The 72,089-nt window shown below is 41.4% G+C and overlaps 1 protein-coding gene across 1 annotated transcript; it reads right to left on the bottom strand.

Moving 5' to 3' along the window:
- Nucleotides 1-13,640: 13,640 nt before the first annotated feature.
- Nucleotides 13,641-38,504, bottom strand: BNC1 (basonuclin 1). The gene is made up of 5 exons (XM_003784594.2): nt 38,351-38,504; nt 25,612-25,711; nt 24,647-24,882; nt 20,808-22,669; nt 13,641-15,874 (listed from the first exon to the last, which is right to left on the bottom strand). Exons 1-5 carry the CDS (start codon nt 38,447-38,449, stop codon nt 15,193-15,195), a joined length of 2,979 nt encoding a protein of 992 aa, XP_003784642.1. The 5' UTR covers nt 38,450-38,504; the 3' UTR covers nt 13,641-15,192.
- Between the last annotated feature and the right edge of the window lie 33,585 nt (nt 38,505-72,089).

The raw sequence follows: 72,089 nt of genomic DNA, 5'->3' as shown, positions 1-72,089 counted from the left end.
GAAACTAGAAAAGAAAGAACAAATCAAACTCAAAATTAGTAGAAGGAAAGAAATTAAAGATCAAAGCAGAAATAAAAGAAGTAGAGACAAAAAACTGCAGATCAGTGAAATGAAAAGTTAATTTTTTAAAAAGATGAACAAAAGCATCAAATCTTTAACAAGACTAAGAAAACAGAGCAAAGATACAAATAAAAATTAAATAATAGGAGACAACTGAGACCTTGCAAATACTTTTATGAACAATTATATATGAACAAATTGGAAAATGTAGAAGAAATACATAAATTCCTGGATAACCTACCAAGACTGAACTATGAAGAAATAGAAAACCTTTATAAACTAATAATGAGTAATGACATGAAAGCTGTAAAAAATATGTCCTATCAAAGAAATCCCTAGGACCTGATTGATTTTCTATTGAATTCTACTAAGCATTAAAAAAAATCAACCTAATACCAATCCTACTCAAACTCTTCAAAAAAACTGAAGAGAGAATACTTCCAAAGTGATTCTACAAGGTGAGCATTACCCTGATAGTCAAACTAGACAAGGACCCAACAAAAAAAAACAAACTATAGGTCAATATCACTGATGAACACAGATGCAAAAATCCTCAACAAAATACTAGCAAATTGAACGTAACAACATATTAAAAAGACCATTCACCATGATCAAGAGGGATTCATCACAAGGATACGAGGATAGTTTAACATACAGAAATCAATAAACATAATACACCACATGAATAGAATCAAGAATAAAGCCCAGGCTGGGTGCCCATAGCTCAGTGGTTATGGTATTGGCCACATGCTCTGGGGCTGGTGGGTTCAAATCCTGCCCAGGCCGGCTAAACAAACAAACAAAAAATAGTTGGGCATTGTGGTGGGTAGTCCCAGCAACTAGGGAAGCTGAGGCAAGAGAATGGCTTGAACCCAAGAGTTGGAGGTTGCTGTGAGCTGTGATGCCATGCCACTCTACTGGGGGTGACAAAGTGAGATGCTGTCTCAATTAAAAAAAAAAAGAATAAAAGCCAATGATTTTTTCAATAGATGCCCAAAAAGGATTTGATAAAATTCAATATCTCATTATGATAGAAAACCCTCTAAAGACTGGAATAAGACAAGGGTGACCACTTTCATTGCTATTATTAAGTATAATACTAGAAGTTCTGGATAGAGCAATTAGGCAAGAGAAAGAAAGAAGGCATTCAAATTGAAAAGGAAATTAATCTCATTTGCAGATTATAAGATTTTATACCTGGAAAACCAAGACTCCAAACTCTGGTGATCAAAATAGAACAGGACATATACACAAAAAATGGAAAGATATTCCATGTTCAAGGATTGCAAGAATTAACATTGTTAAACTGACAATACTACCCAAAGCAATTCATAGGTTCAGTGCAATTCCTATCAAAATACTAATGATATTCTTCATAGAAACAGAAAGGAAAATCCTAAAATTTGTATGGAACCATAGAAGACCCCAAATAGCCACAGGAATCCTGAGACAAAATAACAAAGCTGTGGGTACATGTACTACATGACTTGACTTCAAAATTTATTACAAAGCTTAACCAAAACAACAGACATAAACAACAGACAGGCATAAACACAGACACAGGGACCAATGGAACAAAATAAAGAACCCAGATATAAATTCACTCATTTACACCAGCTCATCTTTGATAAAGGTGCCAAGAATTCACAATGGGGGAAAGGATAGTCTTTTCAATAAATGTTTCTGGAGAAGCTGGATAATTATATGCAGGAGAATGAAAAATAGACCTCTATCTCTCATCATATACTAAATCAAATTAAAATGGATTGAAGAACTGAATCTAAGATCTGAAATTATGAAACTACTAGAAGAAATAATTGGGGAAACACTATCAGATACTGGAATGAGCAAAGATTTCTTGAGGTAATACCTCAAAAACATAGGTAATGGAAGCAAAAATAGACAATTGAAATTATGTCAAGCTAAAAAGCTTCTGCGTGGCAAAGAAAACCAAAAACCAAAATGAATAGACAACCCAGGGTGGGGGAAAATATTTGCAAACTAACCATCTATTAAGAGATTAATAATCAGAATGCATAGGAGGTCAAACAACTCACTAGCAAAAAAAAAATCTAATTAAAAATGGGCAATAGATCTGAACAGATATTCAGATCTGTTCAGATCTGAAGACATACAAAGGGGACCAGATATATGAAGAAATGTTTAACATCATTAATCATCAGAGAAATGCAAATCAAAGGGGAGACCAGATATACAAGTAAAAAGTAGTAAAATAAATAAATAAATAAAACAGTCCTAGCTCTTATAGAGCTTTTGTTCTAGTACAGTGACAAACAAGAAATGCTTAACAAACTCTGGTGGTTGCCAACTGATACAAGATAAAGCAGGGTTTGAGGAAGAGGAAAGGACTGAGTAGGAGGCAGACAGAAAGCTTCTTTGGACAGGGTCAAGGAAGGTCTTGGTGAGGTTCAGGAATCATGTGGAGGCCTGTAGGGCTGGATCACAGCAAGCAAAGGGTCTAGTGGCAGCATGTGAAGTAGGGAAGAACTGGATTATCAAAAGCCTTATCAACATGAAAAGAAATGTGAACACTTTTTTCTAAGCACAGTAAGCAGCCATTCTTACATACAAAGGGGACATACAAAGGGGACCAGATATATGAAGACATACAAAGGGGACCAGATATACATAGGGGACCAGATATACAAAGGGGACCAGACATACAAAGGGGACATACAAAGGGGACCAGATATATGAAGAAATGTTTAACATCATTAGTCATCAGAGAAATGCAAATCAAAAGCCACAATGAGATATTATCTCATCCCAGTTAAAATGGCTTTCATCAAAAAGACAGGCAATTTAACAGATGCTGGCAAGGATGTGGAGAAAAGGGAACCCTCACATGCTATTGGGGGAATGTGGGTACAGCTGTTATGGAGAACAGTGTGGAGGTTCCTCAAAAAACTAATAATAGAACTACCCTAAGATCTAGCAATATCACTGCTGGGACATATTAAGGAGACATCTGCACTCTCAGGTTTATTGAGGCACTATTCAGAATAGCTAACCTAAGTGCCTATTAACAGATAAATAGATAAAGAAAACATGATATATATACTGGATGGACTATTATTAAGCCATAAGAAAGAATGAAATCTTGTCATTTGCACCAGCATAGATGAAACCGGAGGCCATTATGTTAAGTGAAATAGATTAAACACAGAAAGACAAATACCACACATTTTCACTTACTAAAAGTAGATCTCATAAAAATAGAGACCAGGTTGGTTACCAGTTACCAGAGGCTTTTAAAGGGAGAGGAAAAGGAAAAGGGGAGAAGATTTGGGGAAATAAAGAACATAAATAGATTTGCTACCACTGATCTGTATACATAAAACTGGTAGAGTTGCCAAATTTTATGTGTGTATTTTACCTCAATAAAAAATTTTTAAAAATTGGCAAAGGACCTGAATAGATATTTCTCAAAAGAAGACATACCAAAGAGCTGACAGGTATATGAAAAAGCTCAACATCACTAAGCATTAAGGAAAGGAAAGTTAAAATCACAATGAGATATCACCTCACACCTGTCAGAATGGCTGTTACCAGGGAGACAAAAGGTAACAAGTGTTGGCAAGGATGTGGAGAAAAGGTGACCCTTTAGACTCCTGATGGGAATGTAAATTAGTACAGCCATTATATAAAACTCATGGAGGTTCCTCAAAAAGTAAAAACAGAATCAAAATATGGTCTAACAATTCCACTTCTGGGTCTTAAATCAAAAGATTTGAAATAAGCTTGTTGAAGAGAAGTCTGCACTGCAATGCTTACTGCAGCCCCACTCAAAATAGGAATCAATCAAACCCCCAAGTTTTGGGGTTGGGGTTGATAGGGACATCAGGGTCCTAGTGTACAAAATCTCAGACAGTAGGAATAACTATTTTTTGACAGCTATTGTACAGTGTCATGAATATATTTAACACTATTGATTAAGTGGAAATGGATCATCCTAAAGGTCTTTATCCTCATTGTCTTCGCATTGGGTAAGCTGAGAAGGAGGAGGAAAAGGAGTTGGTCTTGCTGTCTCAGGAGGGGCAGAGGCAGAGGCAGAAGAAGATCCATGTATAAGTAGACCTCTGTGTAGTTAAAACCTGTGTTGTTCAAGGACTAGTTGTATAAGCATGTGACTCAGAGATAAAGGCATAACTACTTTTATAGGAGTGTAAACCAAACTTTACAGTGTCTAGTGTTCAGAGTTGGCCAGTGTATCAGGCTTATTAAATGTGAAACTTTGGGAAATATTTATCCAGCCTTATTATTAATTATTATTATTATTATTATTATTTTGAGACAGAGTCCCACCCTATCCCCTGAGCAGAGTGCAATGGCGTCATAGCTCACTGCAACCTCAGGGCTGTGAGCATCTGGCTACCTCAGCCTCGGGAAGCGCTGGGATTACAGGGGCTGGCGGTGAAGCCCCGGCTGGGTTTTTCATTTTTTTTTTTTTAATGAGTCGGGGTCTCACTCTTGTTTCCAGACTTTTAAAAGCAGGTTCCAGTCACCAAGACTCACTGACTAGTTCCAGTGAGGGTGCATTTGAACTGGACTAAACAGGATTTCTTCTTACAGAAGGTAGAATAACTCTTGGGTCTGTAAAAAGTTACTGGGCTTATTAGAAAATCGAATTTGGAGGCAGCCATCGTCAGCTCAGAGGACACCCTCAGCTCTTACCATTCACTTTAACCCAGCTTGTAAAGCAGGGGAGGGTAGTGCAGGTTAGAGTGACTAACACACAGACAAACCTCCTCACAGATACATTTAGGGATGGAATCAGAGAAAGTGTATGAAGGACTTTAGAGATCATCTACTGCATGATTTTCAAAAGGAAACTTTTTCTTTTCTTTCTTTTTTCTTTAGTAAGAGAACGAAACAAAGTATTAAAACTCACACAAAACCAAGTAGGAACAGAGTGAACTCCTGTGATGCTTGGTAGCTGCCCACCTGGCTGCTCCGGATATCCTTTGGCAGTCGACCTGGGAGGTGCCCTAGAACACCTGGAAGGACAGACTGAAACCCCGTTTTACAGACGGTCAAATGAGGAATCGAGCGTTAAAAGTATTTGAAACCTCCAGAGCTAAGGATGTGCAGAGTCGAAAGCTGAAGCCAGGACTCTGGCGTCCCCAAGCGTGTCCTTTCCACCGCATCCGTCCTCCATGCGTGGGCTGGCTGGAGGCTTGAGCTCTGGATTCAGCTTCTGTTCCAGATGGCAAATGCAAAACTGGGCCCTGCGGGGACAGCCTGTGTGAAATCTAACCCGAATCAGCGTCCTATTGAGGCACTCAATCTCTGGAAGCAGGCTTAAGACCATTAAGGAAGCACATCCTCTTGGGATCGGAAGGCACGTGCGGTCGGGGCGAGGGATGCCGCGGGCTGTTCCCTTGGCCCGAGAGCCGCCTAGGGCAGTGGCGGGTGAGGAACGTTGCGAGCCGCCCCCGGAGCCAAAGGCTCCGGAACCGGGCGCGCCGCCTCGTGCAGTGACCTAGGAGTTCCAGCAGAGGGCACTGTTCCCTAGCCATCGGAAATGCTCCCCAGCGCAGGTGCTTGGAAAGCCGGCGAGCTCCTTTAGAAAATGTTTTCCCCAGCAGTTCTAGCCCTCTGCAAAGAACATAAAGAAAGTACAGCAAATCAGACCCATTAAAACCTGTCAATCACACAGATTTCTAGGTTGTAGTTTTAAAAGCATCAGGTGACCAGTAGACAGTCTGATCTTCATCCAGTTTGCCTACAAGTCAGTTTTAAAGTTTCTTGACTGAACTGGTTTTAATGAATAGCCAGAACTTACCTTGCAGAAGGAGTTGTGAGTGAGGAGGGGAGGGCGTCTGGAGCTAGGTACCTACTTAGGCCTACATGGCTGGTTCAGACACTTCTTTTCGAGGCCTACCACTGCCAGAGAATAAGAAACTGGGTTTCACTTCCTCCAATGAGGGAATCCTGATCCAAAGGGGTTGCTCCAGGGGCCCTCAAGCTCCTTTATCGCTGCCCCAGGTCTGAGAGCAAGAGAGGAAGGACTGAGAGAGGCTTAGGCCACTGTCCTCATGAATACCATGAGTGGCAGCACTCTTCCCTTTTAGGAGTGGTCTAGACCAGTGCTTCTCAACTGGGGGCTATTGTGTCACACACTCGACCAGGGGATATTTGATAATGTGACACTTTTAATTGTCAAAATTTGAGGAGTGCTATGGAAATTTAGTGGTAGAGGCCAGGGAAGCAGCTGAACTCCCTCCAAAGCACAGGACAGTCTCCCAAAAGAAAGAATGATTCAATCCAAAATGTCTAGAATGCAAGTTTGAGAGACTGTGGTCCAGACTCGGGACCTATGATTATCAAAGTGTGGTCCTAGACCTAGTGTCTCAGCCTCACCTGGGGACTTATTAGTGAAAGTGAAATCTTAAGCTCCACAACCAACCGAATCAACCTCCTCTTGGTCAAGGGGACTCCAGAGAAACCTTGGGAGGTCAGACATGCCGCATTATATCTCTTCCTTTTTGTGGTTTAGACACAACAAATGACCAGCATTAATGGTAAAATAGAGCCCGCAAGCCTAATAGAACAGATGCTTTGTGGCAATAAAATACCAAATTGTAAATAGGACCTATAACCATGCCAGGTGAGAGTTCAGTTATGCTTCCTTACATTTAAAGGATAAACTAGGTTCAGACTGCCACAAGGTTTTCCTCTTTCTCTGGCAGTTGAACAAACCTTGAGATAAGCAATATTAAAATTATTGCAGCTCATCCACCACCAGGTGCTGAGCTCCACCCACTGTTCCCCATGCCATAGCTACAGCTATGACTATAGGACTAGAGACTGATTTCAATACCTCTCTGCTGCTGAGAGACAACTGACCATGGACGGGTTCTGGCCAATTTACAGAGGTTGTGCACAGACTTTTCTTATGTCTTGAAAGACCTTTTAGTGCATAGGGCCTAATCGTGATATGTTTAAATGTAATGTCTCCACCACAAAGTGAACACAGGACACCTGTAACATGCATGTTTGCGCATAACACATGTGTGCATCCTGCCTTTATGACTATTCATAGCTCCTCCCATGGCCTGGTGAATATGTATTCTTGGACAACCTGTTTGGCATAATTCCTGTTCCACCCCCCTCCCCGACCTCAAAGTGCCTGCCTTTTGGTTTCTGTTGGAGGAGGCTGTACTTCCCAGTGTGCTGGGAGGGCCACACTGCAGGTTGTAACCCTTAACGACAGATAAAGTCTCCTCCATATTTATGAAGACCTTGGGTTATTTTTCAGTTGACATCACAAATATAAATTCTGGTCCTCTGGCTCAGAGACCTACTAAATCAGAAGCTCTAGGAAATCTGTGTTTTAATGAATTTTTCAGATGATCTAATGCATGCTTAAGTGTGAGAATTGCTTGTCTAGAGACTATGCCACTGGAGATGGGTAGTCTAAGGTAGTAATGTACTTATAGGCACTGCAGAACTGTTAAAATGTAGATTTTGGTTTATAGTTAAAATTTGCATTTCTTACAATCTACAGGTGATACTTACGATACTGGTCAGGGCCCACACTTGGAAAAGTGGGGATCTAAGATGTTGCTTCCAAATTTGTCAGATTATAAAATACTCCTGGAGTGTTTATTGAAATTTCTCTCTGAGGCCTGCAAAGTAAGACATCTCCAGAGGAAGGATCTAGGACAGTGTTTCTCAACCTTCCTAATGCCACCACTCTTTAATACAGTTCCTCATGTTGTGGTGGCCCCCAACCATAAAATTATTTTTGTTGCAACTTCATAACTGTAATTTTGCTACTGTTATGAATCATAATGTAAGTATCTGATATGCAGGATGTATTTTCATTGTTCCAAAGGGGGCTCGACCTACAGGTTGAGAACTGCTGGCCTAGGAAAATGTATATTTAATAAGTGCCCCAGAAAATTCTCATGATCAAGCAGATTTGAAAATATTGATTTCAGAGGGTAGGTTCAAGAGTTATTGATTAATGATAGCACCTCTGGGTCCCCTTTTAAGTTCTCAGTCCAGACTGGGGAGACTCAGCTGGGGAGCTTTGAGATTCCCCTGCCCCAGCCACAGAGCAGAGCAATTATATCAGAACCTTTGAGGGTGGGACCTAGGCAACAGCACGTCTAAAAAGTTGCCCAGGTGATTCCAATGTGCAGCTATATTTAAGAATCAGTGACCTAGGAAAATAGTCCGGCAGCTCCTCAAAAAGTCAAACATACAGTTACCATATGACCCAGCCATTACTCTCCTAGGTATATACCTAGATGAATTGAAAACATATGTCCACACAAAAACTTGTACACGAATGTTGATAGCAGCACTATTCATAATAGCTAAAAATGGAAACAACCCAATGCCCATTGGCTGATGAATGGATAAACAAATTAAAATGGATGTGTTATATCTACATGATGGAATATTATTTAGCAATAAGAAGGAATGATATATGTTACAGAGTGGACGAATCTTGAAAACATTATGCTAAGTGAAAGAAGCTGGTTGCAAAAGGCCACACATTGCATGATTTAATTTATGGGAAATAACAAGAGAAGGCAGACCCACAGAGGCATAGATTAGTGGCTGCTAGGGGTTGTTACAAGGGGGCAACTACTTAATGGGAGGAGGGCTTTATTTTAAGGACAGTGATTTTCAACTGGTGTGCCGTAAAAATTTTTAAAGATTATTTAATTAATTTTGAAAATATATATATTTTTGTATAGTAAGTATATTTTTTAACTTCTTTTTGATCAACATAATTTTTTTCTCTTTTTTTATTAAGTGATAGCTGTATACATTAATGCAAACATGGGGTACAGTGTAGTGTTTTCATATGCAATTTGAAATACTTTCATCAAGCTGGTTAACATAGATTTCATGTCATTTGCTTAGTCATTGTGTCAAAACATTTATATTCTAGTTCTAGAAAGGTCCACTTATACCCTTGTTTGACAGATATATAGGTGATCTTTCCAGTAACCCTCCCACCACCCGGCCACCCTTCTCCCCTTCCTTTCCCCACCCCCTCCCCATATTCTTGGGCTAGAATTAAGTTGTAGCTTTCATTTGAGAGCTATAAATTAGTTTCATAAAAGGGCTGTGTACATTGGATACTTTTTCTTCCATTCCTGTGATACTTTGCTAAGAAGAACATTTTCCAGTTCCATCCATGTAAACATGAAGGAGGTATGATCAACATAATTTAAGTATGCTGCAGAAGTTTAACAATAGGTTCAAGTGTGCTGTGAAATGAAAAAGGTTGAAAAACTCTTTTAGGATGATGAAGATGTTTTGAACTAGATAGAGATAATGGTTGCACACACTTGTGAATGTACTAAATGCCATCGATTTGTATACTTTAAAATGGTTAAAATAGTAAATTTTATGTTAAACAAATTTCATCTCAAAAACAAACCAAAACAACATCAGTGGCCTATATACTTTCCTAATTGAGGTAGATTTTAAGAAATCAGGCAAAATCTTCAAGTGAGTGGATTAGCTCTCTCAGGAAGCAAACACCATAAATCAGTGGTTCTCAACCTGTGGGTTGAGACCCCTTTGGAACACTGAAAATACATCCTGCATATCAGATATTTACATTATGATTCATAACAGTAGCAAAATTATAGTTATGAAGTAGTAATGAAAATAATTTTATGGTTGGGGGCCTCCACAACATCAGGAACTGTATTAAAGGGTGGTGGCATCAGGAGGCATTAGGAAGGTTGAGAACCACTGCAAATAGACAATCTGCAATGTCTGTGCCTCTGAAGTCTCTGACTCTTGGTAGGGCAGGGAGTAAGTGGTTTCTTAGAGTTTGATTGGAGTAGTACATACAATCGGGTCCCTATGATTAAGGGCAAAGAAACTAGATTCCAGAATTGGAAACTTTTGCTCTTTGTAAGGTCAGAGATTAACTGAGAAAGTGATTGCTAAGAGAATTTTTTTTTTTTTTTTGAGACAGAGCCTCAAGCTGTGGCCCTGGGTAGAGTGCTATGGCATCGCAGCTCACAGCAACCTTCAACACCTGGGCTCAAGCGATTCCATTTTCTTAAAGTCCTAGGTGGAGGCTCAGGATATTTAATTTGAGTATAAACAGAAGGATGATCCCAGAGGGTAGATGTTTGAAGACTGAGCAGGCAGGTGACAAGTAACATTTCTGTAGCCTGGGAGGGGAGACTGGGACTGCCCCATGTCGAGCAGCAAAGGTCCCGAGGATGCCCTAACTCGATGCTCTCCCCACTTGCAAATAGACAGGGAGGGTTGTGATGCTGTTAAGAGACATTGAAAATAGTTCTCTCTCCTGAAAATTTGGCCTGTATAATTAATCGTTTTTGTTGTTAATATTTGCCTCCCTTGCTGGACTCTAAATCTATAAGGGTAGGGACCATGCCTGTTATAATGTTTTCCCCACCATATATTCAGCACTACTCTCAAAACACCTCTGTTGACTGACAACAGGCAAAGCCCCGTGGAGAGAGGTGAAGGCTGACAGCCACACTGCCAAATGTGGTGGAGTGAGGTGGAGTTTGGGAGCAAACCTTGGCAACCTGGAACCATGAGGGCAAGAATAGGCTCACTCAGTACTTTGGGAAAAGGACTGTCATCCAAAGAGACTTCCTGGAAGTGATGATACCTGAGCTGAGTCTCAGGGATGACCAAGGGCTAGTGAGTTGGAGACTGGACATGCAGTCCTGCAGAACAAGCAGTGTAAGCAGGGCCAGAGGCAGGTAGGTGCCTGGGACTGCAGAGCAACTGTTAGGGTCGGTGGTGTGAGGCTTGTGACCTGGTGAGTGGTGTGACCTTGTTGGGATTCCATCCTGAAGGCCATGAGAGGCACCTGGGGGAACGGGAGACATAATTAGGTCTGTGTTACTGTAGAACCCACTGTGGCTGCTGTCTGAAGGATGGATGTGAGAATAAATAAAAGTATAAAGCTGCAGAAATAGTCTTAGAGAAGGAAGATCAAGGAGGAGAGGATTGTCGTGTTGAACTAACAAGGATCATGTGCATGAAAAAGAGGGGAAAGATTTGAGAGCATTTTTGGTAGGTAGATTTGTTGGGATTTGGTGGGTGACTGCTGGCTATTTGGAATGAGATAAAAAGAGGAGTCTAGGATTTTAATAACGATGATGATGATGGTGATGGTAATGCTTATAGCTAACCCTTGTTGAGCGCTGATATTTCAGGAACTGCGCCAAGTACATCACACTCCCCATGTCACATGTGCCTTCTCATGACCCACTGAAATAGGAACTATTTCTTTCCTGGTTATATAGATGAGCAAACAGAGACCCAGAGAAATTGTGACCTGGCTAAGCTGCAGATGCTCTGGACCATTCTGTGATCTCCTGCAGATACTTGCTCTGGAGGGATCCTGGTGAGGATGGACACTTGGGAGGCACTGGTCTACTACACACAGTAGTTGAAGTTATGGAGTGAAAGAGAGTCTAGGAGACAGCATGAGAGTGAGGAGAGAAAAAAGTCAGGAATGGGACCAGGGGACACCAAAGACCATTTTGGAAATGGCCATCAGGAAGTCACTGGGAACCTTGGTCAGGATGGGCCTAACTAAGGTAAGGGAAGAAACTAGGGTAAGAGGAGAGGCAAAATCTGCTAGGCTAAGGAATTCGGCTATAGGTGGGATCAGGGGGTCAGAGGACTATTTTTCCTTTAATCATTAAGTGGAGAGAGATTTGCAGACGTTACAGGCTGGAGAGATGGAACCAGAGGAAAGGATGAGTTTGATAATGAATGGGAGAGCAAGAAGCAATGGAGGAACGCCTCTGAGGCAGGAGGGGGAGGTGAGTGCATCACCCTTCAAAAGGAACAGGAAGACTTCCTTTGAGTCCAGACTACAGTACAGGTTTGAACCCACCTTGAACAGGACACAAGGACTTTAGAAAAGTGAGGTTTGACCAAGGGCTCCAGCTATGGAATCTAACGTCACACTTTGCACCGAGGCACCCTTTCCACAGGATGCTTAAAGCTAATGAGAAAGTGTGGCATGGATATAATTTCCAGGGAACCCATTAGAAGTGGCACTTCTCTCGTGTTTGACCTCAGCTCAGTGACTCCCTGACAGCCTTGCTTAATTGCGCAAGCCTTGGAAACTCTCACCTAACCTTCCCTCCCTTTCTCCTTCACTGAGAGTCAGAATACACATCTGTTGGTCCTCCCAGCTTTTTCTAGCTCCGGTTCATTTTTTTGAAAAGAATTTCTCTTTTGAGATAAAATCCTTGCATTTTTAGTCCTGTTGGCATCTGTGTTGTGGAGGACTCAGGCCAGCATAGCCATCCATAGGCCTAAGTGGGTAAAAAAAGAAAGGTTGAGTAGGCAAATTCAGACCCCTTACGAAGGTAGGCCTGGGCATGCACTTAGTTTTTATACTAACTGTGAAGGGAAGCCATTGGAGGGTTTCTGGCTCGGGTACTACTTGATCTGGTTTGCATCACAGAAGGATCATTTTAGCCACTGTAGGATGTAAGAATGGAAACAACAGATCAGTTAGGAGGCTAGTGCAGTTATCCAGAAAAGAAAAGATATGGCTTGGAGTAGGGTGGGGATAGTAGGGGCGCTGGTAGATGAGAATGTTTCCCTCTGATGACTTTTCTCCCGTTGAAATGTGAAGCAAGGGTGTCAACTGAGACAGGGCCCGGAGGGGAGAGGGGACAATTTCTTTTTTTGCAGTTTTTTGGCCAGGGCTGGGATTGAACCTGCCATGTCTGGCATATGGGGCCAGTGCCCTATTCCTTTGAGCCCTAGGCACTGCCCTAAGCCCTACACTTTTAAGAAGTGTTAAATCTTTTACCATATTCTACTTTGAGCACTGGTTATCTTTGGGGCAAGTGTGGCAATCCTAACACTTTGGGAGCCTGAGATTAGGGGATGGCTTGAGGCCAGGGGCTCAAGACCAGCATTGGCAACATAGTGAGATGCCATCTTTACAAAACATAAAAAGTAGCTACTGGGGAAGCTGAGGCAGGAGGAGGACTGTTTGAGCCCAAGAGTTCAAGCTGCAGTGAGCTATGACAGCGAATCTGCCTCAGGGTAAAAAAGTCTTTCATAGCATTGTATTTTTAAAAATCACCGTATTTTGCATTTTCCTTGATAAAAGAACAGTACCCAACTCCTCCTCCCAGTGTAGTAACCACTTCATTTCTTTTTGAATTCATTAATTTCTGCAATTTGTGTTTTTCTCTAGATTTTGTTTTTGCTTTGTTGCCCAGGGTGGAGTGTACAGTACCATCATAGCTCACTGTAACCTCAAACTCCTGGGCTCCAGTAATCCTCCCACCTTAGCATTCCAAGTAGCTGGGACTTCAGGTGTATTGCCACCATGTCTGATCTGCGATTCCTGTTTTGCTGTGGCAGTAGTTACTGACACTATTCTCACGTCTACCAGACCCCTCCTCTGGGTTTCAGCTCTGTCACATTCAGTGTGTGGTGTGTGTGTGTGTGTGTGTGTGTGTGTGCATGTGCACATATTCATGTGCTTGTACAAAAGGCAGTCCATATGAAACCTTTTTTTTTTTTTTACAAATTTTTGCCTTTTATCATAAACAAAAGGTGCATCATATATTTTTATTAAATCATAAAAAACATTTGTATACAAATTTTTCCTCTTTGGGGAAACTGGAATACTAAACAGTTGGGTAACAGTTTAAAGACTTAGCTTGCTTTAAACAGAGACAAGTTTTAAGTTATCACATTTATTAAAAGAAAAAAAAAGTTGAAGTAACTGGTAATAGGTTATTGGCTTTTTTTACCTTAAGACCAGAGGAATAATATCTCTTGTAATCTTTAGTTATCTTTAAGGATTTTTTTTTTATTACTTACATCAATAACTTTAAAAGATGGTGAACTTGAACTTGGAATACAAAATCAATTTCTTTATACCTATGCAGGCTTGTAGGATATTGTAAATGCCGAATTTTAGAAAATGGTCTAGTTCTATGGGGCTGATAACACTTTGGGCCTTCCTACAATGGCAACTGTGTATAACAGCATGGAATATAGTTCAGAATAAGTTAAATATTATGAAATACAGTATGGCAATAATATCCTACTTTTCTTCCTACCACGTAAACTTGAAAGTTCATCTTAATCTTACATATTTTATAAAAGGTTGAAGAGGGATCCAGTGATACTGAAAATACACAGCCATCATCAAAACCATCTTCTCTAAATGCTTTGGGGGAATATATACAAGTGGTCCTGCCAGATTCATGCTTGCATTTATTTCACAGGGGATCATAACAAATAGACTTCGAAGCTAACCAAATGAAAAAAAATGGTGTTTCTGAAGTTTTAAGTCATCACTTCTCCTTCTAAGCAGAGATCTAGAGGGTGACACTGTAATGTGTCTATACATTTGATGTGTCACACCAAATACACACAAAAGCACAAATTAAATATTATCAAAATCAGTTTAAATTAAATTGAAAATCACTATTTTTAAGTGCATGAGATATTTCCCCCCTACCTTCCTGAATGTGTTACCACACATGCATTAGCATGGAACATGTTAGAGGCCAACCCACTTCCTCTGAGAACTCCCCGGAGTAACATATGAGACCTCTGACCAGAGGTGGAGAGGGAGACAATTATCCACTCCAAATGAAAGGATGGTTATCAAAAAGTCATTTCCCTAAATTCAAGCCTGAATTTCAGACTCTTTAAAGGAACAGAAAATGCAGTCTTTGGGATTGGTAGTTTTCCTGTGGTGAGTCTTCTTCCCTAGGGAAGTATCCTCCCCAACACCCTTAATATTGCAAGCCTCAGCAGAAGCTGCTGCCAGGTCCTGCCTATGCCCAATTGATCTGCTCTCTCAGGGAACATGTAAACAAATCCTTGACAATCTGCATTTCTGCAAGTGTTCCTTATGTCAGTGAAAGACCTCTTGGGCTAAGAAAACTAATAACAGAAATGGCTGCCTAAATGTCAACTTTCCACAAGGCTTGTCTTTTTGCCCATCCTGCTGTAGAAAACCATAAAGTCAATTCAAACACTTTTTGCCTAGTTTGCCTCAAACAGTATTAGTTAGAAACATTTCTTTGGACTACTTTATTCCTGAATCATGACAAAGGCTTAGTGGAGCATATTTGGTCTGCCCTCTTATTACTGGAGGTGACCTGGAGATGTCAGGCTTTTGTGCAGGTTGGGATTCTGGCTATGTCTGTTTCGACTGCGGACAGATGAAAACATAGTGTTGCAGCCTGGTACTTTGCATTTGTGGAGCTGGCGGAGGTGCACAGTTTTGTAGTGGGCCCTAAAGGTCCCTTTATTACTGTATGTCTTTTGGCAGAGGTGACAGGTTATGGGCAACCCAGAAGGCAGGCTAGCAAGGCTCTGGTCGGCCTTCTCCATCAGGACACTGATGGGGTACTCATCTTCCCCAGGGACAAGGCTTGGCCCTTCACAGTTCCCATCACTGTCCTCCATAAGCATGGTGCCTTCTTCACTCGCCCCATCAGAGTCCCAAGAGGAATGGGTACTGCTCTCTGACTTCATGCTGGAGGTAGTACTCAAATCCAGGATGGTTCCCTCGCTCAAGGGGCCAGAGTTGTAGCTCTCCAGGCTGGCACTGTGGACTTGGGTTATTGGGTAAACCAGGTTGCCCATTCGACTGGTTCCCTTGAAGATGACAGATGTCTGGGAAGCTTGCTGTGTGAAGGCCACATCCTGATAGGTCTCCTTATCCACGTCTTTCAGAAGGTAAGCTGCGTGGTAATTGTCTTCACTGCTCTCCAGTGTTTCTTGGTTCAACACTTTTTGGTGAAGGTTTAGGTTTGAACTGTGTCTGTAAGAGTGAAGAGATGGTTAGCAATGGGTTGGGCTATTGTTTTAGAAAGAATCATCACTCTGAATGGAGAGACTTAGTAGATACTAGGAAAAACTTCTGGCATGGGAGAAATGATTAGGGATTAAGTTCCTGTGGGATATAACACATGTATAGTGGACACTGGCCCACTGCTGAGCACTGCTTGTCAGAAGTTATCAATCATTCACTAGGAAAGCCAACAGTCTACAAACTAGGAATATGTAGTTCTCTTTAATTTCTACTATCTGATTGACATGTAACTTCCTATACCTCATCTACAGAGAATGGCTAGGTAACTTCAATTAGGCTAGTTTAACTGGGGCACTGGAACTAAAAAATCCTAGGTGAAAACTTGTAAGAAACTAAGCAGAGAACTTTATTTCAATGGAACCAGGAAATTACACCTTCTAGAGCTGCACTGTCCAGTATGATAGCCATTAGCCATGCATGCATATTGAGCACCTGAAACGTGGCTAGTGTCACATACTGAAATTGTAATATTTTGGATATATTGCACTACATGTTATTAAAGCTTATTTCACCTGTTTCTTTTTCCTTTTTTAATGTGGTTGTTAGAATATTTAAAATTTCCTATGTGGCATGTGTCCTATTTCTATTGGATGGCATTGGTCTAGAGAATTTGCACACACTTCACCTGACAAGTTCTACAAGTATGGGTGAAAAACTGATTAGCTAGAATTGTGTGTGTGTGTGTGTGTGAGAGAGAGAGAGAGAAAGAGAGAAGTTTAGGTCATCTATGCAGTGTTTCACTATACTATATCAGACATGAGTTTTGCAAATGCAGCAGTATAAGCATACTACCAATCTTCTACCCAATGATTATTCCTGAAGGGCAGGTAATGAGTATCCATTATGACACATGCCTTTTACTCATATGTTATCATTTGGCTGTACCTAGTAAATCTATGTTCTTGCTCAGGGATTCCATGCTGACTTCTGACCAGCAAAAATAGCCCTTACTAAGGGATACAATCTTAAAGGTGACAGGAGAATGATTCCAAACAGAGAAAATATCTTCTTCAATACAGATCAGAATGTATGCCAGGGTCAAGTTGGGAAAAGCAGGCTTACTTTTCAAATTCAAATAACTGAGAATTGAATTTTCTCTTCTAAAGCCCCAAATATGTATATGTGTATGTATGTGCATATCTGTGTGAGGCTCTATCACATTTGATTAAAGGTATAAAATTTACTATTCAAACTCTCTCTTCTATCTCCTTATGTATTTTTTCTGGACATAATCAGAATTATACTCCCAGATAACCCAGTCTGCAAGTAGTTCTTCTTAACTGCAACTCTGCCCTGTGATTATGTCAGCATTCTGGGTGGAAAGCTCTGGTATGTGTCGGCAGAAAACCAGACACTAGATTGACATATAGGTCCCAGTATATACAAGTAGTTTTTTTTTTTAAATAAGTCGAACACATTTACTGGAACCTTGTACAGAAAGGTTTCTGCTACAACAAATCAAATCTCTGGGCCTCATACCTAAGAAGGAACATGTAGACACCTCTCAAGTCTTGGAAGGTTAGATGCATTTTGCAAGGTGCCACATCCCCTAAGACTAGTAATTACTACAACTGCACCCCCCCCCCCCCGGCCCCCATATCAGGTGTCAGGCTTTCTGCTTCACTTTGCTAATCCTGTGCTCACCATCCATGTCTGTGTCTCTTCCCTTCAATCTCTACCTCCCCCTCCTACTCTGCCTCTTCGCTTCTGACAATTTTGATTAGTTGAGGCCAGTAGTTCTCAAAGTGTGTTCTCAGTACTCCAATGGTTCCTGAGACCTTTTCAGGATGCTTCTAAAGTCAACATTTCATAGTGATACTAAGATATTGTTTACATTTTTCAGTCTCATTCTTTCACAAGTGTATAGTAGAGTTTTCTAGGGGCTACATGACGTAGATTATTGTAAAAGATTTGTTGTAGAAGCAGATATGAGAATCTAGTTATTTTCCACTAAGCAGACATTACAGAGATTTTCCAAAATGTAAAATAAAGCCATTCATCTCACTAAATTTTTATTTTGAAAAATGTAGTTATTTTTTCACAAAAATGCTATGGCAACATATGTATCATATGTTCACTATTAAGTGATATAATTTTTTCATTTTTAATTTCTAATATGACAAATACTGATAGATATAACCCAAACTAGAAAAGCTCTTGAGGGTCCTTAGACTTTAAGTATTTGTAAAGGGGTTATGAGACCAAAATGTTTGAGAGCTGATTTAGGAATACCTCTTCTTCCAGGGAGCCTTCCAATGTTCTCAGGGAGTCTGATTAGGGGCCTTCCTGTGTACTTTAACAGCCTACATTTCCCCTACTGCAGAAGCCATCACCATTCAGCTGTTTACTGATCTGTCTTCCCAACTACACTGAAAGCCTTTGTGGACAGGGACTGTGTTACCAGCACCTAACACAGAAAGTTCTTAATAAATACTTGTTGGTAAATAAGCATCCAGGGAGCTGTCCCAGTCTCAGTGGGTCTTAGTAAGTGCAGCTGGCAGTGGTAGTGGCTCAAAGAGGGGAAGCTGGCTGTCCCCACAGCAATGTGATTCTTATCTTTGTCTCAGAGAAATGGTTAGGGTCTGGGCCTGTTTATACAGGCCTATTTAAAATGGTGTCATTTTAATCATAGATTCTAGGTAAAATGTATTCCAAGTTCTAGATTACAGGAATTAGTCATTTAAAAAATTCAAGATGCTTTTCTATTGCAGTGGTAGTGGTGGGGATGTACAGATCTCCAAATAGGTTAGAATTTAAGAAAATATTAAATATATGAAAAATAAATATCAAATGAAAAATATCTTGATTCTAATATACCTTCTAATTTGGTAGGTATTATAGGCTAGAATAGTATCATAAATATCAAGGATAAATCTGACCAATAGGACCCTGTCTTCTTCATAACACTAGCTTACCTATAAATACACACTCTTCCACTTGAAGGATGAAGGAGAAGGACTGGTTCACTAATTAGGATACCCTGCTGGTTTGGTTCAACATTCTATAGCAACAGAAACAGGAATTCTAATGAACATCTCCTATGCTCTATCCTCTTTGCTAAAGATAATGAATATGTTCTTGCCAGCCCTGTCTAGGAATGTGAGTGGGAGTCTGTACATTTTCACCCTCTCAACAAATTAGGCATTACAATTTGGATTAAGTGCTGGTGTTAAATTGCTTTAAGTCAAACTTGTTCTAGCAAATGGAGCATTTTAATATACTGTGAACCATTCAGCATTCATCATATTGCATTTCATCAGACAGCTGATCCTTTCCCGAAGCCTCCTGGGGTCATCTTTTGGTCTATTCATTCTTTCCTAAATAGGGTAGAAAGGAGGGTGACCTGAAGAATGATTCAAGTTCATGAAGCATGAGCAAGATGCTAACACAGTGCTGTGCCCCCAGATGATGATATGTGCTCAGCAGGGGGGCACTTTGTAAACAGTTTGACTGTGTGTGTCATGAAAACTCAGGCTCTTTCAACCACATATAGCCTCTGAAACAATCTGCTAATTGCCTTTACTCTTTTGATAGCTTATTATTTTTAAAAATCTTCAATTAAACAGTTAATTTTTCATTTTTTTTCTTTTTTAGAAATAAGGTCTCCCTGTTGCCTAAACTGAAGTGACATGATCATAGCTCACTGTAACCTTGAAATCCTGGGTTCAAGTGACTCTCCCACCTCAGTCTGTGGAGTAGCTAGGACAAAAGGCATTCAACACTACATCTCACTAAAAAAAAGAAGAAACTATTTTTGGTAGAGACAAAATCTCACTATTGTTGCTCAAGTTGGTCTTAAACTCCTGGCCTTAAGCCTCCCCAAATGCTAGGATTGTAGGCATGAGCCACGGTGCCTGGCTAATTTGTTTTGAGTGTAACTGGCTAAACAGAAACCAAGGAAAGCGTTTCATTAGATAGACTTCATATTATGAAATGAAAATCAGAAAAGTTTTGGGAAGGCTGGGCACAGTGGCACATGCCTATAATCTTAGCACTCTGGGAGGCCAAGGAGGGTAGATTGCTTGAGCTCAGGGGTTCGAGACCACTCAGAGCAAAAGTGAGCTCTACTAAAAATAGAAAAAAAAAAAACCCACCTAGCCAGGCATTGTAGCAGGTACCTACAGTCCCAACTACTTGGGAAGCTGAGGCAAGAGGATCTCTTAAGCCCAAGAGTATGAGGTTGCTGTGAGCTATAATGCCATAGCACTCTACCCAGGGCAACAGATTGAGACTCTGTAAAAAAAAAAAAAAAAAAAAAAAGGAAAGAAAGAAAGAAAAATTTAGAAAAGTTATAGTGGTAATTTTAAAGAGCTCTCCCACCAATTATTTAAATTTATTTTCATTATTTAACTTCTACCAAAGATGCTAATGTGAGAACTATTTTATGATTCCTTAACCTATACCCCTGGGGCCAGATGTGTTCCTGAATTCAGAATTTCTGACTTCAGAGAAGCAGAATGATGCACATACTAAAATATTACATTAATGTCCTATAATAAATCCATTAATATTTCTGTATTATACATACATAAATAATTTATACCTTTGTGGTTTTAAAAACATAATAAATAACCTCACATAATTTTAGGTCAGACTTTGCTGGCAAAAGAGTTTTTAGATCTTTGGAAATGAAAATTCATCAACATGGAAATACGAAAATTCACAGGACAGTGTTTCTCAAACTAGTCCCCAGAATAGTAATATCAGCATCACCTGGGAACTTGTTAGAAATGCAGTTTCATGCCTCATCCCACACCTACTGAAGCAGAGATTCTAGGGTGAGAAGAAGTCTGTGGTTTAACAACCCTCTGGGTGGTTCTGATGCATGTTGAAGTTTAACAACCACTGCCTTAGAAAAAATGATTGCCAACAAATGTCTCACCTGTCTCTGCTCCTGCGGGAGGGGAAGGTGGCCCTGCAGCCCTCCACTGTGCACATGTGCATTTCTTTGGCATGTATGTTCTTGTGGTGCACTTTTACACTGCAGGAATTTTTAAAGGTCTTCTTGCAGATGTCGCACTGGAAGCGATTTTCTTCCTTCTGCCTTGCTAATGCATGCTGACCCATGTGCTCCAGTTCTTTAGCATCTTCCAGACAAGGAAAAGTCATTCCCCTGGTGGACAGAGCACTGAAGAGTCCCCCAGCTAGCAGGCGTTGCTGCAGTTCCATGTAGTCAGAGAAAGGAACTCGGGGCTCCATCCCGGGGGCAAAGTGATGTTCATGGCCGCCATCCTCAACCTCTCTAGGCACCATGATCAGTGCAGCCATCTGTTCAGTCTCTCTCTCTGAGCTGTGTGTGGTCTGTTCAGGGGTTCGGCTGATGGGTCCGCTGGACTCAGGCACTGAAGGGAGATAGCAGGGCCTTTCTGCTTCAGGGACAGGCTTCCCCAGGCTTCCTGACTGAGTGTGCTGCTCCTCAGATGCTTTGTCTGACTGAGGGCTGCAGGCCTCCAGCTCATCTTCGCTGACTACCTGAAGGGGCATGTCTTCATCTGAGCTGAGCCTGTGCCTCTTTTCAACTACTTCCATATCTCCTTTCTCTATTTTGATAGGCATACTAGACTTCCGGGATTTCTTCTTGGGAAGGACATCAAATGGCATTTCGTTTGAAACCAGCTGTTCTGGGATGGAAGAGCACAGCAGAGGGAGAGAAGGTAGCATCCCAGGCGTGTTTGCCAGCTCAGCAGGTGTCGCTGGACTGCGGTAGAAAGGAAGGACTGGTTGGACTGTCTTTAGGTTGGGAAAAAGCACACCATTCTGTACAATGTTTGGGAAGGCTGAATGACCTTTGGAATCCTCCCCTGAACCAGGGTAGCTGGGGAGAGGCCTGCAGTCTGGTGATGTCACCACAAAACCTGGGTGCTTGTAGTTCTCAGAGTTTGCCAGGTGCAGGCTGTTCCTGAGATCTTTGTCACGGTTATTTCTGTTCATGGGCATGTGCAGCCGAGGGTTGGGGTTGGCACTGTGGCGATTTCGGCTCCTCAGGGAGCTGAACACCATGTTGCACCCCTCGATGGTGCACTTGTGCTTGATCTTCAGGTGGACGGCGTTGTAGTGGATCTTGAGGGTACCTTTGTCATAGAAGGTCTTCTCACAAGCCGTGCAGAATACCCGGCCCTTTTTTGTGCCAAGGTTGTTCCTCTCAGGCTTCACTTTGGCCTCAGGGGATAATTGTGTCCTTTCAAACTTAGCAACAATGTTGTAAGAGCTGGACTCACTTAAATGGGTACTATCTTCATTTTTAGTAACAGCTTCTGGACAGTTTAAACATTGGCTTTTGTCAACCTGAAATGGTGTGGAATTAGAAGTTAAGAAGCTGCTATTGGGGAAGGGCCCGTGGATTTCCTGTTTGGAGTCCTGAGGTTGGTCCTGACCCTGCTCCAGCATATATTGACCAGGCAATGACCCTATCAGTGCAGGAGGCAGAGGGTTGAAGAACTGGAAAGGCAGCATGAAAGTCATATTGCTTATGAAGTTCTCAAAGGGGTGTAAACCGCTGGGGCTTCCTTTGTCCACAGGAGTGGGTAGGCTAGAGCTTCTGTGGCTGCAGCTCTCGATGAAAGCCCTGATATCTACATTTGCTGTGGAAGGTGGTATGATGATGGACTGCTCTTCTTTCTCTTGAATTGCCATGAGTTCAACTATGGACTTGGTCTCTCCAAAACGAAGGAACTGTTGCAAGGTGGCCACTTCCTCCTCACTGGTCATGATGCTCCAGTGATCCAATACCTTTCCTGAGGCATCCTAAACCCAAATCAGAATTTAGAAGTGTGATCAATTTACAACTCCTTGTCCTTTTCTCTAAGAAAGAAGCTATGTGGTCAGGGCCTCCAATAGACTACAGGATACCTTTGTACATATCAGAAAATGATACCCCACCATGGAGGAGCACAGAGTTTGGGGAGTTTAGCTCACCCTACTCTCCTGGGCCAGACACTTTGTGCAGAACTTAAATTGCACAAATGTAAGCAACAGTCCTTACAATAACAGTCCTAAACAATTTGTCCAAAAGAGCGAAATAAAATCATATGACTCAAGCTGAAGTCAAAGAAATTTGGTGATTATGTTTTTACCTTATTTCAAGCCAACTGTTTCTTGCCTTAGGCATAATTTTCGGCACTAAAATCATCACATGTATCCTTGGGACAATATTAACTTCTATATTTAAAGATTATAGATGGAACAGTGAGGCATAGCTAAAGCTCAAGTGTTCACTTGCTGCAGGTTTAATAATCTTCCTAAGCAACTAATACCAAAAAACAAATGGACCTGTACTGATCTACGCCCATGTTCACGAAGCAGAGCCATAATTACACTGGAGTGTTGGACATCTTTCAAACTCTAGTGAGGCCTAACTTTTCCCAAAACTACAATAAATATTTTATCACAGAACATGTATTTGATGGCCTACTGAGATTTTTCACAGTGCATGTAAGAGTTTTGAAGATGAGGAGGAACGTAACATCATAAATTTTTCATGCACTAGAGGTTCAAGGTAATTGATTCCATATTTTTAATCCTAACACTAGAGAGATTATTAGGATCATTAAATATTGATCTATGTCATAATGTAAGATCATAATGCTACTCTACATAAATGGTTGTTTCTAGCCTGCAAGTGGTCTTGCACTAAAGGTGAGTAAATGAGTTTCCAGCCAAAGATTCTGGGGCGTTCAGTTAGAAAGAAGTGGATTCAAATTCTGGGTCTGGTATATACTAGTGAACGACTTCCAGAAAAATTTTCAAGCAGCTCTGAGCCTCTGGGTTTGTTTACTGGAAAACGGGGATAATACATATACCTACTTCATGATAACTGGGAGAGGGTCTGGGTCAATAAAGGGTTGTTATTAGTGTTTGTTTCAATGATATGGCCTACCTGTGTGAGACTGAACTCTGTGTTGGTCTTGGAAATACATCCATTCCCCCATTTCGGTGCATTTTTTACCAAAGCTAGGTGAAATTTACTAGTGTAGTGGCAAGACATAAATGCTGTAGCTGTTTCATATCTCAAAGGAACAATAACTTCACCTCAGGAAACATGTTCTTTGCTTGTAAAAACACCTTGATGGCCTCTTTAGATATGAAACATGAAGCCTAGCCCAAAGCCTGGTGTGGGAAGAGAGGTAAATACTCTGAAAAATAAAGAGGAGAGAAGGAAAGAAGGACGTAGAGCACTGGAGAATGTAAGAGAAAATGTGAGGTGACCAAAAGAGAATTAAGGGGATAAGAGAAAGAATGAGCAAGTGCATGAATGCAGAACATCATGAGAAACAAAGCTACAGAGGAAAGCCAGCAGTGGGATGGTGGTGGGCATTGTGTGAAACTGTAAATTGTTTGCCGTGTGGTTCTGTACAGCAAGCTCCCCTTTTAATCTCCAAACTCTCAGTAAAATCTCATACAGACGACTTTTGTCAATAGGCAGTTTGGGGCAAAAACTAAAAGAAATGGAGGCAACACTCAAGATGGGACAAATGGTTGTTTGCAGTGGAAGACAGACTTAATGAGAGCCAAATCAGAGCGTATGTATCATGTCCATGTCCTAAGTGTTACAGATATCTTGGGGAAAGCACTGGATTTCCCCCAAGACATGAGGCAGGGCCTAAAGCTGTTAGAAAAAAACACTGAAGGGAAGGATAACCACTAAAGCCTGGGGGTTCCATCAGTTACAAGGGCACAAATTTCAGAAAACACTTTGGGAGAACAGTAGCAATATACCCGTACCTGAAGCACATATCCACGGATATAATCCTGGAGGGTCCAGTCCAAGGCATGCAGGATCTGGAGAACCTCATCTTGCTTCAAGACACTGAAGAGTCGGTCCAGGAGGATTTTTAGTCGAACAGGAATGGCCTGGGTCCCATAAAGCATGAGGCTGCTGATATCAAACACCACATTGGACTGGACAATCTCTACCTGGCTTGTTGAATACACAGGGGGGATCCTCAGCTTACTTAGAGCTGAAAAATCAAATTGAAGAAGTATCATTTTGGGAAGTTCTACTTTTAGGGGAAAACCTACAGAGAAAGTAGGATAGGGCTAATTCTCAGTTATCTGTTCCAACAGAAAAAAAACGAATATGCAAATAATTAACAACCTTAATAACTATCAGACTTCAAGTTATTCATAGGAACTTCCAAAGTGAAATTGATGAGAAAAGCCTGAGACTCTTCTTTCTTGTGGCTTCCTAAAGAGTGAAATAGTCACAAACAGGGAAAGGACAAGGACCAGGGAAAAACAAAGGTGGCAGGTGTGTAATTGAGGGGATGGGTAATGAGGAGGTAAAGAATCTGAGTTTGGGCATCAAGGGATCTGGGTTTGAACCTTAGGCTGCCACTTTCTATTTGTGGGATTTAGCAAATTTAAATAGCCCAAAGCTAAGATGTCTGATGCAATAGTTGCCAGACATATATGACATTCCCATCACCACAAAATGATAGGGCTAAACAACTGTTTTCTACATCTTTAGAGTGGGTTAATAAGACGTTTACCAAATAGAGTTAAGATTCAAAGAAAAAAAAACATATAAAGCTCTTGGTCTGTTACCTGGCACATACTAATTAGTAACTTACTAGTTAGCTTACCAGATAGTTGTCATTCTTAGACATTAAATCAGTTCTGGATTAGCTATAAACTATTATATTTAGAACGAACATTACAGGCCAAGAGAGGGAAAAAAATAAAGTTACCATGAGCCACCCATCCATGTCTGCACTGCTCACACTGACGGTGGTTTATTTTCCCAGGTTTGAATCCTTGGCAACTACAGTCCAGAGTACAGCCAATAGCCTACAGAAGAGGAGAACACAGGTATACACAGCGCATCAGTGATGTGTGGATATATATTGCATTTAGCAAACACAGCCTATTTCTCCATTAAGCAGCATTTATTGAGCAATTCGCACTGATGCTGTGCCAGGCCCAGAGGTGTAGACTGTACCCTTGGAAGACAAGTAGCTGACATAGCACCTGGAGGCTGTAAACACATCACACAGATACTCTGCATTCGAGAATGGGCTAAAAACATCAGAACATTTTATAAGAAAAGGGTATGGGTTAGAACGAACTAACAGGATCAATAGACACATTTCATCTCATCTCTTAAGCTGACTAGAGCAGCAATCCTGAAAGGTACACAGAGGCTGCCTCAGAACAAGGTAAAGGGAGAACAACCTGAACCGAGAGGAATCCATAGATGGATCTGCCCCCTCCCCACCCTACCAAGACACAGTAGAGGCTGAATCTGGATTTGAGAATATGTGATGGCTAAATATACTGAGGAGGATTCCCTGACTCCACTCACGGGGCAGTGTGACTATTGGAGACAGATCCAGGCTGGACAAGCCCTGCACCGGTGCCTCAGGGCTATGTTTGGCATGCAGGTGTGCAGTGCATGACAATACAGCTAAAACAGTTATAGAGAGGTAGGTGTCCAACAAAGTTCTAACATTAAGAACAAACCTTCACATATGTTTTTAAATGAGTTTCTCAAAAAGAGATAAAGGACTAAAGAATATAAACTATTATAGGCTCAGCGCCCATAGCATAGTAGTTATGGCGCCAACCATGTATACCGAGGGTGGTGGGTTCAAATCCGGCCCAGGCCAGCTAAACAACAATGACAACTGCAACCAAAAAATAGCTGGGTATTGTGGTGGGCGCCTGTAGTCCCAGCCACTAGGGAGGCTGAGGCAAGAGAATTGCTTAAACTCAAGAGTTAGAGGTTGCTGTGAGCTGTGATGCCACTGCACTCTACTCAGGGCAGCATAGAGAGACTTTGTCTCAAAAAAAAAAAAAAGAATATAAACTATTATTGAAGAGAAAAAGCCTTCAAAGGAGCTCTGTCAGTGAGGTTTGTGAGAGGAGCCACTGAGTGAAATCTGTATGATTCAAGAGAGCCTTGAAACGAGGGAGTGTATGCAGCATTTGGAAGAGGGATGAAAAAGCCCAGAATTATGTGTTTGAACCTCTAATCTGCCAATTGAGAGGCTATGTGGACTTGCATGGGAGACAGGCCAGGGAGAATCTGGCTGAGGATGGGGGAAACTTTTTATGTATAACCCACAGATACACATTCATACATAAACAGATATATAGCATGATATTAAAATTTCACTGCAGAAACAAATCAAGAAAAAATTTCTAAAATCCCCTTAGATATGGGGGATAATAAAAATAAATAGAGAAACACTGTTCTAGTGTCAGAAAGTGTTTCACTTTTTGATTACAGAGTTTCTACTTTATATAAGTATATACAAATGTATTAAATACACATATATATCTATATAACTATCCCTATACAAATTATTATATAGTTATAGTTAAAGGATAAAAGCAAGTGATGGTTTAATTTATGTTACACACTTTCAAAACAAAAATTAAAAAAGGCACCATTAGCTTAGATTGTGGCATACCTATGCCGTGCAGCATCTCAAACTTGGCTGTGATTAGCTCACTTATGAGCCAGTCATTTGCATATTCTCAATAGCTACTAGCACACTCAGTTCTAAATCTCTGAAATTTTTTGCACTCTAGATTTTATAAATATAATTGTTTTCAAGAAAAGTTCTAATTTTGGATGATATCCCTTAAGACAGTGGTTCTCAACCTGTGGGTCACAACCCACAGGAACTGTATAAAAGGGCTGCAGTATTAGGAAGGTTGAGAACCACTGCCTTAGATGTCATTCACTCTTTAAAAATAAGATACTGGTTGGCTCCACGCCTGTAGCTCAGTGGAAAGGGCACCAGCCACATACACTGGAACTGGTGGGTTTGAATCTAGCCTGGGCCAACTACAACCAAAAAATAGCCAGGCGTTGTGGTGGGGGCCTGTAGTACCAGCTACTTGGGAGGCTGAGGCAAGAGAATTGCTTAAGCCCAAGAGTTGGAGGTTGCTGTGAGCTATGATGCCACAGCATTCTACCAAGGGCAACATAGTGAGATTCTGTCTCAAAAAAAAACAAAAAACAAAAAACCAAAAACAAAACCCAACAAGATGTTGGAACTATACAAGTAAACTTACATTTCATTTATTAGAAAAAATAAGACATGCTTTATCCAGAGATAGCGATGTCTTTGAACAAAGGCTTCCTCTACTCCTGAGAAATCTGCTCAAAAGGCTCACACTCTGGCAGAGGCCCTGGCAAATGTGGGTGACTCCAACTCCGGCTCATTACGCAAAACAGGGGCATACCTTGAAGCCTAAAACTGAAACTTATTTTCTGCACCTCTTGTCATCTGATTCAGGTTTTCTCAACTTTGACACACTATTGATATTTTGGTCTGGACAGTTCTTCATGGTGTGGGGCTACCCTGTGCATTGTATGATGTCTAATGAGTTCCTGAGCTCTACCACCCAGATGCCAGTTATACCCCATTCCAGACATTACCAGATGCCCTTGGGGTCTATACTACTCCTAGTTGAAACAACTGACCTAACCCAACCCATTCAAGTTTTAGCAGCTTTTAGTTTGGGAACAGAATTCTAACAATTTTATTGGTACTTCCAATGTTTGAATGCTTCTATATAAGAAACATTTGTGTGTTTCTACATGAACCCATTTGAATACAGCTTAATAAAGCTCATTAAACATCTATGGAAATAAATCTCAGAGGAATTATTTATGAATTAAAAAGGCTAATTACAATGTCTGAGAAAACTTCCAATATAAAGGCCTATGGGTTTTTCTACCTGTCTCAGAACTCCATGATATAGTAAAATTACAGCATCATTTTCTAAAGATAAATTAAAGCTTCTAAAATGAAATCAAACCAAAACATTCTAATTATAGGACAAAAAGTACTTGGGTAAATCAAAATGGAAAACTCTTTTAATTTGCATCCTTTCCTTTGGAGTCCTAATATTTCTTCCATTTTTTTTTTTTTAAAACATAACTCAGATGTTTACAACATTCTGAACTCATCAAGACATGATTATTGCTTTTTGTGCGCTCATCTTAATCAGTCTATTTCTGGAATTGTTATTAGTTATTTCGATGTGTTACAAATCAATATTCAAAAGTCTGGTTTGATTTTTTGTAGCTAACATTTCCTCATTCATTCATCCAAAATCTATTAACACCTAGTTTGTGACGGATGACTTGATTTTGCAGTTTTGGGATGGAAACTTCTGACCTAGTTTTTAGGTAGGCTGGGGGGAACTCGCTTCATTTTCCAGACACTCCTGCTCTAACTTTGGCATGGAGAGATGCTAGCTACCACACGCCTCTTATCAGGAGATGCTGAGTTGAATTCCTGGCAGCAGCTAGCCCAGGCACATGATGAACCAGATGTACACACATCCAGTGCTAGATAGTGTAGGTCTCTGATGGGATTTGAATTATTGAGCTCAAGAATAAAAGGAAGTGGTGGGTACAAACCTGGCCCTGGTTAAAAACTGCAAAAAAAAAAAAAAAAAAAAAAAAAAAAATTACAAACTATTCATTTCAAAGCTGTTTTCATTTCTAGTACATGCAGATACTTTTATATCATCACAGAGACATTCTTGGTGACTAGATGGAAAGGGGAGAAGGGAAAACAGACCTTTGGGGTTCCCAGATTCATAGCTCTTTGAGGAAGGTCATTTGTAACCTGGCATTGGCACAGTGTTGAATTATACAGGAACCAGCCAGCTCTGTAAGCTCAGATTACTTAGCCTGCTCTAACCGCATATAGCTATATTTAAATTAATTAAAATAAAAAACAATTTAAAACTCAGTTCCTTGGTCACACGGGCCACATTTCAAGAACAAAGTTGCCACATGTAGGTAATTAGACAGTGGAGATACAGAACATTTCCATCATCACAGACAGCTCTGTCCTAAGTTCAATGGTGAGACTAGGTACCCTTCCAGCATCTGCTCTCTGACAGGGCAATGTTCATGTTTAATAGGTGGTCTCATGTAATCCTCATTACATTGTTGCAAGAAAAGAATTATTCTCAAGAAACTTAAATTTATGGAAGATCTGTATTAATAATTTGCCTAAGATCACACAGTTGGTGAGCTTTATCGAGAATTTATGATGTGTGAGACACTGTTCTAAGCAGTGTGCATGTATTGTTTCATTTCTTTCTCACAACTACTCAGGGAGGTAGGTTATACTATTCTCAATTTATAGATGAAGAAGCTGAGGAATTTACAGGCTGTGAGGGTGGTCTCAAGTCTGGGTACTGGGAGTGAATTGTGTCTTTATTTTATTTTATTTTTGAGGCAGAGTCTCAAGCTGTTGCCCTGGTTAGAGTGCTGTGGTGTCATAGCTCACAGCAACCTCCAACTCTTGAACTCAAGTGATCCTCTTGCCTCAGTTTTTCAATTTTTAGTAGAGATGGGGGTCTTGCTTAAGGTGACCAGACGTCCCAATTTTTAACAATTTGTCCCATGTCCTGTGGCGTTTTTAAAAAGTCCCAATTTTTGGAAAGAATGCACAACAAGCCAGGGAATGGCGGGAAAACAGGAAGGGAATATATGGTTTTCGGCTGCCATGTGGCTATTTCGCCAGGATATGAGTTTTATATTATTTTTGTTAATTTTATAATGTTAAACTTTAATAATAACAAATAATTGTTGAGAAGTGATTATTGAGAACTGCTTATCAAAGTTTGCATTGTTGTCAGGCTCCCCACCCCCTACTTAACCAATGTTAAAATCTGGTCACCTTAGTCTTGCTCTTTTCCTCAGGCTGGTCTTGAACTCATGAACCCAAGTAATCTACCCACCTTGGCTCCCAGAGTGCTAGGATTACAGTGGATTGTGTATTTAAATAGCAAGATTTGGTGCTAACTATAGTCACATTTACAGTTTCATTTAAGACCTACAACCACTTTCAGAATAAGGCATTATCACACAATTTTGCAGATCAAGACATTAAAGTTCCATTTGGTAAAGAGACTTCATCCACTGAATAAATATTTGCTGAGCATTTACTAGCCAGGCATTGTTCTAAAATCTAGAGGAGATAGAAAATGAACGAGTAAACAAGATCATTTCAGAATAAGGCAAGTGTTATGAAAGAACTAAGCAGAAAGCTATGCTCGAGATTTAAGGGTGACATGGATGGGTAGGAATAGGATCAAGAATCTTCTAGACAGGGTCATTATCAAAGGTCTTATAGGAAGTGACATCTGAACCAAGTCCCAAGAGATGGCAAGGAGCTGATCATGTGAAGACCTGGAGAGGGAAGCAGTGTTTAAGGCAGAAGACACAGCAAATGCAAAGGTCCTGAGGCACCAAACAGGGTGAGTTCAGAGAACAGATGAAAGGCCAGTATAGTTGTAGTACAGTCAAAGGGGCAACAAAGACCACTCTGCATAGGACCTTGGAAGGTTCTTTATGGTGCAGCTGAAGGAGTCTGGATTTCGTTCTAACAGCGAGCCGTTTTAAAAGGATGTGAAATGAATATAACCTGCCTCTTAAAAAGATATTTCTGTTGGTAGAGCTGAAAAGCCTAAGCTCCTTCCCCTTCACTTCACTGGGCACCTTTCACTGAGATACAGTAAAACTTAGGACTAGCCTCAACTATGTCATACTTCCAGGGGAGCCACGCCATCTTCTGCTCTATGCCTTGGCATCTCTGACTATAAAATGGGTTGGATACCTGCACCTGCCTATCTCAGAGGTCTGTTAGCCAAATTCATGAGGATACACAGGGAACTGGAGAGACCAATTCACACAGAGTTATTGCTACTGTGCCCACAAGTATGTTCAGTTCTCTGGGGTCTGCTGGTTTGTGTCTACAGAGCTATCGAAAATACCTAAAATGGAAACTTCCATAAAAGTTTCTCCACAATGAATCATTCCTGAAAGAGGCAACAAAACAACCAAAACTCCAAACTAACACCTAGTAGCTAGCACTGGGCCCAATACTTGGTAGTCCCTCCATTCATTTATCTCAGGGTATAAATGAGAGATGGAGTGAATCAGTGAGAGCCCTATACCATACTCACTGATTATACATCCCATCCAGTATCTTTTTTTTCCAATATGTCTTGGTAAAAATCCCCTTAATTTCCAAGTTTCCACTGGTGGCCAGGTAATTAAGTACTGGCCTATGGTATATAGAAGCTTAGTGGAACTAACAGAAAGCTCCTTAAAAATGAGGGCTGATCTGCCAAGAGACCTGTTTGCTTTTCCTCTTTCCTCTCCTCTTTCTTTTAGAGGTGGGGTCTTTCTATGTTGCTCAGGTTAGCCTTGAACTCTTGGCCTCAAATGATACTACCACCCCAGCCTCCTGAGTAGCTGGAACTACAGCTATGTGCCACCAAGCCCAGCTTTCCCCTTCAACATCCTTCTTGGAACAAGAACATGATGGCTGGAGTTCGGGGCCACTTTGTGACCCTGAGGCAACCTTGAGGTAAGGCCCTAAGGATGGCTAAGAAGAAAGGATAGTGGCTATTATTTAGGAGCCAAATCTTTACCTGTATTGAAACTGTCATTTGTATTTTCTTTGTGGCTACAGAGCTAGCCTTTCTGATTTAGAAAACTGAATCATTCAGGGTGGGAGTTTTCTATCCCACTGCTCTTTAGAGCTGCTTTTCCTGTACACTTCTCACTTATCTCATTAGAAATAGATTTTTTTTTTAAAACTCCCTACCTTCCCTTCTCTTACTTTTAACTAACTTCTTTCACTTTTTAATTTTACGTTTTCCACTATTTTTCTCATATATGCAAACCTATAGAGGTACAACTAGTATTCTGAATAAAGTGTAATCAACCGCCAGATGGGCAATAAGAACAACTAGGAAGAAGAAAGAAGAAAACTCACGAGCTCCTTTTATATGAGGTAGCTCATCTGCAGCTGAGGGCACTGGACTGAAACCCACCTGGAGAAACACATGCACCAGATGTTCACCTTAACACCCCATGCTGTCATCTTCCATTAATAGTTTAACAAAATGATAAGCATTTATTTAACAAGTTTTTTTTTGTTTGTTTTAAAAGCATGTACAATGTACTGGTAACCATGGGGAGCCTCATGGAAATACAAAGATGAGTAACTCCCAGCGTTTGGCACTAAGGGAGTACATGGATTCATCAGGAAGAAAGTCAGACGACTGGGTTATTTAAGAACTGAGTGAAGAATATGATTTGTTAAAAATGAGGATGAATCATTCACTGCATTAAAATATAGTCAGAACAAACACAAAACTCATTGGCCACCTTTAGAGAATGCTAGGAAACCAACTAATTATTCTGAACACTGGTAAACAAAGGGAAAGAATCAAGTATGTATTCTTTTCTATAAATTGCATTTCAGGTAAACTAATCTTTGATAGAAAAGATTCTCTCCGAATGTGAATCAAATGAATAAAAAATTAGAGTATCAACATTCCATAACTCCTAATGAAAAAGACAATCAGGCCATCTGCCGCTGGATAGAAGGATACACACTACCACACATCCGGTATTTTTGCCAAAAAAACCAAATCTGATCAAGCCTCTTGATCAACTTCGATTTAAGAAAATTCAGGAGATAGAGGAATATTTAAATTACACCACACGGAAACAATCATTAAAATCCAGATGGGGAAGCACGCTATAGGACAAATGACCCAGCTTTTTCAACAGATAAATTGTAAGGAAAAAAGTAAAGTATGAATCTTGGATTCTGATTTGAACAAACCAACTATAATATAAAGCTAATGTGCCAAAGAAATTTGAACATTGACTGGAAATGTAATGACATGACAGATTATTGTCTTTTTTTAGGTACTCTATGGCATATTGCTTTTGTTTTTTTCAAAAAAGTCTTTATGTTTTATAGCCGCATATTAAAATATATATATGAATTAAATTATGTTATGCCAAGCATTTGCTTTACTGTAATTCAGTGGTGATAATAATGGGAGGATAGCTAGGAAATATAAATGAGATTGGCCCAAAGTTGACAACCATTGAACCCCCAAGCACATATCACTAAACTTCATTAAAGTATTTCAATCTGATTGTTTCAAATTTTCTATAATAAGAAGTGAAAATATAAAATAAGACTCCCATTGCCCCCAACCCCCAAATTTAATAGTTTGAGTGAAATGGTAATATAGAGGGAGAAATCAGGGTTGTACAGAGAGGCCAGACAAGGCTTCTTCCAGGAGGAAGCAGGCATGCTTTCATCAGTGCCTGTAGGGAAAACCATAGGCCTAGCCACAAAGAGGGACTCACTAGTACACGACTGTCAGGCCTAGGAGTCTGGCCACAGATCATGGGTTTCTGCTACAGGCAGTGAGAGGTAACCTTGAAAGGCAACATAGGGCTAGGTCAGCTGTCCAGATGAGCACCAGGAGTCTCTTTATTTGGTTCAGGTAATTGTTAGGGTTCCAAACAATAGACACTGTTTACCACAAGCATAGTTGAAAGAGGGGACTTGGGGAGCCTCAAAATCAGGTAGTCAGCATTTGCAATATAAAAATGACACTAAAGAAGAATTGACAGAAATCTGGTTTCTTATTGCAAGTATGAGGATAAATGGAGAGGCCAAAGAAGACCAAGGACCGGGAGAATAGTCTGGCAGAGAAAGGGCAGGTGGGGGGCAGAGCCTCTTCAGATGTTGGGCTGCATCTAGCTGGGAGTAAAAAGTATGCAGGACACATTTGTAGTGTTCTCTTGCTGCTTAGTTCAAAGACAATGATGAGGAAAAGTACTCGTTCTTTTGATGTCTATATATCAAAGTATAAATGCTGTGCCAAAATAACTTAACATCTGTGCCTTTAAAAAAATTATTAGTTCTGAAAACTGAAAATATAAAAGATAGTAGAAAAACATGCAATTATTACCTAAAAAACCAAGCCAAACTGTTTAAGAAAAAAAGTATACAGAAATGTATGGATGTATTTTTCCTTTGTAACCTAAATTTGGGAAACCTCAGAGGTAATCTTTAAAAACCTTTCATAACAAAAACCTGAAAGGTGTTAACTTGTACAGGGAACTTCTGAACATAGTTGAATCAGCCTTGGGAAAAATCAAAATACAAAACAAAAGAAGACATTACACTTTGAAAGATAATTTAATTCAAGGTGGACAGTTACATAAGCAATACAACTTTGTTTTTGCTGCCATTGAAAAATAAAAATGACTTAATACGAACTGGATTTTTAAAACTAAGTTTTTTAAAAAGAAAAGGTCAGACTTTTAACATGGTAAAATCACAAGAATAATCTATAAGAGGAGATGATCAAACTAACTTAATGAAAAAAGGTCAGAAGCCCGAATTAAGAGTTTATACACATACCTGAGGCGACCCTTTCCTTTGGTACAGGCTGTTTGGGCCTGGCCTTCATAATATTTTATTTCTCCATCTTTCTTTTGCTTTACATTAGTTGGATGAACTTATCTCCTCAAGGCAGAGTCCTCCTGTGATTTGTTAGACTGTTTTATAATAAGGAGTCCACGTGTGGATGGGAAGAGCGACAGTCTGTTTGCCTGTAACTATGTGAAGTTTGAGAAGGCCCCACATTGGACCCCAGAGGAACAGGTCTGTTCTGTTTATACCTACCCTCTTTGGCTAAAATAGACATGTGTCTGTGCAGAGAAATGGTGCCACACTGGAATCTTGGAATTTCCAGAATTAAGAAAAGGACTTCAAAGAATGACAAGCATAAGTAAGATTTCAGGTCCAAACCAATTTAAAAGGAAAAAGGAACCTTTACAAGATGCTCTTGAGCAGAATCTAGATTTTTAACATCTCAGATAAGTCATCGAAAATAAAGAAACAAAAGTTCTATAGCAGAATACCTGGAATAAGGCAATTAAAAACTAAGTATTGAATCCCTAAATCTTGATCTTAGATACCAAAAAGACCAGTGGCTTGGCATAAATATTTCACCTCAGGTAGAGTATTTTGAGCTCTTTTCAAAAAGTGCAATTTCTGACAAAAGTAACTCACTCTAAATGACATCTGTGGAGGAGAAAATTCACCCTGGGGTGAAGCAAACTCCTCTGGTAAGTAATTTACCTTGTGGAACCTTCAGGGCATCTCTTTTAATGGCCAAGTCAAAATAACTTCTAAAGCCATATACTAAAGCCAAAAGCCATTTCTGCCCCCCCCCAGCCATCCCATAGGCTTCAGTTAATTTTACTGATAAACTGAAATTTTAAAATGTTTCCCATTTATAGCTACCCCTAGGCATTTGTAAATGACAAATGTGTGTTTAGAGAACAATTATTATTTGTTCCACAGGGAAACCTGTAGGGCTTCTCTTCCATTGGGCTGGATGTCTTTCCAAGCTCAAGATCCTGAAATACAGAAAGTGGGAATGGGCCCGGGACGCAAGCATAACTACTAAAGGGGGACATGAAACAAAAATAAAATAACCCTTTATGTAAACCTGCTTCCAAGGCAATTGCTCCACATTGGTCAATATTTCTATTGTGAATAATAACCAAAACAAACAAATTATTGTTTCACATTCTGGTGGTTATCAACTGCCAAAGAACAACTTCAAAATTGCCACGTTCTTTCCAGCTGAAGGTGGAGAATCTTCCTAAATCCTTACTAGAGACTCTATAGGTCTACCTGATATTCCAAATTAAATTATGCAAATGTCTGAACATAATTCTGAGTTCCCAAAGTATGAGCAGCATGTGCCTGCTAAGTGAAGACTGTACCATCACTTCTCAGTATTTAACTGTAACAGCAACTTGTTCGACCAGCAGTTGACCCGAAATAGTAATAGTTTCTTAGTGAAATTAAAGTTAGCAGACTTATTAGATGAGAAATCAAATGACTCATATCTTATTCTTTTTAACTACCTTAAAACATTCCAATAAGAATAGTTATTTATCAAAATCATCATAGCAAAAGAGGTAATCATCTTTTCACACCTACTTAAAACAAAAATAAAATCCAGCACACTTCCTAACATCGGAAGTAATGTTCTTCCATCTGATGTACAAACATTGTATTTTGACACATACAATTTAATGAGGTTTTAATAACGTGTATCGATGAATCCGGACAGGACTAACTGAGAAGACAGCGTAGCCATCATTGAACAAATGTTTGAACACGTAAACATACATTGGCAAACTCAGTCTAAGAAATCGGATGAAAGGATCCCAGAAAAATCTAATAGCAAATTAAAACAATAAACACGGAATGAAAAGGACACCAGTGGGGGAAAAAAGGGTCTACCAAATGCCGCTTTAATGAGAAGAATACATTTTAAAAAACTGTCGCGGCATGTGCAGCGTGGACGGCAGCAGCACGTGTTTCCTCGCACTCACACCCGCAGCCCTTGACCCGGACTCCCGGGACACCAGCGGACTCCCGGGACACCAGCGGACTCCCGGGACACCAGCGGGCCTCCCGGGACACCAGCGGACTCCCGGGACACCAGCGGACTCCCGGGACACCAGCGGGCCTCCCGGGACACCAGCGGACTCCCGGGACACCAGCGGACTCCCGGGACACCAGCGGGCCTCCTGCAGGCCCCCAGGGGCTAACAGCAGAGGCCTGGCTGCCTCCAGGCGTCTGGCGGCGTCTAAACGCTGCGGGGGCTCGGCCTTGAAGCTCCGGGACCTCACCGACCCCGCGCGGGCGTCCGGCCTCCCCCGCGCACAGGCGGCCCTCGGCGGCTGCGGGCCGGTAACTCGGCCCGGGCGGGCGGCTCTCAGCGAAGAGGAGCCGTGTCTCGCCGCACGGGAAAGTCTGGCTCGCAGCTACGCGCTGAGTAACCTCAGACCGCCACGGCCTGGCCGCCCGCAGCGCGTCGCGTCCGGCTGACGAATCCTTAGAGCTCTTGCAAAGCCAGGCGGGCGGCAGCGGGGACCCTAGGGACGCTCCCCATCCAGGCGAGTCGCCCCCGGGGAGCTGGAACCACTGGGGCAGCCGCCTCGGTCCCGTCCCGCCCCGCACACGCGCGCCCGCACCCAGGCCCACGCTCTGAAGGGTGGGGGCCGCCTCGCCCTCGACTGCTCCGAGGACCGCAGGGTCCCTCGTGACACCAATCAAATCCGCCCGACACCTTCGCGGCCGCTTTCCTGTCGGGGCAGCTTCCGACAGGCCCCGGCGTCGGGGTTCTGTCGCCGCGGCTGTTTCACAAAAGTGTGTCCCGCGGGGGAGTCGCGCCCGCGGCGGCCCGCGCCCGCCTCCGCTCTTCTCCCCGCCGAGCGGCCCGGCACCACACGCTGTTCTCCACAGAAGCAGAACCCGGGCGGACGGCCACTCTGAAATACCACTAATTCTGAGGTAAAAGGAAAAGGGAAGGGGGCCCCATGCCGCAGGCTGAAACGCGGGGTGCCGGCGAGACGGGATGGGGTACCGAGGGCAGTGGCCGCGTCCCGGGTCCCGCCCTGACCGCACTTTCCACGCGCCCGGGACGCGCCGGCACTCTGCCGGCTCCAGGACGTCGGGCGGCGACCGTCACAGCGCCCCCGCGGCCCGTCCGCCGCGCAGGTGGCCCCCAGGATCCCGCGGAGGGCGCCTCGCTTACCTCTGCCATCCTGCGGCCACCGCGGTGCCGGGGCTCCCGGCGCGTCTCCCCGGCCCGGGCCGCCCCGCGTCCGCCCCGGCTCGGCGGGCGCCGCCTCATCCAAGCTCCGGCCGTCGGGCCCGACCCGGCGAAGTGGGCGGCTCCCCGGGCGCCGGGCCGCTGACCGCGTGTGCCAGCACGCCCGCCGCGCCCCTCCCCCGCGCCCGTCCCCGTCCGCGGAGTCGCCCGGAGGCCGCGGGCGCTGCTGTGCAGCCCGGGAAGGCGCCTCCGGCTCGGGCGGCCCGCGGGCGCGCTAAATCAGTGCAGCTGCTGCGAGGCCATGGCCCCCGCGGGCCGCGGAGACGCCTCTGGCGCGGAGGTGTCTGCCCCCGCCGGGCTTGAAGGCACTTGTTGGTGAAAGACACGGATGTGTCGGTGTTCGCCTCTCCGAGGAAGGGCGAGCGCTCTGCATTTCCCTAGCTCTCCTCTGAAGGGATGATCCTGCCTCCCCACCTACCCTGGGGCGCCCATGGGGTCCCACGGGGAGGGGGCGGGGGACGCGGCCGGCCGCCCTCTTCAGGGAGCTGATTCCGACGGGGGACCTGTCGGTCTCAGAAGAAGGGTGTCGCCGGGAGGCTTTGATAATTCAAACAGCCCCCCTCCCCGTGGCCTAATGAGTTAAACTGCCAGCTTTACTACGTTCCCAGGACAAGTATCTATCAGCTTTCTGAGCCTCAATTGCTTCAGTTGTAAAGTGGGACTAAATCTTCGCCCATTAAATTGGATGCGAAGATGAAAAGAAATTAAGTATACTGGAAAGCAAACGGGAGCCCCCACCTCCTAGCAGATGCAGAGGGGCCTGAGGATACAGGGCACTGAGCCCAGCGGACAGAAATCACCCACAGCTGCTGGCGCTGGCAGGGCAGACCAGAACCTGCGGCGAATCAGGCCTCCACTCCTTCCCTCCCTGGGCTTTCAGTTCCTGAAAAGTGTTTTCTAAACTCTAGATTTGGGGGTCCTGCTGCCTCCTGCCGCGATTTATTCCACCTGCCTTGCTGCTGGTGGAGATCCTTGAAAGGGAAACAAAGCTCTTCACATACAAGGGAGAGTGAAGGGAGTTGTCTGGTTCTGCTTTGGAAGGTGAAGGCAGGCAGAAGGGCTCTGGGGGAAAGAAGAGGGAAACAGGGGTGAAGAAGAAAGTGTGGGCGTCTGGGCTTCTGGGGTCCAGAGGACCCTGCCGTTCCTACCAGGCTGGACACGGGTACCTGGCATTGTGGCCAGGTTAGTGGCCTGGATCTGCAGTGTGGGCCTTGCAGCCTGAAGCCGCACAGCCTTGTGGGATGGCCAACTTCATCTTGCAGCTTTGCTTTATTAGTTCCAAATGTCAACTGCTTACCTCTCATTCCTCTGCACCTCGTTTAGGCCTTTCTTCTTGCTCCTCCTCTGTTCAGTAGCTGTTGTAACACAAGGACTTCTTGGGATGTCTCTGCATCTCAGAGGGCTTCCTGTATCCTTCAAGCCTCCACTTCTAGTGTTTGCCTTTTGGAGACCCCCCAGGCACTTGCTTCTGCTTCTTTAATTATGCTTATTGTATTCTGTAGCCCAGTTGTGATGGGTCCTTGTCTTATCTCCTGATTATGTCTTAGTGGCTTCTGAGCTGTGAGTTGTAACAGAAAAGAAGTAAGGTTTTGAAGGTAGAATGACTCCTGGATAGCCCATTCCCAGCAACTGGAAACTGACCGAGGAAGTCAGCTTTCTTGGCCTCACTTTCCTCATCTATAAAAGCAGATATGGAACCCTGTCTCAGGCCAGGTTGGTAGGGCTAAATGAAATAGTCTCTGTTCTCCTCCTTTCCTTTCTGCTGTGCCTCAAACTGATTTTTGGATTAAAATTTGTCACCTGAAGAGTCTTTGGTTGTGATATTATTAAATGCCATATATCCTTATTATTCCTATAAATACACCAGAATGTCTAAGTCCCAGGCAGTGGCCCATTTAAATAACTGAAATAAATGTAACCTGTTCAATTGAAGGTTTGGGTCATTATTTTTGTGTTTGCTGCAACTGAATTACATTTGTTTTAGTAAAACTGTCTGCTAGCAACAAATATTAGGATCAACTTGCTTAAATCTGTTCCTGGTTCCAAACACAATGAAGATTTTGGCAATACCTAGTTTGAAAACATTAAAATAGGCTGTCCCTCCCAACATGAACTGTTGAGATGGGCACATTTTTTCAAATATGACAATTTTAACCCACATATAGGGAATCAGTAAGTCTAGATGAAAATTACCAATTAATCTTCTGCAGGTTCATTTAGAATCATGTACTTGATAGTACCATGTAACTTTTGAAATCAGTCCTTGAATTTATTTCCCAGAGCTGATGGGCTTCTCTGCCATTCCTTGGAAACATACATGTAAGCAGAAACTGGCCAGAGAAACTACCTATGCATGTAGACAGGAATGTAGTACTGACTGGGAAAAGACCACCAGACCACGTTCCTATTCCCCTACTGGCCAGCAGTGAGATCTAGCATGGCCTTCCCCTCCTTTGGGCCTCAGCTGCTGCTTCTGGCAATTTGAGGACATCCCCCGGCAAGCGCCCTGCTCTCACAGCCCTCACTTTTTGCTTCTATGCTTCAACTTTGCCATTTCCTTTTGTGTCAAGTTTCTTGCAAGAGATAAAACCAGAATGTCTTTCCTAACTTTACATTACCAGATATTAAAAAAAAAATCTTTATTAAAAGGGGAAATATTGAGAAGACACAAAATAAGGAAATCACTGTGACCTAATCTTAAGGAGGCAAGAATCAGCTCTTCTGAGATGAAGGGCTGGGTTGGGTTGCTCTGTCTCTCAGTGAGGCCTTTCCTAGGGTGGGTGTGCTGTGATTCCTCAGAATCAGAGACCAATGCTGAGAGACCAGGTGGGGACTATGTGTGAACTGACAGCCAGTGCCTGTCTGAAGTGGGCAATAGTTCTCTTTTTGTCATCAGCCAGGAATGTGGGCTCAGTTTTACCAGATTTCCTGAGTTTTCAAGAGAAGCTAGAAAGGCTCTGATGCTTAAAAGTTGGCAACTAATTCAAATTTTTGATAAATATGGTGTGAATCAAACAAAATGTGAGCTGAATCTGGCCAACATGCTGTTCATTTGCACTGGATAGTGATATCTTTTGAGACCTGAGCTTATAGTCCATAGTAGGTATGCAATAAATATTTACAGAGAGAATATCATTCCTGATGGAATAGTTCACAGCCTGCCTGAGTTCTAAACAGAATTCTCAAAAGTCACACTGAGATTAGACACGACCTTGTGTTAGAGTCAGAGTCCACAGTGAGCTAGTAAACCTTTCCAATATTTACACGCTAGAAAACTCCTTCAGTTGTTAATAATTTTGTTAAATACAGAATAGCTTCTTCTTAGGAAAGTAATTCTCATCAGATGTTTTTCCCCAATGGATACTAATAAGCTTGAAAACATTTTTAAATTAAAGAATATTTTTAATCATGGGAACCATTGTAATCAAAGGAAAAAAACCACCTTTTAGCTATGGAGGTTTGGACACTAATGATGGGAACATCAAATTATAGGAGGCAGGTAGGCAAGTAATCTGCCTGAGGGGGTAGCCACCTTCCACCTGAGCCCACCACTGGCCCAGAGGACCCAGCGCTGGAGCTGATGGCAAGAGGCCTGGGGAAGGCCCAAAGGGGCAGGGTGGGCAGAGAGCTTCTGCCTTGTTGAGGGCCTGTAATGGCCTCTCCTGAGTCTTCTACATTCCTCTGAGGTGCTGGGAAACACCAGGAGGCAAGAGTCACATATGTGCCGTCACCTCCGGCCGGCCCAGAGACAGACACCTGGAGGCGGCAGGTCCAGGCACATCTGCAGCTTGGCTCAGTGTTAGAGCCTGACTAAGCAGCACTTGAGCCAAGCAGGGCCCCCCCACGCAGCTGCCTGCTGGGGGGGCAGGCCGGCCTGCCACAGGCCTGGCACAGGTGTCGCAACTTCCCCCTCAGCTCCAGGGCTGCTCCTTATTGAGGGAGAGGAGATGAGGCATCTAAAGGTGGTGCAGGGCTTTGGTGGCAGGGAATTTCTCATTTCTCCACCTCTCACACAGGACTGTGTTTGAAGGGACTAAAATGTCCTGCAGGTTCTGCTACACAGAAGCGAACGTGCTGTGCCTGGCATTTTGAGTTGTGGTAGCCAAGCTTGCCAAATCTCAAGGAGGTGGAGGGAAGGGCTTGTCAGTGAGGAAGAGTGGTAAACACAATAGTAAATTCCAAAGTGAAAACAAACTCAGGCCTGATTCTAACTGCTTCTCTGAATGCTTCTGCCAGTGATGCAACTTGTGAGCATCACTGGCACCCTCTACAATCAGGGAAAAAATACTCATTTCCAATGTGGACAAGTTGAAGGCTTATGATGCTTTTTTTCAAGTGTAACACTTGGAACAAATATTGAAAGTTTGGGTACCATTGTTTTGGTATGTCTAAAGTGAAGTTAGCTTTTCATTTAGTCTGAACTCCATAGCCTTTATAATCAGCAATAGTCACAAGAAAGCTGTGGCTTGTTTTTCAAACAGCTCATTCTGTCATCACCAGGGTAGTGGAAAGAAAATACCACAGGTAGACTTCAATCTGGGCACTTTGTTTAGTACTACCATTATATCTATGAACTCAAGGAGCTCTATTTTTAATTAAAGTGTGGAAGAAGTACTTAGTTGATGAAAATCTCTTAGACTGGCACTTTACAGATTGAGTTGATGAATTTGGGGTGAGTTTTATGAGAACAGGACAGGTCCTGTTTTAATAAGTTTTGGGTTCATTATGTCTTGGAACATGGAGTCTTCTGCACATTTAAAGATTCATTATCCAAGGTGAAGGAGAAAATGTTTGGGTTACCACACCTGAGAATTTCAAATTAAGTCATACTGCTTTTGGAAATTAGAAAAAAAGTGTTAGGGAAGATGGACTGTAGAACAGATTTTATTTTTTTTTTCATCATAGCATTTTTATTATAAATTGAGTGACTATATATGTGTGTACCAGTAGATCTGTTTTTAGATTTATTTATTTTTTATTAAGTCATTTGTACATAGATCATGAATACATTTATGCCATTATGGGATTCAATGTGTTGATTTTTGTACAAATTGGAGTGCTTACATCCTACTAATCAACATAGCCTTCACCTCATTTACCCAATTACAGCGTTAAGACATTTGTGTTCTACACCTGATAGATCCAACTTGTACTTGCAATATGCTCCGTAGGTGTGGTCCCCCTACTACACCTCCTCTATCGACCTACCCCCTCCCTTCCCCTCTCCCTCCCTTTCCTTCCTTCATCCTAGGCTATAGTTGTGTTTCATTTTTCATATTCAAGTGTGAGTGATTATAAATTGGTTTCACAGTAGTACTGAGTACATATAGAACAGATTTTAAACATTCTCAATTACTAACTGATAATCAGACTTTAAATACATTTTGGGGAGATTTCAGTATATTCTTAAGGGAAGAGAGAACTATGAAAGAAACTTCAAGTTACCCATTTTGGTATGTTTTTGAAAAAGTAAAACCATCTTTAAATGTATTACTTAGGAAATTTAGAGAAAATAGATTCTTCTATACAGACTTATCTCTGAAAAAAATTAATGAGCAATCCAGAGTTTATGCCTGAAAAAAGATTGTACCAAATACTATGTTGTAATTGCCTTCCTACCCTTAACTTCATTTCTTCCTGGCTGTGTAGCAGCCACATCCTCTGGGTAGTTACTCAACCCCAATCTTATGGTGATTGGCTAAAGTAATCCACTCTTAAACCAATCATCACCAAGAGATTTTCCTGGCCACGGGAATTGGTTCCAGGTAGCCCAATTAGCTTAAAGCTCAGAATTTTTGTTTGATCCATGTGAAATACTAAGTTCTTTCCCTGTAAGTGTGAAAAAGAAGAGGAGGGATGTCCAACAACAGAGTCCCATATAGATAAGTTGAGGACTGTTTTGCTTATCTGTGGCGTTGGATATTGTGAAAAGTACCTGCAGACCTTTTTTATTGAGCATCAGCTATTGTTAGTGTTTCTGTGTTTAATGTGTGGCCCAAGACAACTCTTCTTCAAATATGCTGACAGAAAAGAAAAAAGTGTGGTTGCTGGTAGCCATCTTATATACAATAAAGGAAAATCAGTCTGGGACTAGAGCTGACACATGGAGATGAGGAGAGCTCAGTGGATTGTAGAGAAGTTCAGCTGAAGTTCTGCTTGGTGCCTGAAGCCTGTGGCCTTTGTAGATCTGTGAAAAATTAAATCACTTATATAAGCCAGGGTGAGATGGCTTTTCTTCCTTATTTTCAAGGGAAAACTTCTCAACTAATATAGAAAATTATATTCTGTTTTACTGGAAGATTATTCTGGGGTGAATGATCAATGAAATATCAAGTGTCCTCTGTCACGACTGTTATTTGAACTTTCAGATGACGTTGGTGATGGAGGATTAGGAAAGAGTCCCCTAACACAGGCCCTCAGTCCACAAACCTTGAGTCAAGTGGGAAGATTCTTCCAGTGAAAGCATGTTGATGCTGTGGTCATGATTTTCTCCTTGAAATTTAGTAAAATATTTTCCAGAAATGCACATATCTTTAATTTTTTAAGAAGACTTTTCTCCATCGGATTTTGAGATTTAGAAGGGTAGGGACTGTTGGTTTTCACATGATCTAGCACAATACACAATGGATGCCTCATAAATGTGGGCTTTACCTATACCTATACATTTCATTTATATGAAAAGATGTAGCCTCTTAAAAGTACCTTCTTGTAGGCTCGGTGCCTGTGGCTCAGGTGGCTAAGGCGCCAGCCACATACACCTAAGGTGGCGGGTTCAAATCCAGCCCGGGCCTGCCAAAAAACAACAATAATGGCTGCAACCAAAAAAAAAAAAAAGTAGCCAGGCGTTGTGGCAGGCACCTGTGGTCCCAGCTACTTGGGAGGTGGAGGCAGGAGACTCGCTTGAGCCCAGGAGTTGGAGGTTGCTGTGAGCTGTGATGCTACAGCACTCTACCCAGGGGGACAGCTTGAGGCTCTGTCTCAAAAAAAAAAGTACCTTCTTGTAAATAGTGTAATAAAAGACTTCTAAAAATGTTATTGCTAACTGCACTTGGAAATCTACTTTGTCAAACTGTGGCTTCTAACACCCTGTCTCCAACACCAAATCAGTTTTGATACTGGCATTTCTCAGAGGTGTGGCTTTTAATCCTCAAATTACAGCACAAGTTTTAACAGGCCAGTTTTGTCTGTCACCAGGAGTTTAGTAATAACAAAATGCTCCAGCACTAATGGTTTATCAAAAGGCCAGTAAGCATGTAAGAGACATGATACAGGAAACAGAACTGGTATGCTCATTGAGGGAATTCATGTAAGAAGTACCCCAGTTATATATTGTCTTTAATTTGAGAAGCAAGCCCTACATGGACCCTGTAGATGAACAACATTGAGGTTCCTGAGTGTCCCTTCTAGCAACTACACACCTCAGAGTCATAGTGGTGAGTAACTTGCAAGAAATGCCTGTGGTGACAATTTTGCTTTGTTCTGTGGGAGAAGCCTAGTCAGGATGGGGATCACTCTCTGTGAGTGTTGGAAAGGGAGGTCCACACAAGGAAGGCGGGGAGTGTTCTCTTTATCTGAGGTGGCTGCCAAGTATTAAATGCTAAAACATGTAGGTGTACTTGAGTAAAGAACAGGCACTGACGCTTCAAAGCTAACTTGATGGAAGGCAAGAAAGAAGAGGAACTGGGTTATTTGGCAGAGATGTTAAGTTTACCCCTGGAAAGGTAACCTTTTTTAGGATCTCGGTGTCCTGAGATCCTGACAGAAGGGTCAGGCACATCCCAGGCTGGAGTCTGGGAGGAGCAGGCTTTCTGCCTGAAGCTCGCCTCTCACTTTCCCTCATCAGGACATCCCTAATGGGTTGCAGATGTCCCATTTGGTTAGAAGCACGTTTCAGATACATCTGCCCTTCTGGCTTTTATGAAAAAAACACCTGCAAATCTTTATCTTTGGTTAGATTTACCACACATTTGAAGCTTTGAAATTTTGGTCCGGTGGGAAAAAGGAGCATGTCACCACCCTCCTTCTTAAGTTGAATTCCATGACTGACAACAGCCTTTGGGGAAGATGTTTTCATTTTTCTTTTAGGATAGTAGTCAGTAAGGCTTTAAAAGCCTCAGACTTATTCAGCTGAAAACTAATTAATTTCTCTAATCCTATAGAGTCTGTGGAAAAATCTATAATGACTATGGGTAGACGGCTTCTGTGTGTGTGTGTGTTTCTTCCTGATTTAATGAGTTTTAACAAAGAAGACAAGACCACAACATCAGAAGAGAACAGTTTAATGTTGTGGTGCTGGCTGGGATATAGTTACATCCAGCTTCCTTGGATGTGCCTTGAAAATACATGTGTGATTTCCAATAAATAAATTCCTCTAGGCCTCATCAAAGATTTTAACCACTCCCTTTATTCATTCAACTTGAGGGTATTTTATCCCATCACTCAGGGAATGACAAATGCCATTTGAATAGTTGTGAGATAATAAAATAATGAAAAAATGAGCTGCCTCTGGGAATGTTGAGGAGGAAATCCAGCTTGTGTGTGGTTTTGTGAGGGGGTAGGAAGCTTGGGCTAACTGGGCTAACTGTGCACTAGCTTTGTGACTTTGAACAATGCATTTAACCTTTTGGAGCCTCAGTTTTCTCATCTGTAAAATGAAAGAGGTAAATTAAAAATTTTTTGCTCCACAAAGAATTACTAATGTTGAGTGTCTTCAGTGTGCACTGTACTGACATTTGAGGACACGAGGCACTCGGTCTGAGTTCTCGTGAGCAGCCCCTTAGCAGAACTGCTACTTTCTAGTTACAGCCCATCCTTCATGCCAACTTGGAGAATTGGCTGAGAACATTCCACCTTACCTCCACGTTCATTAATTCCTGGAGTTTAATGTTTATTTTTTTTAAATTTCAAATTAATATGAGGGTACAAATTTTTAGGTTACATTGTTCTCACTTCCAGAGTAAAGTTCCAGTTGTAAAAGAGCCCCAAGTTTAATGTTCACATGGCCTACTCACCCAATCAGCTAGCCCTACAATTCTTGAAGCACCTCCTGCTTCAAACTTCTTTTCCTTTCTTAATTTTTATTCACACTTCACTGTGTTTTGGACTTTTAGCAAATCCAGTGTCCCAACTTCCCTGTTTGTTCTATCTGTCCACGGTGGAGTCAGGACCCAGTTTCTATCATTCAAATTACTCTTTCCTGTAAACCCGGATTCTTGGTACCACAATCCTTCTACAGCACCTGCCAACCAAATCCGAAACCTGGATCAGATCAGTCAAAGCACATCCCAAGTCTCTATACCAGTACTGCGTTTCCTGTATTTGCTCATGTAATGTTTCCATTTTTTCTAGATCATCTTTTATTAGTAATATTTTTCATTGGACCAGATGTCACATAAAGCTTTTCAACTTATTAATGACTTTTTTGTCTTAAATTTTATGATTTCTCATTTTACTACACTATGATTGGAGATTATGAGTAGTATAATTTCTACTTGTTTGAATCTGAGAGGATCTTATTTAAAAATAATTTGTGTTTCTGTTCATGAAGTAGAATTTATTACTTGCACCTCAAAATTATATTGTTCATATTCTCTAGTTGTTTGGTGCATACTCTATTTAACTGTCACAACTGAATTACAGTGAATTAAAATCTTTCACTGCAGTCTTCTGCATGAGTATGTCTGTGTGTTAGGGTTAGTGCTTGGGAATCTTGGAAGGCTATTGGAGGGTGGAGCTGATATGGGTATAGTCTAAAACAAAACGTTTTAAAAATACTGAGGTTGGGAAGTTACATCAGTCAACTTTTCTTTTGTCCTGTACTTCCCTCTTGTTGCGTGTACTATCCTGTGTTATAAAATTGCTTGTTTGCATTTTCCTTTGGATTTATTTGGCCACGTTCACCAGTTAACCCAGTAGGCATTCAATAGGTATTAGTTCATTAAACAAGTAAATATTGTTGGATTCTTTTTTCAAAAAACTAACTCGAGATTTCACTTCAAAAATTACATGCTTTCTCAGTGTTGCTTTTCTATTTTCAGGCTGACATGTGAAATATATTCTGTTTTACTTTTTAGCTATTGGAAAGCCAATCACCAATTGTTAATTCTAGTAATAATTTTCTTAAAAATAGCTCACTAGTTTTTTGCTCTGTACTTAAAGTTGATATCTTTGACTCACTTTCCTGGAAAAAATAAAATATTGTGCTCTTTTGGGCTTCACTTTTCTTTTTTTCTTCATTCTTCTAAAATTTAAAATATAACCAGATAATAAGTATACTAGTTATATGTTGCCATGTAACTAATTATCCTAAAATCAAGTGGCTTAAAACAAGAAACATTTGTTATCTTCCAGGACATGGCTTAGCTGGGTCCTCTGGCTCAGGGTCTGTTATAAGCCTGCAATCAAGGTGTTGGCTGGGGCTGCAGCTGTCTCAAGGCTCAACAAGGGCAGGATTTGCTTCCAAGCTCACTCATGTGGCTGTTGGCTGCCTCAGGAGATCCACTTCCAAGCTCATTCACGTGGCTGTTGGCAGGCATAAGATCTTGGCTGGCTGTTTGCCAGAGATATCAGTTTCTTGATCCATGGGCCTATCCATGGGGCAGCTCACAACATGGCAGTGCTTAGAGTAAGGAAGGGAGAAAGAGAGAGATAGAGCAAGTGAGACAGAGTGAGCGAGAGTTGTGAGCAAGATAGAAGATAGATATTTTTGTAACCTAACCTCAGAAGTGACATCTGACCACTTTTGGTGTATTTTAATTGTTAGAAGAGAGGGTAGGTCCAGTCCACACTTCAGGGAGATTTCACAAAGGCTGAACACCAGGAGGAAGGGATCACCTGGAACTATTTATAAATGCTGTTTATCTTAGATGCTGCTTATCACAATAGAAAACTTCCTGTCTCTGTTCTTTCAAAATCTTTTTATTCTAATCTCTATCTACGTTAATTGTAACCAATAAAATCCTTTCCCCTGTTAACTTGTAAAAACTTAATGTAGAATTTTACATTTATCTCCACAACTTAATTTCAATGACTATCGCTATTTCTTTTCAATCATAACTTACAAATTAATAGTTCTTTCATTAATTCTGGCCACAATGATTCAAATACTTCTGAAGAATCTCTGCATATGCAGCATTGAGCTCACCAATGTTTCAGTCTCTGAAAATATTAGAATGTTGCCTTTATATCTTTCCATGGCTAGGAATGGAATCCTTGGGTGTCGCATCTACATCTTAGTGAACTGAAGATGTTTCTTCTTCCTCTTTGACACTGAGGCTTTCAGAAGAGACATATGAAACAACTCTGATTGTAATTACTTTGAATATGACCATCTTCCCCCTCCTTAACCTATTGTCAACTTATAGGTATATTTTTTCCTCTGGAGGTTTAAGAATACCTCGGGATTTGCATTACTCTTTTCTTTTTATTGATCTCATCTGAGATTAAGTAAATCTATTTGATTTCCAATATCAGCCCACCCCCCCCACCAAATTCTGGGAACTTTGATAATCACATGATATGTTTCCTTTTTATCAGAAATATTTTATTCACAAGTTGGCTGTCAGGCCAGTATCTTGTTCTTCATATCTATTGTGCCCTTTTGCTTCCTTTGAAATATTTCATTGACTTATTTTGTTTGGTGTATCACTTCTTGACACTATCATTTATTTGGGTGAATAAATTTTCTGTAGTTCTCATTCTGCTGTTAATGAAGACCCAATTTCAGCTATTATGAATGTAATTTTGTTACATTCTCCTTTTATGCTGACTGGTTCATTGATTGATGTGTTGAATTCCTTTATTCATTGGAAGTATTAAACAAGTTATCTTCAAGTTAACTATTTGAGGAGGAAAATTTCCCTTTAGGGAAATCTTATATATTCTTTAATAATGAAGAACTTTTTTCATATATCCTATGTTCTTTCTTCCTTTGATTTTTTTCTAAAAGTATATATTTGTCTGGAAGACTTGAAGAACTAGATTGCTTAAAAAAAAATCCACATTCCATGATTCATTTAAACATGGAGAGCTGTCCCTGGGACTATTGCCAAAGGTTCAATCAAAAGCTGCCAAAGACTCCCTTAGGAAGCTCTGGGATCTGAAAGTGAGGGATAGACCAGGACTAGTTGCAGGTTAGCTAACCTAAATCTTACATGGAATAAGACTAGAGAATTATCAATCAATAGATGTAGGCCACACATTCCTCCTCTGCCAAAGAGTTGAGAAAAAGAATCTAGACTATACTAACTTCTTTCTTATTAAGAAGCTGATGAATTATTTCTTTATTTTGGCACATGTTTCAGCATTTCCTTCTTATCTTATGCTTCTTCAGATAACTTCTGGCCCAAATTTATAGTCAACAGTTAATCCACTGATATATTTTCCCTGTTTGGGGCTTTTTGTCTTTCCTTGCATCCCATTCTCTCCCTTTGGACTCACCTTTCTTCTTGCTGAAGTAAATCCTTTGGTAGTCTTTTCAGTGAGGATCTGTGAATGGCAAATGCTCTTAAACTTTGTAAATCTGAAAAGGACTTTACTTTGCTCTTACACAAGGATGATAGTTCAGCTATGTGAAGAATTCTAAACCAAGTTTTTTCTTCACTACATTTGTAATATTCTGTCAGAAGTCTTCTGGCTTCTGATGTTGTTGATGAGCACTCTGCTGTGGGTCTAATCATCATTCTACTGCCAGGAATCTGTCTTGCCTCTTACATAGCTTTATTTTTTTTTTCTCTGTATCCTTGGTTTTCTGCGGTTTCATGATGGTGTGTTTGGGAATGATTAATTTTCAGTTATTCTGCTTAGCATTTGTTATGGTGTATTCTTTCAGTAAGAGGAAACACCCTCAGCCAACATTTCCTTAACTGTTGCTCTCCTTGTTTTCACTATCCTCTTACTCCAAACTACTCTTAGACATATGCTGAAACTTCTCTATACATTACCAGGGTTTCTGAACTTTAGGGAAATCTTACATATTCTTCAGTATTAAAGTTCTGATCTTTATCTTTCTATGCTCAATTCTGGGTAAATTCTTGGTACTATCTCCTGGCTTGCTACTTTTTGTGTGTGTGTGAATATATTTTTTTATATCAGTGAATAAATTTTTCATTTCTAAGATTTATTCTAAGTTCTTTTTCATATTCCTCTTTATTTAATTTCTTCCTGTTTTTGTTTCATCATGTTTTTTTCTTTTATGAAAGTTATTTTTTCATTTATCTCTTGGAGGACTCCAAATTGGTTATTTTAATGTCATTTTAGGAGAGATCTATTACTGTCTTTTCATGTGGAATGAACATCTACTGATCGTTGATTTAGAACTTCATGAAAGAGTGGGGGCCAGCCCTAAGATCACTGTATAAAACTGAGATTAAGGTGATATTCTCCTATCTACGAATGAAGCCTGAAAAAAAAAGTACTAAGACCACCACTTGGACCTATGGTTCTTTAAAAATTCACATACCTAGGGACTTGGGGGAAAATTCCAACTTCCATCCAGGACCTGAGAAAAGCTCTCATTACTTGGATCTGTGCTATTTGGCAATAACCTTGGCTTTGGTTCCCCATCTCTTATAGGGGACTGTTTGACCTATCAACTCTGCTTATCACTTATAAGCTTGTATTTCTGACAAATCTCCTGTCCGTGGAGGTGCTTATTTTCTTTTTGAGCTTAGCTATATGTTTTTGGTATTCCATTTTTATATTTTATCTGTCATTTTCATGTATATAGAGTTGGAGAGGGGCTGACAGTATGAATTTATCTCAGTTTTGACTGTAAGTCCTGCTTCCAAATGTGTAATTTACATTAGAAGTTTAGTATCAATTCCATGTCTTTGGTGTCTCTACATTTCAATAAGGCGTTCTGATTTCTAATAACAGTTTAAAAATTCACTTATAACAAGCATTAAATACATTTCTTTAATTTTAAATTTCAGTTTTATTACCTACATTAAAATTAGCATAATCATATTATACATTATTCTCCCAACCACTGCTTTTACCGAAACTTAAATGCTTTATGAATCTTTAAGCTAGGGATATACATCAAGGGATGTGACTATTATATTAAACAACTACCAGGATAAGTTATTTCAAGCTCATAGTTCTTCTAACTTATACAGATTTGGTTGTGTCTGTCAGGTAGAAATGTTTATTGGTGACTTTGCTCCTGGCCAGGGCAGTACTGGTGTCTAAAGCCAATCAAGTGGGCTGGACACAGGTTATCAGAGGCCTGCATCCAAGGAGGCTCTGGATTTCAGTGAACACCTACATTATTCTAACTGTGTCCACTAAACATCTGGGTAATAGAGCAAAGTGGTAGCATGGAGGTGGGATGGGGAGGGACAACATCCCCACCAATGATTAGGAGAAGGATGTGCGGTGATGGTCAATCTGAACTCTCACACAGGCTGCTTCCTCTGAAGTCTGTCAGAACCAGAGTGTGGTGCTCTGATACTCAGCTTCATGAGAGGATCTGAGTGTGTCAGGATCCTTGAGCTCTCTCCTTTTCTTCCCACAGTCCATGGAACCATGATATAGTTGTGATCTCTCCTCTGAGCTTCCTTGGCCCCAAGCTCCATGTGTGTGTGTCAATGTATGTGGCCTAAGCCTTTCAGAGAACTGTCTTAGTAGACCCTTATTGTGCACTCTAAACGAAGGACTCCTGCTTTACATGAGGTGTTGAGACCACAGATTGGAAGGGCATTGGGAAAATAAGAGCTCTGGGGCTCATGTTAGCTAAGTCCATGTCAGTGGACCAGGAAGCTGAGTATCAGACCTGCACTCTGGCTGTGACAGCCTCTCGAGTCAAGCAACCAAGAGGACTGGTCCTGCTCAGCCAGCCTGTGACAGACAATGCCACAGAATGAAGAGTACATGGGAAAACATGGCTTGGAGAAACAGAGCTTTGTCACCCCTCAATTCATATCCATGTTCCATTTTGGCAGATTAAGGATAGAGGGATTAGATGCATGAATTCCACCATACCTGCCTTGATACTTGCACTATCCATAGGACAGAGAAGAGATTTGGTTCATGTTCCTAAATTCTAGGGACATGATATAAATGTTATTTGCTATTTTGCTAATCTTATATTGGATTGCTGACAAGTGACTCTCCCTCTCAATATTTATCCCTGTTGTAAGAAAAAACTCTGATGTTTTTTATTCTGTTCTATTCTGCTATTATTTCAGAACTCATTTTGGTTAAAAAAAATCTGCAAATGTCCATTGACTGATGAAAAGATAAACAAAATGTGATATATACACAATGAAATATTATTTATCCATAAAAAGGAAAGAAATCCTGTCATATGCATAACATGGATGAACCTGGAGGACATTGTACAGTGAGATATACCACTCACAAAAAAGCAAATACTGTGTGAGTCTCTAGAGAAATTGAATTCGTGGGGAGAGGAAGTGGAATTGTGGTTTCCAGGGGCTTGGGGAAGAGGAAAATGAAGAGGAGTTGTTTAATTGGGCACAGATGAGTATAGACCAACTAGTTCTGGAGATTGGTTGCATAAGAATGTAAATACACATAACACTACTGAACTGTACGCTTAGAAATAGGTAAGCTGGTAAATTTTATGTTTATTAGTATTTTTTTTTTTCCAGACAGCGTCTCCCTCTGTTGTCCAAAATAGAGTGTCCTGTCATCAACCTAGCTCACAGCAACCTCAAACTCCTGGGTTCAGGACATCCTCCTGCCTCAGCCTCCTGAGTGGGTAGGACTACAGGGGCCTACCATGACACTTGGCTAATTTTCTATTTTTTAGTAGAGATCAGATCTCACTGTTGCTCAGGCTGGTCTTGAACTCCTGAGCTCATGGTATCCACTGGCCTTGGCCTCCCAGAGTGCTAAGATTATAGGCATGAGCCACCCTGCCCAGAGTATTATATGTTTTTTAAAACCACAATTTATACAAAACAATATATAGGAACACATAGCTGGAGGACTCTGCCTATTTTAGAGACTGTTAGGGGGGCCTCCCTTGAGGAAGTGGTCTTTCAGCCAAGACCTGAGAGAGGAATGAAGTAAGCCACAGAAAGGTGTGCAGCATAGGGGCTGAAGGGCATTCTAGACAGAAGGGGGGGGACTATAGGCAGGTTACAGAGTCTCCACTCAGTCCTAATCAAATCTTGTGTGAGTTGCTACAGTCAGCTTTCTGCTTTCGATCTCCATCTACCTGATGCCAGATTGATTTTTCTAGAACACCACCTGGATCATGTCACCCTCCCACCTTCCTGGCTGATCCTTCTAGAATTTTTTTTTTTTTTTTTTTTTTTGCCTGCTGAATAACTCTTCTGCCTGGCACTGAAGGCCCTTTCACGTGACCCCACCCTGGCTCTCCAGAGTTACTCTTCCGGTACTTCTCCGTGTGAACTCTTGTACCAGCCATATCCCTCTCTTATTATTCCTTGAAAACAGCTTATTAGTCCTCACCTCAGCACGTTTGCTTATGTAATTTCTCTCATCAGGAAGACAAGTCTTCTCCCCAGGTCCTGGTCCCTCTTGTTGCTCCAGGTACTCCTTCCCCTGCTTAGGGATCATTCCTTCTCTGGATCCCACAAAATGTCATTTCACATTTGCTCTCTTATCCTTTAAGTTCACCGCCCACCCCCACCCCCCACCCCCATCCCTGCCACCTCCACACATATTGCCTGGGAAACATGTCTTACTCATGTCTGAGTCCCAAGTGTTTAGTGCCACATCCAAGGGGCTAACAACAGTTAACACGGAACAGTCATCCCCTATTAATTATTTCTGATGGTCTGCAGCATATCGAGGCCAGGGGAGCTGGCAGACCCGAGGCTGATGTCCACCAGGGAAGCAGCCTGTTTACCCTGAGTGCTGCCCCTGGAGCCCACCTCCAGCACTGTTCTATCTGCTCCTCACATTCTTGAGCTGAACATCTCCTGACCAGGCCCTCCAGATGCTTAACAGGATTATCTGCCTAACGGCACAGCCCTCCCAGGCCAGTGACTTCACTGGGGAGATGCAGGGGCCGTAACAAACACCAGGGCACATTTTCTTAAAGCTTAGAGGACATTCATCAAGGCAGGGTTAGGGGAGGGAGGGGATCAGGTAGAAGCTCCGCACTCATTAGAAGCAAAGCCAGTGGTTTAACTCAGGAGAAAAGGCGCTTTCACAGACTGGAATTTTGCACAGCTACTCATTGCCTAACTATTCCATTGGCAAATGCAACCATCCTGCTAGAGAGAAGTGGGGGCAGAGAGAGAGGGGGCGGGGGTTGGGAAATCCACCTGGATGCCATCAGTCTTGCCAGAGTAAACAGAGCTGACAGGAGTGCTTGCCGGCAGCCTGGTACAGGTTGGGGGGGGGTCACTGAAGCAGCCCAGTGACCCGCCTGCCTCAAGGTAGAGACGCTCTGGAATCTGTCACAAAGGACAGAGCTGAAAGCTCATTCCTTGCAGAATGAGCTTGTTTCCTGGCATTCCACACGGATGGGAGTGCATATGCTTTTGAAATGTTTTAAATGTAAAGCTGAACTGGGATCAAATACACACATTTAAAGCAAAACAAACAAAAAGAAGATCTTCTCCCCTCATCTCAAAGGAGGACTCATATTATAGGTGTTGCTAGTAATAAAAAATAATTTTCAAAAGTTCCTTCTTAGTTTTCTTGAAGCTTGACAGTTTAGAAAGAAGAGCTGGATTTATTTACAAGGAGAAGTCTACCACTTAATTATTTAGAACTTTCCAATACAATAACAGCAGAATCTAATTTAAACAACGGTCCTTTATTAAAATCTTATAATAACGTGGGAGATGGCAATCACTCTTCATAAGAACAAGAATCTCCAAACAATTCTTCTTAGAGAATGCAAATGTGAAAATAATAGCAGTGGCATTTTAGTATACTTTTAAGAATTTTCCACAAGCCATACACAACAGATGAATAAAAGTATTATAAGAACAAATAATGAATTTTTTGAACTAGAAACACCAGTAAGACTGTGGTTTTTTCCTCCCTACAGCAGGCACTGATGGCCTATTAAGTGCACTTAATGTGCCAGGCAGGAGTGGATGAAGGCCGCCTACATATTGAAATTAAGGCTGAGGTTCTCTAACTCAAAAGACACACAAATGATGTCTTGCATGTTTGAGGAAAAACAGTGACCACCTATACCTACCTGTGCCCTCTAAGATGTCCCGCTGATATGACCTTGGGCAAGTTACTTCACCAGCCCGTCTTATTTCTTCACCTATAAAACGAAGATAGTAAAACCCTGGTGCCTTCAGGGTATTCCTGGCACTAATGAAGGCTTGTAAAGTGCTTTGAGATCCTCAGGATGAAAGTCTCTTCAGAAAAGTAAAGCTTGATTATTATGCTTCAAACATGACATTCCCATGAAAATCCTGGTGAGCCTCTTACCCCATCGCTCAGGGAAGATTTAATAGTGGAGAGTTGTAATAAGTTCCTAAAGGACAGAGACTTCCATTACTGATACAAAATACACTGCAGTGAACTAGTATATTAAGGGCTATTATCATGAATAATTAAGGCCAAGTTCTACTTACAGATTGATGAACCAAGTATATGTTGTGATGCAGAGGATTTTCACTGTGGCTTCCTCCAACCGGCTAATGTCACACAATTTATTTATTCTCAATGGATCCTTCAGTTTGCATAGATGAGCAGGTTTCTTTCATGTAATAGGTTGGCAAAGCAAACTTCTGAGGGATACTTACATACCTACTCTAAGAAATAAACCCAATTAGAGGTACAGAAGAAGAGGTTCATTAATGATAATGAAGGCCTGAGTTACACCAGGCCCTAAGTTTGTAATTAATCTTGTACAGATCTTCCCGCTTGAAAATACTGAAGAATATCAAAGCTATGTACCTTGCTCCAGGCTGAAATGCACACATGTGAAACGGATTGAGAGCTCACACACAGACATCTTGGCTTATCTCAGACAATGCTGCTTCGAATGATGCATTCACTTTGGAAGGTGTAACCATAATTGGATCAAAGGAAAGCCTTTACAGAACTCTGTAGGTTTGAATATTAAAAATCCGTAATTTCTGTATTCAATAGGATTAAAAAAGATATTCAGGTTGGGCATGGTGGTTCATGCCTGTAATCCCAACATTTTGGAAGGCCAACGCAGGAGGCGAGGAGTGTGAGAACAGTCTGGAGAACATAGCAAGACTCTGTCTACATAATAATTTTTTTTTATAAATTAGCCAGGTGTGGCAATGCACAACTGTAGTCCTAGCTACTTGGGAGGCTGAGCTAGGAGGATCACATGAGCCTAGGAATTTGAGGCTGTAGCAAGCTATGATCATGCCACAGATACTCTGTCTCAAAAAAAAAAAAAAAGAAAAGAAAAATTGTCCAGAGTAAGAGAAAGAGTGTAGATTTAAAAAATATGGCTAAGAGGAATATGTCTGTCACTAATGTGTCTGTATTAACTAATGGAATAGCTTGGGTTATAACTGGTCTAAGACAATTTTATTTTATTTTTATTTATTTATTTTTAGACAGAGTCTTGCTCTGTGCAATGGGTAGAGTGCTGTGGTGTCATAGCTTGCAGCAATTTCAAACTTTTGGGCTCAAGCAATCCTCTTGCCTCAGCCTCCTGAGTAGCTGAGACAACAGGCACCTGCACAATGGCTGCCTAGTTTTTCTATTTTTAGCAGGGGTGGGGGCTGTTACTTTTTTTTTAGGCTTTCAAATTTTTTTTATTAAATCATAGCTGTGTACATTAATGCAATCATGGGGTCATAATGTGCTGGTTTTACATACAATTTGAAATGCTTTCATCAAACTGGTCAAAATAGCCTTCACGGCATTTTCTTAGTTATTGTATTAAGACATTTATGTTCTACACCTAGTAAATTTCACATGTACCCTTGTAAGATGCATGTAGGTGTCATCCCACCAATTACTCTCCCTCCAACCATCCTCCCCTCCCCTCTCCGCTCCTCTCCCTCTCCCTTTTCCCCTTCTTCTTGGGCTATAATTGGGTTATAGCTTTCATAAGAAAGCTGTAAATTGGTTTCATAGTAAGACTGAGTATATTGGATACTTTTTCTTCCATTCTTGAGATACTTTGCTAAGAAGAATATTGGAAAGATGTTTGGAGAACACTTAGAGATCTAAAAATAGACTTGCCGTTCGATCTTACAATTCCTCTACTAGGTATATATCCAGGGGCTCTCACTTTTGCTCAGGCTAGTCTCAAACTCCCGAACTCAGGCAATCTGCCTGCTTGGTCTCCCAGAGTGCTGGGATTATAGGTGTGAGACAATGCGTCCAGCCCCTAAGATATTTTTAAAGAAACATCCAAAGTATTAGTGTTACATTGAGTGTTCCTTTTCCATGATTTCTATCTATTCCTGTGATTAAAGAAATCTTGCTGCCACTAGAATCAGCCAACGTAAAGCAATTGTGCTCAGGAGTGTGTATAACGGCAGAGAGAGATTCTGTTAGAGATAAGGATCACTTTCAGATTTCGAGAAGGCTGTGTGAAAATGGAAAGGTTCTGGGGAGCAAATCAGGATGTCACCTCTGTAGTGAGCTGGGAAACTCCTCTGCAACTGATCTGATGATCCAAATATTGAAAAATAATTAAGGCCACTTAGAACCATTAGTTTATAGATAAGCAGGCTAAATTAACCTTCAAGAGAACCTACAGTTCTTGCCCTAACTCACAGCCAAGCTTTCCTTGTGTGCTGTGCTGTGGTGCACCTCCAGGCCTTTGCTCAGCAAGTGCTTTCACACAGCTTCCCTTCTTCCACCTGGGAAACTCCTATTCATCCTTCAGGATGCAACTTTAAATATCTCTTGCTCTGTGGAGGAAGCTTTAAATATCTCTTCCTCTTCCTTGCTGTTGCAGAGGCAGAGATAGATGCCCCCGACCCCATTGATGCTCTTGCAACACTTGGTTTCCATCTCCTATCATGGACTGCATCCAGGTTTTCAGGGTCTACTTTTCCCTGCAGGCTTGAGCCTTCAATCACTGGGATTGCATCTTAATCACTTTTTTTTTTTTTTTTTTTGGTAACAGGCGTGATATGAGAAAGTTCATTAACTCTATATTCAGATACTCCCTGACAGTGTGGCACAAACACTGACCATCACGGTATCTGCTGGCTGCACACAGTTATCAGGAATGTAACGCTCCACACACTGCACAACAAGCACTGAATTGAATTCAACCGGAGCCTGAATTATCAAGTGTACAATAGGGGTATTTCTGGCCTTAGAGCTAAGTATCACCATTTCCCATCTGTAAAATGAGAGAGTAATAACTTTCCCATAATGTTATCAATCTAAGATGAATCAAATAGAAAAGCATCTCGAACTGAAAACAAGTAGAATGATTCTGTGCTTGTGGCCAAATCACCTGTCAACTATTAAAAACTCTGGGAAGTGGGTTTAACCCATCATTTCAAGAGGCATCTCCCAAATCATCATGGATGGTTTGGGGAGTTTGGCCTGGAGCCCATCAGAGTAGGTTGAATGCTGAGGGTCTTAGTGAGGTAGGTGGTCCTTCTATTGGCCACATGGCCCAGTAGTAGGTAAGGGTAGCCCTCAGTATGGAGACAAGAAATGCCTGGTAGAACATACCCTGGGGTTATAGATCTTCAGCTAGTTTGCTTTCTTAAGGGCAGTGTTCCTCACATTCTGGTATATATCAGAGTTACCTGGGGAGCTCTTATAACTCCTATTGCCCATGCTGCACCCCAGGTGAATTAAATCAAAGCCTCTGGGGGTGGGATCCATACACATATTTTCTAAAGCTCCCTTGGATGATTCCTGTGGGCAGCAAAATTTGAGACCCAGAGTCTAGGGCAGAGAGGGGAGGTCACAGACCTAGATGCCCATGGAGTCCTGGTGGGTCATGTGGATGAATTAGTGCAAGACAGTGGGGAGCAGTGAGGACTGTAGCACATTGGAAAATACTTCTCCTATTTAAAGATTTTTCAACTTAAAAAAATGAATTACATATGTATTCCCAAAACATGTTTAACTGTACTATATCCATAGAAATATTTTAAAAACATGAATTCACCACTTGAGCCAAAGGAAATACAGCTGTGTGGTAGATTTGGCCCTGGGGTTCTCAAACTCTGCCTGTGCTAATATTGCTGAGAGGCCATGGATAGTTCTCAGAATAGGTCAAAAGCAGGGCTCAGGAAGTGCTGCTGAAGCCACCAGCTGTTGCTTCCCAAGATTTCCATTCTCTTTTCCCCAAGTGGCACCTCCCCAGATGCCATTGTTAAATGACTTTTATTTATTTATTTTACATGACTTTACATTTCTCTTTTTATAGTTTTAAATGCCATAGCACATGCTTTTGAAGATAGAATTTCATCTTGGCAGAAGTTTTTGCAGTGGTGAATCTGACATGGTTCTTGTGAAGCTATTGTACAAATTCTTCTGTTTATAGGGAGGGAAGTAGATCAGGTCAGCTGTTCCTTCTTTAAGCAAAACCATCAAATGTTCTTCAGGACACCTCTCCTTTTCAAGACCATTCTTGCCACATGGGGCGTTTCTTTCCTGGTAGAGAGGATTGTATTGTATTTCTCTGCTGGCGCACATTGACTTTTTTTATTTTTAAGCCTCCCTCCTGACTACCTGTCACTTGTCCCAAGTACAACCTTCACTGTGTTCTTTTGACATTTTCAGGGTTCAGAAGTGTTGACTAAACTGGGTGTGTCCTGGACAAGGCTGAACGAGTCCTGTCACATTTTCCTCCCAGCTCATCCCCACCCGCTGTTAGTAATTCCCTCAACAAAGTCCTTATCACAGGGTCACAACCGGTTCCCATCAGATTTTGCCTCTGGGCGAGGATGACCCAAACTTCATTTCCTCTGCTGTTCCTTCTGCAGGTCTCCATAGTCCCTACAGGGCGAATTGTTATCATCAACTTCCCATCTGTAGTGTCTGAATTTCTTTCCAGAGACTTCCCCATTTTGTATTGAGTTGCTATTCCTTTGCAATTTAGTATCTTCAAGAAATCATATTACTTGGTTTTGTAACTGTAAAAAAAAAATCAGTAACTAAAGTCAACAATGTTAAGAAGCAACAAGTGTATGTGGAATAAAGGAATGAATGAATGAGTGATGCACCATTCTGGACCATAGTGGTCACAGGCTGATAGCAGACACAGTTTCATGGGGAAAGATGAGGATACTGTGTGATTGTTGTTTCAGTTTAACTGAACATTTTTGTCAGTCACTATGTCAGAACTGGGGAACCAAAATGAACAAGTAAGTTCCTGCCCTCAGGGAGCTCCCTAGAGTGGGATGATCTGAGAGAATTCAATGTGCTCTGACAAAGGGGTGTATGTACAAAGTGCAGTGGGAGACTAAGAAGGAAGTGACTAACTCTGCCTTGGGGCACAGGAAAAGTCTAGAGAAGCTGGGATCTCAGAGCTGGGCCTCAGAGACACTCCCTTTCCCAGCAGGAGCCTGACTCTAAGTTTGGGGACAACATCAGCCCTCAGGGAAAAACTGATGTGGGACCCCATGCCTGGTTTCCCAGATCCTTTGTCCAGACACCTGTATGCCGAGGAAGGAGGGCAGACCGCTCTTCTTCCTCCCTCCTAAAAAAAGACTGTTATCCTCGTCACTCATCACTTGGGATACCAGGAACCCCAGGGAAGAGTGAACATACTGGAAGTTGATGGTCAGGCTCACAAGTGAAATGCTAGAACATGAGAAACGCCTTGGGATAATGAGGTAGGGAGATGTCAGTGGAAGTGGTTGTCTACCAGTTGGAGTTTTTTATCACTGACATTATTTAGAATTGTTGGTGCCTGGAGACAATAAGAAACAGTTAGACTTTTAGTAAGTTCTATTATTGTTCCTAAGTTCTCTATAGACCATGGAGCCTCTTATTCCCTGCACCCTAGGTAAACTGTTCCCATACTCCCTGCCCCATTTGTCACTGAATGAATTCATGTTTTGAAAATTCAGACAAAATTGAAAATTCAAGACCAGCTTGGGATTTCTCACAGGTTCTGGCTCTGATCTGTAAATTGTGACAAGGCCCCACCCCTTAGCCCCAGGATATGGTGCTATGAGGGTCCATCACACCAAAAACCCAGGGGATGCCCAACCCTATATTGCTCTTTGGATGTGAACCCATCAGGCAAAGAGTTGGGCTGTATGGAAGGAGAAAGGGATTCACAGAAACCCACATCTGCAGGATGCAGGATGTTTATCCAGGACTGCTCTGATCCTCTCAGGAAGAGCAGTCAAGAGGCAAAGGAGTTTGCCCAAATGACAATGCAATGTGTTTGTTTGAACCCAGAAGTACAGAATTGTTAAAGAGACTCTATTAAAAGTCTAAAAAGACTTTAGACATACAGCCAAAAATCAGATTTGAATTTTGTGAGCTTGGGCAAGGTACTTAATCTCTCTCTGCCTCAGTTTCTCATTCTAAGACTGGGATAACAATAGTACCTTGCTTATCCCTGGGTTGTGTGAGGATTAAATAAGTTAAGATATGCCAGATGCTGCTCAAATTTGCTCAGTGATTTTGGGTCTCTGAATTCTATCCAAGATAAAATATTTAGGAAGACAAAAATCTCTCTAAAAACACATGATACTCTTTAAAGAGCATCTTTTCCTTGAAGTTGACAAGCTTCCTTAGGAGCAAAGCACCTCTGGTTAGCAAAATCATGTGCAGCTATTGTGGGGATGCAGCAGAGAGAGTGGGACAATAAGGCCAACCCCATCCGCTGGTTTCCATCTTCTGTACATCAGTGTCATCTCAGAAAATGGAGTGCCTACCTCAATTTTATGTTACATTCATTTTAAAAGTGAAAAGTAATTGTTGGCACTATGTTACAAAGGCACTATATAGTATGTGAGTAAAACATTTTAAAAGAAGAAAAGCCCATCCTTGTCTCCTCACCATCTGTGATGCCTGAGTGTACTGCTTTCTGGATCTTTTATATTACATATAGGGTATCCATAAAGTTCATGTGCATTTTTACAATTTTAAATTTCACATGAACTTTATAGGCATCCTGTATGGCTTTTAAAATAAAAGTTAGTGCTGGGTGTTGTGGCTCACACATGTAATCCTAGCACTCTGGGAGGCTAAGGCAGGAGGACAGCTTGAGGCCAGCCTGAGCAAGAATGAGACCCCATTTCTACAAAAAATAGAAAAAAATTAGCTGGGAACTGAGCCAGCTTCTTGGGAGGCTGAGGTAGAAGGAACACTGTGGCCAGGAGTTTGAGGTTGCTATGAGCTATGAAGAATACTACTGTACTCAAAAAAAAAAAAAAAAAAAAAAAGAGAGAGAGAGAAATTGCCTAACACCTGTATATACTATTTTCTAACCTGTATTTGCATTTAAAAATATATCATGAGTTTCTTCCATGGCAATAAATATTAATCTACCAATATCTTTTTTTTTTTTTTTGAGAAAGAGTCTCACTATGTTGCCCTGGGTAGAGTGCCATGGGGTCACAGCTCACTGCAACCTCAAACTCTTCGGGCTTAAGTGATTCTCTTGCCTAAGCTTTCCAAGTAGCTGGGACTACAGGTGCCTGCCACAATGCCTAGCTATTTTTTGGTTATAGTTGTCATTGTTGGCAGGCCTGGGCTGGATTTGAACCCACCAGCTCTGGTGTATGTGGCTGGCGCCCTAGCCGCTGAGCTACAGGTGCCAAGCCAGATGGGCCATCTTTTAACACAACTCTTACTGATAAACACACAGTTCCTGCTCGATTCTTGAAGTCTTAAACAGAGTTGCCAATCAGCCACCTGGAGAGTGATTGCTGAGACCCATCCTTCTCCTTAGTACAAGAAGATCGTGTCAGTGTTACTGCAAAGTCAAAGGCTATGTACACTCAGGTTTGGGATGCAGGTTGCCAGACCATCCTGGACATCTGGGACATCTAATCTCTTACCTATGAAAGATTACTTTTTTATTCTTTTCCAATTTATCATGCAAAAATATATATCATCTTATATTAATATTTGTGATAACTAATTATATTGGTTATTTAAAATCTGTTTTCCAGCCATGTTTATTTCAGTTTTTAAGAACTACCTGTTTGGAACCTTAGTCCACTTTTCTGTGGAAGGCTTAGTACTTTTCTTTTGTACTTATTTGTGAACACTGAAAGAATAAAGTTATTGATCCTGCCATATTTGTTGCCAATATTGTGTTTACTATTTACCTTTCAATTTTGTTTGAAATCATTTTAAACACATGGATTCAAATATATAGTCTTTTCCTTTCTAGTTTCAATCTTTAGTTACCCCAAGAAAATATAGGGAGCCACCTTATATTTTCTTCTGATACTCTACAACTACATTTTAAAATTGAACTTAATCATGTACCATAAAATTGTCCATTTTAAAGTATAAAATGCAACAGGTTTTTTTGTTAAAATCATTTAAATATTCTCCAGGATTCAATGTATTCACACCACTATCAATTACCAAAACATTTTCGTCACCCCACTAAAGAAACTCCACACCTGTGAGCATCACTCCTCTTTCTCCTTACCCCCAGCTCCTAAAAACCCCTAATTCGATTTCTGTCTCTATGGATTTGCCTATTCTGATATTTCATATAAATGAAATCATATAATATCTGGCTTTTACATCTGGCTTCTTTTACTTAACATAATGTTGTAGGATGAACCAGTATTTTGTTTGTTTTTATGGTTTACATTGTATAGAGATACTGCATTTTGTCTATTAGTTATTGTAATTTTGTAATAAATTTTCTAGTGGGGAATAGGGTACTCAGTGGTTTTTAAAATGTGGTCCTCAGACCTATAGCATCACCTGGGAACCTGTTAGAGATACCACCCGTTGTCAAGTCACCTCCCAGACCCCTGGGGGTGAGGCTCAGAAATCTGTTCTCACAAGTCTTGCAGGTGACTCTGACGCCTTGTTTGAGAGCACAGGTGCACCTTATTATGCTGCTGCATTAACATCTTGTTTTCTCTAGCTTTGTTAGTTCCTCAGGCTGAAGTCGAGTGTTTTGGAATGTACAGTGAACAAGATTAGAATCCTTGTTCTAATCTCTTAAATTGTTAAAGTCTTCCTGAAGTCTTCTTTTATCTATGCTTGTTTTCCTTGTTAGAGTCAACATCTAACTGATATTTTAAAATATCTCTCTTTTGTGTCTCTCATTTGTTTACAAACCAGTGTTGGGTCTTAGATCCAGATTATTATTTTTCAAGATGTAAACTCTCTTTAATTTTATTTATGTGTTTCCCTATTTTAGCTGTTTTTAGGGCTCATCATAATTTCCCTGTTCTTGAGCTCTTAATTTTCTTTTAAATTCTGAATTATTGTAGAGCATAAAAACTACAATTCCCAGCCAGCATGCATTGCTACCGGGGTTCTTTTGTCTCCACTAATCACTGTGGACATCACGTCTCCAGATATATAGTACATGTCATCCATGTCTGCCCCCTGATCACCAGGGGTCATCCGTCTCTGTATGGGTGTGGAGATGTTACTCTGGGTGGTGTGTGTGTGTAGGAGGGTGGGTGTGAGGGAAATGGTGGGACTTAGCCCCATCACTGCTTTGGTTTCTCTGATGAGAAAGAAGGTACAAATATCTTCCTTCCTTTTTTTCTATTACTCTCTTTTGAGAAGTGAATCAGATCATTCCATAAACTACAAAATTATGGAATGAAATTCCATAAAATAAAATAAGCTTATAAAATTTCTTCTCTATGTCTAATATCTATTTGTTCTTCCAAGATTTTGTCTGGTTTTTTTTTTTTTTTTTTGCTTTTGTTTTAAACATTGTGAATTACTAAAAAAGAAACGGTTCTCTGTATCTCTGTGGGCATGTTAGTGACAAGCTGAGAGGGGGTGCAATGGCGTGCCATAGTCGGAGACTGAGATCCAGGGCATAGCCCTGCACAGTCCACTCAGAGGCTTCTCTGTTCCAGGCTCAGGAGCCACATCATTGCTTCTGCTGCATCTTGGCTCTTAAATTACACATGGATAGTATAAAAAGAAAAGAGGTCTTCAGACTCCCAGAAATCTATTGTCAAGAAGCAAGTTGAGGAGACATAGCTTACCTCTCCTGGAAAAGCAAGGAGAAGCAGAGGGTAGAGCCAAGATTCATGAAAATCCCTCTTGAGCAGAAAAGGGCTGAATCCTAATCAAGGAACTTCCAACATTCGCCCAACTGGATTTCAGAACTGCTACCGACCCAGGACTTCTGTAAGCGCTGTTATAGGGGTTATCCACTATGTCTGGTGTGCGTGTGGGGTGCACATAATGATCTCTGTCATTCACAGGTCTTCAGATTGAAAGGGATTATCTTCACAGAGCTACATTTAAGAAATTATATCTGTATCTGGATTTGACTTGGATGATGGGATTCTGGACTTACACTTAATGCTTGAGTGGGATGAGACTTTTGTTGGCCTTGGAAGATGATGAGTGTCTTTTACATGTGGGAAGAATGTAAATAACTTGTGGTCAGATGATGGACTCTGGTGATTTTAAAAATATGTTCACAAATTCTTTGATACTTCTCCCTTTATGAGGTGAATTTCCCTTTCCTTGAGGGTGGGATTGGCTTAGCAACTTGTTACTAATGAATAGACCATAGTGGTAAAGATGGTGTGTGACTTCTGCAGCTAAGTCATAAAGGACATTGTGTCTTCTTCCTGTGCTCCTTCTCACTCACTCTGGAGGTGGCCAGTTTCCATGTTGTGAGAACACTCAAATAGCCTTGTGGAGAGACCTATGTGGTTTGCAACTGAGGCCTTCTGCCAATAGCTATGTGAATGAGTCCTATTAGAAGCTGATCAATAGACTCTGTTAAGCCTTCAAGATGACTTCATCCGAAGTCAACATCTCAACTACAACCTTGTGAATGATTCTGAGCCAGAACTACACAGCTAAGTCATCCTGAAACTTCTGACCAGCGGAAGCTATGAGATAATAAATGTTTGCTATTTTAAGCCACACTGTTTTGGGGTAACTTGTTACATATCAGTAGGTAATTAATACATGGATATACTGTCATTCTGGCAGAGTTTGAGTCCTGACTTTTATTAATTTTTTTGTTTTTATTAAATCATAACTGTGTACATTAATGCATTTATGGGGTTCAGTGTACTGATTTGATATACAATATGAAATACTTACATTGCACTGATTAACACATCCATCACAATTATACTCTTTTCTTAATAGTTTTGAAATGTACCATTGCATCATACACATTAGGTGAGGTCCCCCAAATGCCCTCTTTCCTCCTGCCTCCCCCTCCCCTCCTCTCTCTCTCCTCTTCCCTTCTACTTTCTGGACTATGGTTATGTTTCAAGACACCTACCTGGAAAGGAAGAGCCAGGTCAAGACCTTTCCAGAGACAGTGCATGTGGCAGAGATCTTCTTAGAGGCACTAGTATCATAAGTGTAACATTCAACAAATCTTGTAACTAGCACCCAAATCAACATATGGTTCTCTATCACACCCCAGAACCTCCCCTCAGGCCCCCTTCCAGTTATCACCCTTCCAAGGGTAAAAACTTTAATCACTTTTACCTGTTTTTGTACTTTAATGGAATAAATAGAATCATGAGAAATCTTTTATTTCCTCAACATTGTGCTTATGAGATGTATCCACATTGTTGCACATAGTTCTAGACTGCTCCTTGTAATTGCCCTGTGGTGTTCTATTGTGTGAAATCCAACAGTTTATTACCTATTCTATCAGTGGGGGGCATTTGGATGTTTTCCAGTTTAAGGCTATTACAAATAGTCCAACTATGAACATGTAAAAGTAAGTTCTATGATATGTATATCCAAAGATTGGCAAATGAATATATGCAGATTACTTTCTACAGCTTACTTTACAGAAAGATGTAAAAACAATTGAAATAGATGTTCACAATAGCTCATCTGAATCACTTCTACTAAAAAGCATCATGAAAGGGTTCCCATGGAAACCATTAATTCCTGCTTGTTCACTGACTGCTCACTGTATGCAAAGCTCTAGGGACAACCTGGTCCTGTTTTCTAGGAGTTTTTTCATCACATAGTAAGAGCACAAGGAAAAGAGCAAAGACTAGTGAGGCTGGGATTTGGGAAAGATCTCCACAAAAGCCAAGGAGATGCCTTAATGAAGGGAATCCTGGGGATCAAGGAGGGCTTCCTGGAGGGTGGGTCTTGGGTAAATAGGTGTAGGTACACACTCAGAATTGGGGATGAGGGGAAAATGGGGAGAAAAAAGGTTGGAATCATTTATAGATAACCCACCTCATTAAAAATGATTTGAAGAATCTCAGGGGGAGAAAATAAGTCTTTATGCCAGTTGATCTTCTTATCAACACCCTCATTGTTAAAGAACATGGGAACTTATTTCTATAGCTAAAAACAAACAAACCAAAAAACAAACTCCAGATGCAGCTTTTTTACCAAAACTTATTTTCCTAAAAATTAATATGTCTAAAATGAAGGCTTGATTTAAGTTAATGTCAAGTGAATATTCTATATATATAGGTGCCTATCCCACAGCACCAAGGATGAAAGTGAATGAAGGATGGCCTGAGACAAACCAGTTCCAAATGGTCTTGAATAGTACTGTGGCTCACATAGAGCGGCCGTGAAATGGTTAAGCAGCAAATTCCTGGGAAGGCTTGCCACAGGAAGCTTGGTAAAGTTGATGATATCTGCACAGTGGGGGAGATATTTTCAAATTGTTCTCAGCCTAGAAATAGTTCTCTTCACCAAAAATCCAGACACAATAAAACTTCCCCATGGTCACAATGGTGATCAGAGATGCCAAGTGTTTATGGGTGAGGAGTGTATGGTACAAAGACTTTGTACCAGTAAGTGTGTGGGACAAAGCATTGCTGGTACAAAGTACTGACAGGGCCATGCACAGGCATTTTGCACTGTGTATACTAGAACTCGTGGTATATGCTCAGGTCTGCACAGGTTCCATTAGGGATAGGTCTACCCAGAACTATATGAATTGTTGATGATTATGTGGTAAGAGTGTGAACTATGAGCAACTGTGGATAGAGAGAGAGCCCATCACTACCAATACTAAAACAATGAACAGCAAGGAGGGGGACTTTCCTATATAATCCACGTGGAGTGTGGCGTGGCATACAGCCAGGAGAGGACTTGGGGATGAAGTAAATCCAAGACAATGACAGAAACACATTCAAACAGCATGAGAGAGACTTTCACAGGTGGCTAAGGGACTCAGTGGGGCCAAAGTAAATGTGAACATCAGAACCCCTTATGGTGTAGAGCATTTGGGTGACAGCACACATATGTATGTATGACTAATCAGTCTAGACAGTGATTTCCGATCTTTTTACCTCATGGCACACTTGAACCTGTAGTTAAACTTTCATGGCACATGTAAGTTATGTTGATCAAAAAAGAGAGTAAAAAAAAAGAATGTACTTACTGTGCTTTTAACTTCTTTCAAAAATAATTTAATTAATGATCTTTGAAAATTTTCATGGCACACCTAGGATCCTCTCACAGCAAACCAGTTGAAAATCAAATCACTGGCCTAGAGGCTGGAGACAGCACATTTTATATGATGAATTCAATTCTTGGTAATATGAGGGGCTTGGATGAGACTAGCCCAATAACAAGTCCAGATGGAGTAACTGTTCATACGGCCTTTAAAATTCTGAAAAATCTCTGTCTCAGATGAGTTTTGCATGGAATTGTCCCCTGCTCGGAGCCCAGGTTGTGGCAGGCTGGAGTGCCAGCAAGGGCTGCTCTGGCCTGAGAGTAAGGGCCCTGTGACACAGTATTCTCTCTCAGGGATGTGTTTTATCAAAACCCCAGCCCATAGAACACCATGAATCTGTGCAGGTTCTGCTGGCATATGTAGACTGTAAACTTGATTGCTAAGAAGGCAAGTCTACCCTTCTCTTGCATGGAAAAGCATGTTCTCTCCCTCCTATTTCCAGTTTTCAAAGTTGCTTGTGGAGTTTCACCTTGCCCAAGTCCTCCTAGAGGTGCTAAACCCATTCTGGAAGTACAAAAAACCATACTCTCCACTACAAGCCAACAGCCCTGTATTTTGCCTTTTTCTACAATGGCCTGGTCTCATCTAAGCATTGCATTTCACAGATGGAGCACTGGGGACAGCGAGCCTGTCCAAAGTGCTGTTGAGGGTCGGTGTTCCCCTAGAAGCAGCCCTGAGTCCTGCTGCCTCTTCCAGGTCTTTTCCATCAGCACCACCTCCCTCCTGTGAGTAGTGCCCCTCAAAAACTGCCCACAAAAACTGAACCCCAAATCTTTCCAATCAGTTGCCTTCACATGGAAAAATGAAAGTAGAGTGGCAAAGAATCTAATCCTGCAGCAGAGGCATGCCCATATTCCTGAGATCCGTGTGCCTCGGGTTGAGTCCTTGCAACAGTAGTTGTTTCTGAGAGAGAGAAAGTGGTCAGGCAAAGAGGAGCTGTGCGTACTCAGGGTAACGACAGCTGCTGGGTGTAGATATGGGGTATCTGAATATTTAGAAGGGTTTAATCCTCCATCCTGTGGCCATTTCTCTTGGTATTTCCTGAGGACAGAGTGGGACCTGCAGTAACTAGCTTTGAGTCTGACTAAGCGGTTTTTATTTTGTTGTTGTTGTTTCTTTTTTTTGTTTGTTTCTGGAGAGGAGCAAGCTGCAACAAGATCCTCTTCCTGGACAGGTGTCAGACCTGAGGAGAGGCAGAGCAAGACTGAGAGCTGGGGTTCTTGGCCCAGGGCCTGAGTGTCCTTCAAAGATGGGAAAACCTGATGGCGTATGGCTGGCTGTGCGTTTACAAACACATGGACTAGGCTGCAAAGTACTAATAGGCTTCAGAAAGAAGAACAAATTTAGAATTCTCCCCAAAGACAAGGAAAATGTTCTTTGATTGTGAAATATTGGCTATAGGAAGAGAAGACACTCACATGCCATAGCTTATGGGTGTTACAAAAGCTTTTCATCTGAACTTGACTTTGGGTCCTCCTCCATGCAAGTTTGTGGCAATTTACAAAATTTCTGTTTTATTTATGTATGGTGAGATAGTTGTTAAACTAGTAAGACCTCATCATAAAAATGCCCTTTTCACTACTTTATGGTGATAGAGAATGGAATAGTGGGGACTTCTGTAGGTAGGTTACCAACAGAGAGAAAAGAGTAGGGGGCCTCTCGAGGCTGGAAAGTGTTCTAAACCTCTATTGGGGTGGTGGCTGTGCTGGTATAGGCATGTGTGACCATCTAGTCATTATCAAAGAGTCCACCTCTGATTTATGCATTTTATTCTATGCAAGTTATGTCTCAATGAAAAAAGAAAAATAAAAATTTTAAATTCTGTTTTCATTGCCTTGATAAACCAGTAGTTCAGAAAGGGTGCTTTTATTTCCTAAAGCTAAAGTATATGTAACTCATCTGATATTTTAAGCCCTCTCTGGGTTCTATCCTGTAATACCTTTTGTGCCCAAGTTCTTACCTCATAAAACATGACTGACTCCCTTTATCACCCTCAGTAGAGTGTCGTGGCGTAACAGCTCACAGCAACCTCCAACTCCTGGGCTTAAAGCGATTCTCCTGCCTCAGGCTCCTGAGTAGCTGGGACTACAGTCGCCTGTCACAACACCCAGCTATTTTTTCTTTTGTTGTAGTTTGGCCGGGGTCAGGTTTGAACCCACCACCCTCAGTATATACGGCTGG

The sequence above is a fragment of the Otolemur garnettii genome, unplaced genomic scaffold (genome assembly GCF_000181295.1).
Source record: "Otolemur garnettii isolate 467f Iridium unplaced genomic scaffold, OtoGar3 scaffold00011, whole genome shotgun sequence".
NCBI lineage: Eukaryota > Metazoa > Chordata > Mammalia > Primates > Galagidae > Otolemur > Otolemur garnettii.
Note: the sequence above shows the minus strand (reverse complement) of the source record. Positions and strands in the feature narration are given on the sequence as shown.

Excerpts from the sequence above, each read along its gene's own strand:
- BNC1 (XM_003784594.2), bottom strand. The coding sequence starts at position 38,449 with ATGAGGCGGCGCCCGCCGAGCCGGGGCGGACGCGGGGCGGCCCGGGCC. Across the intron at positions 24,883-25,611 it reads ACATGGATGGGTGGCTCATG|CTCTAAGTAAGCTGAGGATC; the intron begins GTAACTTTATTT and ends TTGATTTTTCAG. Across the intron at positions 15,875-20,807 it reads TCCCGCAGGAGCAGAGACAG|ACACAGTTCAAACCTAAACC; the intron begins GTGAGACATTTG and ends TCACTCTTACAG.